The 72,089-nt window shown below is 39.7% G+C and overlaps 1 long non-coding RNA gene across 1 annotated transcript; it reads right to left on the bottom strand.

Moving 5' to 3' along the window:
- Positions 1-47,526: 47,526 nt before the first annotated feature.
- Positions 47,527-56,787, bottom strand: LOC141988171 (uncharacterized). Its single transcript, XR_012639682.1, has 3 exons — positions 56,662-56,787; positions 50,877-50,961; positions 47,527-47,614 (listed from the first exon to the last, which is right to left on the bottom strand). It is a non-coding gene; the product is annotated as an uncharacterized LOC141988171 (long non-coding RNA).
- Between the last annotated feature and the right edge of the window lie 15,302 nt (positions 56,788-72,089).

Below are 72,089 nucleotides of genomic sequence, written 5' to 3'. Positions count from 1 at the left end.
AGGAGTTGGGGCAGGTCACAAGGTTACTGTAGGGGGGTGGCAGTATTGCCACCCTTCCTTCTGTGCTGCTGCTGGCGGTGGCGCTGCCTTCCGAGCTTGGCGACCAGAGAGCGGTGGCTGCTGGCTGGGAGCCCAGCTCTGAAGACAGCGCTGCTGCCAGCAGCAGGGCAGAGTAAGGATGGCATGGTATGGTATTGTCACCCTTCCTTCGGTGCTGCGGCCTTCAGAGCTGGGCCCTCGGCCAGCAGCCACCGTTCTCTGCTTGCCAAGTTCAGAAGGCAGCAGCAAAGAAGGGTGGCAATACTGCAACCACCCCACAACCTCCTTTTGGAACGGGCCCCCTCGTTTGAGAAATGCTGGTCTCCCCCATGAAATCTGTGTAGTATAGGGTAAAAGCACACAAAAACACAGATTTCATGGGGGAGACCAGATTTCACGTTCCATGACACGTTTTTCATGGCTGTAAATTTGGTAGGGCCTTACACATAAGCCAAAGGCCAGGCTTCAGCTGGTAAATAGTTTATCAATAGTGACCTGAACCAGATTAAAACCAGTGACATAGAGGTGGAAGTTTCTGTAACACAATATAAGCCCTAAGAAACATCCAATTCCCATGAAAGTGATAGCTATTTAAAGTTATAAGGTTACAAAAGTAAGCCTTGCACTGAATATGTTGGAAAGGTTTATTTATTTGCATTAATATTTAGCAAAATAAATGGACATACTATAGATTAAGGGTGACCAGTTAAAAGTGGGCTAACTCTGGTCCCATTGAACAATGGTAAAAGTCCCACTGACTTCCATGGGGACTAGTTCAGCCATTGCTGAATGTGCTTGAAAATCCCAAACTACCTCCTGGATTCTCCTCTCTGTTATGTGGGTTTACACCACATAACTATTGATGTCTGGAGAGTGAGTTTTGATTTACACCTGAGCTAAGCAAGAGGCGAATCAGGCCCCGAGTGCATAGCACTAATGTGTGCACACATTAGCAGATACATATAAATATGAGGAGGCTGAATGTTGTGAACTGTTCATCCATTTTCACAAGACACTTATTATGAATGTTGAATTGTTAGGGCTGCAGATTGGCCAGGATATGTGTTATAAAAAAACACAGGTCAGTCATGGTAAATTTAGTAAGAATCTTGGGTTACTAAATGTACCGTGACTGCTTCCTAATTTTTTTATTTAAAAAAAAATCCCTCCTTCTTGCCCCACTGAGGGGGCACCGACCATCCATAGCAGCACCCTCTGACTCCAATAACACAAACCTAATCCTAGCTCTGTATGGAGGGGAGGCCTCGGTGGGAGTAGGACAGGTGAGCAAGCCCATTCCCTCAGCTGTGGCTCATGAGGCTCCTGTGTCCCATGAGGCTGGGCCCGGCACCCTGCACGCACCCCATAGTAATGGCTCCTGTCCCGCAGAGCTGGGCCTGGCTCCCTGCTCGGGATATTGCAACCTGGTTTGCAGGGGGTCAGAGCACCACTCAGGTTTGGCCTGCCCATCATAACGGAGGGTCAGGCAGGTCAAACCTGAGCAGTGCTGTGACCTGGCGTACCAGGTTGCAATGCCTATAGCGGGGAGCTGGGCCCAGCCCCATAGCCCCACTGTGTGGCAAATTACAGACAATGGGACAATCACGCAATCCATGACTTTTTCCGCCACCATGACAACCCTGCACCCCTATTAATGAGTAATTCTACCCTGATGAAAAGGAGTGTCAAGAGATAGGTATGCAAACACACCCCCAGGCATCCAAACAAACCGATTAGTAAGTATCTATTTTTTTTAAGAAAAATAATTTCTTTTTAATTTTCTTTTTAGTAGGATGTGTTCCAAGTAGAACAACTTTCCCTACATTTCCAGTTTCATTCCCCTTTCAAGGAATGTATTGCTGAAACATAATTCATGCTTCATTTGCTGGAAGACAAAATTGGCTTGATGATTAAAGGTTTGGGTTTTTTTGTTTTTTGAAACATCTTTTGGCAATACCTACTTTGATCCTACGTGGCTGCGTGGGATATATCTCTGATGCAATAACTTATTCCCTATCAGTGAATTTCAATCCCGTGTAGAGGGGCGATGATTTAAATCCTGTCAGCGAATAGCAGCCTTACTCATCTGTGAGGGCTGCTATTGGCCAAACCTAGCACTACTAAGTCATGTCAAGAATGGCTGGCAGGTGACAGTCTACCACCCATAAAAGCCAGCACTGGGTGGAAAACAGACCTCTTCCTGATCTGTCCTCAAAGACTATAAACATTTCAATCTCTTCTTTCTTTTGCAATACTGGTTACCTGGAGTTACCAAGGTGTCATGGGGACTCGGGGTGCGGGGGGAGAGTGGAGGTCACAGTTCACTAGTGCAAGATATCAGTTTTAGCAGGTACATCTGCATTTAGAAATAACTGTGCAGGTTCACGTTGCCAGGCAGAGCCATACTGAAGGCTAGACATTATAGGATTGTGCCAGCTCCTAGAGTCTTGTGATTATAACCGAATCTCAAATTAATTTAATAGTTTTAAAAACAAAAGTTTCTAGTTCTCATGGTTGGGAAGTAAAGCTGAATGTGGCTGAAACTAGATAATTGTGTGAGTCTGCAGGCAGTCCAGAACAATAACTCCAAGAGATGTGGACTGCCCTAGGGTACCCCAATGGCACATTAACTCCAAGACCCACTGAGGGGGGTTCACCAACACCATATCAGCAGAGGACTGTATGTGTGACAGCCTGAGAAGAGTGAAGTGGGACTGACACCCCCAAGTTAATCCAAGTTCCTGGTATATTAATCCAAGTTCCTGGTATATTTAATGGGGGGCCTCCCTGCTGCCACTTCCGCTGCTCTGGAGAAAGGAGAGAGGGGTCCTCTTGTTTTCAAAGGGTGGAGGCCACTGCTATCACGCCTGAGGGGAAGAAGCTTCTGCTTCTTTAGGAATAAAAGGTGACCCCTGGGGGTTGTGTGAGCAGAGCCATGGAAAGCCCTGTTTCATGATGTGCCTAGAGCCCAGATTGCATTGATTTTGTACATAGGAAAAATCCATTTACTGAGTTTGATTGTTTTCTTAAATGTAGGGCATAAATGAGAAGAAAAGAGAGTGACAATTCAAACAGCTGTTGCATTCCTGTCTTTCACTATTGCCAGAACAGCTTACCTTTAGGAAATATCTTGTTTGACAATTAAAAGTTATGGCCAATTAAAAGTTATGTGGGCAAAATTCTAATGCCTCCATTCTCACTAGTCTCCTGTCATTCAATATCAACATTCACTTTAATGTAAGATGGCTGGTTGAACAGGACATTGGACCAAATAATGGATACAAGCATCCACATAGGGAAAAATGCATACCTAAAGCTATTGATTTTACATCTATCCTTCCATCCCCTGTTGCAGAACATTGTATTCAACTTGCAGAAGACTCCATTTAAGAATTTTAAATAAAAGTATGACTGAGATCTTTGCCATTTGCTCAACAATTAAAATGCAATGAAAAAGATGAGAACTTCCAAATGCAATCATTCTAAACATCTGATAAATCGATGTTCAGAACACTTTACAGTGAACCTTGTATGTCGAGAAAGTCTGAACACCTAACTTAGTCCTATAGCGGAAGTTCAAAAAAATTTCCACAACAATCAACCTCATGGTTGTTTGATTGAAAAAGAAGGATTGATGGCTCATCTTCTCAATGACACTTTGTGGAATTCTCAGGAAGACTGTGCCTCTATGTGTACATCCAACTATAATAAAAAGAAAAGGAGGACTTATAGAATCATAGAATATCAGGGTTGGAAGGGACCTCAGGAGGTCATCTAGTCCAACCCCCTGCTCAAAGCAGGACCAATCCCCAATTAAATCATCCCAGCCAGGGCTTTGTCAAGCCTGACCTTAAAAACTTCTCAGGAAGGAGATTCTACCACCTCCCTAGGTAACGCATTCCAGTGTTTCACCACCCTCCTAGTGAAAAAGTTTTTCCTAATATCCAACCTAAACCTCCCCCACTGCAACTTGAGACCATTACTCCTTGTCCTGTCATCTTCTACCACTGAGAATAGTCTAGAACCATCCTCTTTGGAACCACCTCTCAGGTAGTTGAAAGCAGCTATCAAATCCCCCCTCATTCTTCTCTTCTGCAGACTAAACAATCCCAGTTCCCTCAGCCTCTCCTCATAAGTCATGTGTTCCAGACCCCTAATCATTTTTGTTGCCCTTCGCTGGACTCTCTCCAATTTATCCACATCCTTCTTGTAGTGTGGGGCCCAAAACTGGACACAGTACTCCAGATGAGGCCTCACCAATGTCGAATAGAGGGGAATGATCACGTCCCTCGATCTGCTCGCTATGCCCCTACTTATACATCCCAAAATGCCATTGGCCTTCTTGGCAACAAGGGCACACTGCTGACTCATATCCAGCTTCTCGTCCATTGTAACCCCTAGGTCCTTTTCCGCAGAACTGCTGCCTAGCCATTCGGTCCCTAGTCTGTAGCTGTGCATTGGGTTCTTCCGTCCTAAGTGCAGGACCCTGCACTTATCCTTATTGAACCTCATCAGGTTTCTTTTGGCCCAATCCTCCAATTTGTCTAGGTCCCTCTGTATCCTATCTCTGCCCTCCAACGTATCTACCACTCCTCCCAGTTTAGTATCATTCGCAAATTTGCTGAGAGTGCAATCCACACCATCCTCCAGATCATTTATGAAGATATTGAACAAAACCGGCCCCAGGACCGATCCCTGGGGCACTCCACTTGACACCGGCTGCCAACTAGACATGGAGCCATTGATCACTACCCGTATTTTTTCATGCTTTGTGTGTATAAAAAGATCTTCTATACTTTCCACAGTATGCATCCGATGAAGTGAGCTGTAGCTCACGAAAGCTTATGCCCAAATAAATTGGTTAGTCTCTGAAGTGCCACAAGTACTCCTTTTCTTTTTGCGAATACAGACTAACATGGCTGTTACTCTGAAACCAACTATAATAAGTATGTTGAAAAGTCCACTGAGCATAGGTTGACTTTGTGCAAAGCACAGCATGCAAAATTGCAAGTTCTTTGGGGCAGGTGCCATCTTTTTGTTATGTGTGTGTAAAATGCTTAGCAAAATGGAGCCTCGATTCCTGACTTTAGGCACCGCTATAATACAAATAATAATTTTACACAATCGAGAACTCTACACAAAGATATTAAACTCGCCAAAGCAATTGAAGGGGGCCTCAGAGGGAATAAACATATTACAGACTTGAACTCTTCGTAGAAACTTAACTTGATCGAATTAACAAAAAACTTAAAATACAAAAGGACATAATTTAACACAATTCAGAAAAATCTGTGAAACCTTTCCATTCCTAAACCAACATGACTCATCCCAAATGCAAAGGTTAGATTGAACACAGAATGAGGAAGAGAGGCTGAAATGTGGCTGATGAAACATAAATCTGAATTATTTCCTTTTTCTTTCGAATTTAAATATTCAAGATACCAATTTGTATCCCAAATCTATGTTCCTAAAGGAGGACCAGTCTGTTGCATCAAAATGGTGGAAAATTTTATAAGCAAACAGGACAGCTAAATTTAGAATTTTGTCCATTTTTTAAAGGCCTGTATTCCTGTCCCTTCAGTTCAGCATCAGTCAAGCATGTTTTTAGCACATTCAGATTGGTTTGGTCACAACTTCTTAATAGGTGTGAAAAAAGCAAATAAATTAGTAAAAGTTCATTCATATCAAAGGGCAGATACAAAAAAGAGGTAGCCCCAACTAATTAATACATGAGGGACTGAATTATTGTATCTTGTGCTATATTTACAGAATTGCAAGCTTTCCATTTTGAACAATGTATGTACCTTTTTATGTTTGGGGAATAAATATTCTACCAAGTGAATCCTCGGTTACTTAAAACCCCCATGTATAGATATGTATTTGCAAGGCTGTTATATTGTAATCTATGAGATTTGTCACTTTAGAAAAAAATCTGGAACCTGGTGGCTACTATTTTGTCTCAGGCATCCATCCTTCAATTTGAAATACTTTTAAAACTGAAATATAATAGAGCTAGCATTGCAGGAGATACTAAAATCAAAATATAGGCCAATCCTATATCAGTTAGGATTTTGTGCAATATTTAATCTTAGATCTCCATATTAAAAAACTGTGGGCCATAGATGTAACCAACATGCCAGAGTATGATATATAAGAATTAAATCTGCACACGTTCAATAGGGTGCAAGACTGATATATTACACAAAATCCTATATTTTCATTTTATTCTTTTCCTGCAATGCTAGCCTTAATATATTCTACTTTTAAAAGCATTAAAATTCGAAGGACGGTGCTTGAGAGCAAATAGTGGTCAACCAGACCCCATATTTTTTCTAAAGTGAGAAATCACATAGGCCACAATATAATACAGTCTTGCAAAAAGTGAAAGCTGCTTAATATTCTAACATTAAATTCTCAGGGAAGATCCTTCCAGCTTCTCTTTTACACACAATCGATGGATTACTTAACACAAAAAGGTCAGTCACCAATTCCTTCACTCCTTCTCAAGCCTTTTAAATGAGTTTAGTGACTTAACGAAAAAAAATTTAACCAATGATTCCTTGAGTATTGATGTTGTAAATGTTCTATAATTTAGCTGTCACATTTAGCCCAGATCACTGCCTTCACTTTGAGCAGAACTGATTAAATAATGAAGAAACAAGTTTTTGAATATAACATGAATAAACTGACTGACTTCACTCCACTGTTATTTGAGAGGACACATCATTTGTGAGTAATCAAAAAACTCAGCATTCGTGAAAATGTTCATAAATCCCAAAAGCTACATTAATTTTATCACAGATAATCAGTCATCTGAAGACTCATACTGTACATGCAGTCAGTTATCAGCTATTCATCATTTGTTATTCTTCTGTTCAACAAGGTTCTAACAAGGAAGCAAAAATACTATCATGTGGTCACCAATCACAGTACAGGAATTATGAACGGTGATCAGTCAAAGTGAATAGCTTGCAAACAACCCCCAGGTGAAAAAGTGCACATCCAACCTATTTGGCAAATGCTTTCAAGTAACAAATATGTTTGCAGGTGTGTTGGGCTTGCTTTGCAGACATTTCACAACTGAATGAAATGATATTTTTCACAATCAGCCTTTTGAAATATAAATGGAATAGTACCATCATAGAAGTTGAAGATGGAAAATAACTAGGGCCAAATTCACCTTTCCATGCAAACCTGCCCCCCTAGTCCAGAACACGGTTCTGCTGGGATGGAGACAACTTTAAGTTTATCTGAGGGCTTCACAGAAGTCCCACTGAGGCTGCTCAGAAGTTACTGAATTAGTGCACCATTGGCTGTCTCAATCTTATCACCTCTGCTCACTTTTTCAGCTGTGTTAGTCACCTTTAGGCCTCCACGTGAAAGAAAGGTTGCAGTTGGAGCTTCAACCTCCAAAATGTCAGACTTTCTGCAGCTGGGGCCTATAGTTTAGAATCAGTCAAATGTAGACTATGGAGTGAATCTGGCCTCTATTGTGTTGGACCAGGGGTCGGCAACCTGCAGCTCCGGAGCCGCATGCGGCACTTTGGCTGCCCCCGAGTCCCAGTCGGCAGCGCAGCAGGGCTCAAACAGGCTGCCTGCATGCAGTGACCCCACGCCGCTTCCGGAAGCAGCCAGTTGCTGGCACTTCTCTGTGTGATCCTGGCGGGGGCAGCACTACATGCTGCCCCCAAGCACTGTCCTCACAGTTCCCATTGGCCGTGCTGCAGAGGCAGTGCTTGCGGGCATGAACAGCACACAGAGACTCGCTCCCCCCCCCCCAAGGGGCACGCAAAGACATGCCAGCAGCAGCCGGCCACAGCCGCTTCCAGGAACGGCATGGGGTCATAGCATGCAGGCAGCCTGCCTGAGCCCTGCTGCACCGCTGACCAGGAACCACCTGTGCCTCCCAGCCAGAGCCTGCACCTTGCACCCCCTCCCACACCCCAAGCCCTGCCCCAGGTCAGAACCCCTCCTGCACCCAAACTACCTCCCAGACTCTGAACCCCCTCCCACACCCCAATCCCCTTCCCCAGCCTAGAGCCCCCTCCTGCACCAAACTCCTTCCCAGACCCTCCACCCGCTCCTGCACCCCAATCCCCTGCCCCAGCCCAAAGCCCCCTCCTGCACCCCAACACTTTGTGTGTGATGTGGCTCTCAGAATATTTTGGTCAAAAACAAAAACAAACAAAAAATGGCTCTTCTTTGAAAGGTTGCCAACCCCTGTGTTAGACCAATCCCTTCTAAGGGCAGGATATAATCCTCCATTGGGATGTACCAGCTATTCAGCTGATAATACATTTGATTGTAGCTTGTTACTTTCTAAGTTATATTATTGTTTTGTAAAAATATTTTGCTAAACATAATTTATAATTCATCCTTTGTAAAACACATACTACAGGTATTTTAGATTTTCAAAGTTTCACCATAAATTAGATGGCAAAAATCAATACGATTTTACTTAATTTGGTTAAATGCTGATCATTCTACTGGCCAAGATATCCCCCAGAAAGTGTAAAAGTACATTATACACTACAGTTCCAGAATAGGACTAAAACAATCATTTTTTCAAACTTGCAAGATTACTCTAACATATTTGCACTATATGAGCATGTGCTAAATATAATCCTCTCTCTGCTGAATTCCATGTTCAAAACAAAGAATAAAGAAAATTGTGGGGAAAAGTAGCAAATTAGAAATAGAATCAGAAGCTCTGTTTTCAGGCTGCTGCTGATCACTCTTCTATTTTATGTGGCAACTTTAAATTTCCCTGCGGCAGCAATTTAAATCTTTTTTCTAATGCTTTTTTCTGAGGCTGTTTAAAAAAATTAATTTAGCTGAGGCAGTGTGCCTATGTTTTATAATAGGAACATAGAAACTCTACTAATTTGGGGGCTGACCCTGTTAACAGATTATAGAAATTTAAACATAATTAATCAGCTTTATTCATAGAGTTACATGGGCTTTCCACAATTTACTCTTGTAAATATCTTTGCCTAAGTTACAGTAGACTACATTAGACGCAGACGATTCAAAAGCAGATATTCACATTTGTATGGTGTTTGTACAGTGGAACAGGTGTGTGAATGCATGTACACACACACACACACACACACCATATATATATATATATATATATACACACACATCCAGTAAGTCTGCATGTCTCCTGAAGTCCCATCGATCTACCTCGTCTCAGTTTAACCCCATCACATTCAAGTTCTCCAGATGCTACCACCATTCTTATACCTGAAGATTGAAGGTGGACTCACTTCAGAACTCACTCTGCAACTAGTCAGAATGGTCATTACTGAGCAATGCAACTCTTCATTCTTCCTTTCCCCTGCGAATCAAGAAAGTGAGAGTCTTGTGTAGGAACCGATGTTGAGCCAGATATTATAGTGATAAGTGACCTTAATGCATGATGATATAGAACACTCACGAGTATATTACTGCAGTAGAAGAAGAAAATCCCTTTGCAATATCCTCTATATAGGAACATAGTAGTTCGTCAGTTGATCATTCAGTTTCATGTAAAATTAAAAAAGAATAGCCCATAACAAAATCCTCAGTTATGTGCTCAGTCATCTCCTTAATTCATGATGTGCTGGAGGGGACTCTTGAAGGCTCCTGGTAGCCCCTTATTAAAATCCTATCAAAATTGAAGGGAAGGTTGTGGTGATTTCCTTGCATCTGATGGAGTCTCCCTACTCCAGATTTTGCTACCGCAACTCTGCCAGAGACAACTTATACCTGAGGGTCATAAAATACTTCTGAAGACCAGATATTTTGCATTTGGAATGTACAGACTGTGCCCGAAAGGCTGATATTTTGAAGAGGGAGGAAGGATATCACTGGGTATTTTTTAGTGCACCCTATAAGATCTTCAACTCCAAACATCCAACCCCATGCCTTTCAATTTCCACAAGTTGAATAATGGGCTCTACTAATTATAAATTCAGTATAGTTTTCAAAGGCACGAGTGCTGTATAAACATGTCCACTAACAAGAAGCTTTTATTGCATCCCTCCTTTGGTTATGTTTTGAGAAAGCTTTTCTGTTTAAAAGGCAAAAATAAAGAGACTCAGATTTTAAGGCCTGAAGGGACCAGTCTGAACAGCAAAACACAGGCCATACAATTGCACCAACAGATTTCTGCACCAAACCCATAACTTTTTGTTGAGCTAGAATAGTTCTTTCATAAAGATGTTCAATCTTGATTTAAAGACTTAAAATTACAGAGAATCCACCAAATTCCTAGGTATGTTGATCCAGTGGTGAATTAGCCTCATAGTTAAAAAACTGTGTCTCACTTCTAGTTTGAATGTTTAGCTTCAAGATACATTGAATCTTATTATGCCTTTGTCTGATAGGTTAAATGGACCTTCTTCTTTCAGATATTTGAAAATATGTGATTACACTAGAATATGGTCAAAGTATCCCTAAATTGTGAAACTGTCAAACCTTGTCAAAATATGCAGAAATCATTACTAGACACCCTCAAGATCCTTCCCCCAACTAGTCGCATATTGAATGGGAACAAGGAAACCTGCAGACTAGATGACTCCAAAGTTGCTTCACCAACCTCCAGAAGGTAAAATTAGTTTTTGGTAGAGTTTTGGAAGACTTTTGGTAGAGATGGACCAAAGACTGACATTTGACCTCACACCCAGACTTCTGAGCTTGTAGATTCCATTGTTGTCCTGTGGTTAGAGCAATGCTGTGGGTGTCAGGACCTCCACATTCTATTCCTGACTCTAGATCTCTGTACTGCTTTGGCACCTTAGACAAGTTACTTTTAACTACTCTGTACCTCAGCCTACGCAACTGTAAAAAGGATAGAATGTTTCCCTACCTCACAGTGGTTTTCTCTGGCTTAATTAATTAATGTTTGCAAAGGCCTTTGAGATCCTAGCAAAAAAGGGCAATGGAAGAGAAAAGCAATATTATTTCCAATCTAAGCAAGCCTGGTCAGTGCTGTATCCAATTGTGTTTGGTGAGGTCACTGAAGAGGAATCAGCTGAAATTATCATGAGGGGAAAATATCTTGGAAATATCATTGTAAGGCTATGGGTGAATGAAAGATCACAGTAAAATTAGAAATTACCGTGGAAAGAAGTCAAGGGGATAATTAACAAGAAACGATTTCAGAGGAAAAGGACACTGCTCAATTAGTTAAAGGAGACTGCTATCTTTCATTAAAGAGTGTGGCTGGGTCTATGCAATAGTATTTGGTTGTCTTCTTTAAAAGTTAATGGAGACTTAGAATGATAGAATATCAGGGTTGGAAGGGACCTCAGGAGGTCATCTAGTCCAACCCTCTGCTCAAAGCAGGGTCAATCCCCAACTAAATCATCCCAGCCAGAGCTTTGTCAAGCCTGACCTTAAAAACTTCTAAGGAAGGAGATTCCACCACCTCCCTAGATAACCCATTCCAGTGCTTCACCACCCTCCTACTGAAATAGTTTTTCTTAATATCCAGCCTAAATCTCCTCCACTGCAACTTGAGACCATTACTCCTTATTCTGTCATCTGCTACCACTGAGAACAGTCTAGAGCCATCCTCTTTAGAACCCCCTTTCAGGTAGTTGAAAGCAGCTGTCAAATCCCCCTCATTCTTCTCTTTTGCAGACTAAATTTCAGTTACCTCAGACTCAACTCATAAGTCTCCCCCTAATCATTTTTGTTGCCCTCCGCTGGACTCTTTCCAATTTTTCCACATCCTTCTTGTAGTGTGGGGCCCAAAACTGGACACAGTACTCCAGATGAGGCCTCACCAATGCCGAAAAAGGGGAATGATCACGTCCCTTGATCTGCTGGCAATGCTCCTACTTATACAGCCCAAAATGCTGTTAGCCTTCTTGGCAAAAAGGGCACACTGTTGACTCATACCCAGCTTCTCGTCCACTCTAACCCCTAGGTCCTTTTCTGCAGAACTTCTGCCTAGTCTGTAGCGGTGCATGGGAGTCTTCCGTCCTAAGTGCAGGACTCTGCACTTGTTCTTGTTGAACCTCATCAGATTTCTTTTGGCCCAATCCTCTAATTTGTCTAGGTCCCTCTGTATCCTATCCCTACCCTCCAGCATATCTACCATTCCTCCCAGTTTATAGTCATCTGCAAACTTGCTGAGGGTTCAATCCACACCATGCTCAAGATCATTAATGAAGATATTGAACAAAACCAGCCACAGGACCGACCCTTGGGGCACTCCTGCTTGATACCAGCTGCCCACTAGACATGGAGCCATTGATCACTACCCATTGAGCCCAATGATCTAGCCAGCTTTCTATCCATCTTATAGTCCATTCATCCAGCCCATACTTCTTTTACTTGCTGGCAGGAATACTGTGGGAGACCATATCAAAAGCTTTGCTAAAGTCTAGGAATAACATGTCCACTGCTTTCCCCTCATCCACAGAGCCAGTTATCTCATCATAGAAGGCAATTAGGTTAGTCAGGCATGACTTGCTTTTGGTGAATCCATGCTGACTGTTCCTGATCACTTTCCTCTCCTCTAAGTGCTTCAAAATTGATTCCTTGAGGACCTGCTCCATGATTTTTCCAGGGACTGAGGTGAGGCTGACTGGCCTGTAGTTCCCCGGATTCTCCTTCTTCCCTTTTTTAAAGATGGGCACTACATTGGCCTTTTTCCAGTCATCCGGGACCTCCCCCGATTGCCATGAGTTTTCAAAGATAATGGCCAATGGCTCTGCAATCACATCAGCCAACTCCTTTAGCACTCTCGGATGCAGCGCTTCCGACCCCATGGACTTGTGCATGTACAGCTTTTCTAAATAGTACCGAACCACTTCTTTCTCCACAGGGGGCTGGTCACCTCCTCCCCATACTGTGCTGCCCAGTGCAGTAGTCTGGGAGCTGACCTTGTTCGTGAAGACAGAGGCAAAAAAAGCATTGAGTACATTAGCTTTTTCTGCATCCTCTGTCACTAGGTTGCCTTCCCCATTCGGTAAGGGGCCCACACTTTCCTTGACCCTCTTCTTGTTGCTAACATATCTGTAGAATCCCTTTTTGTTACTCTTAACATCCCTTGCTAGTTTCAACTCCAGTTGTGATTTGGCCTTCCTGATTTCACTCCTGCATGCCTGCGCAATATTTTTATATCCTCCCTAGTCATTTGTCCAAGCTTCCACTTCCTGTAAGCTTCGTGTTTGTGTTGAAGATCAGAAAGGATTTCACTGTTAGGCCAAGCTGCTTGCTTGTCATATTTACTATTCTTTCTACACATCGGGATGGTTTGTTCCTGTGCCCTCAATAAGGATTCTTTAAAATACAGCCAGCTCTCTGGGACTCCTTTCCCCCTCATGTTATTCTCCCAGGGGGCCCTGCCCATCAGTTCCTTGATGACAAGCAGTAGAAGTGGAAGCTTGGACAAATGATGTGCTCCCTAAAGAGCCAGAGCCCACTAAGTTTCTCTCTGCATGAAGACCTTTTGCTCTCAGGTTGGTGAAGTCAGAGGAGATGAGGCAATGAAGACTGATACTATCTGCAGCATCATCCCTTTTCATCCATGAAATCCATGGAGAATACAATTATAAATTAATTCTAGTCCAATCTACACTAACTTGCATGAGTTACCCCCTTCTGCTATATGGCAGCTCTCTAGGGTTATGGGCACAGGAACTGCATCAGGCAATCTATGGAGAGAGCCAGGGACCAGCTCCATACAGATGGTCCTTGCCTCTGTTGGGTATCTTGAGATCTGCATGGAACTCAGGGATATCCATAGGTTTAACAGCCAGAACCCCTCCAGATTTCAGCAGGACAAACACCCTTTTCTAGTGGAATTATCTGAAGGACACTCAATGAGTGACAGTTTTCTGTCCTTTAAGTGGGCCTTTTGGGGTCTTTGGGCCCTACATTCTTAATGAAAAATCTTTATACAAAATATACTGTAAGTTTCAAAAAGGCACAATCTAGACATCTATTCATTTAGATGGAATATAGGGGTCCAAAAATATTAACATAACCCAGTCACTGTCCAACATTCAACAATGTCCAGGGTATGGTATACAGAGACCCCAGCACATGAATCATGAAACATTCTTTTACCCTTTTATTCTAGATAAAGGAAAGAAGGAAAAACAGTTAAAACATTTGAAATGTAAAGTGTTAAGTAAGGCTTTCACTTTAACCACATCCTTTGTTCCCTTGTCCTTTAGCTGGACAGAGTTTTGTCTTATTTGACAGCCTCTTAGATGCTACCAAAGATGGTAATAACTGTTGTTTTGGGTGAAAGAGAAGAAGTTAGTAGAGAGAGGCTGGAACTGTTGCTTTTATAGTCTGATCTCATTTCATCCCAGGTGGTGTTTGGGATTCAGGCAGAGCCAGTAGAGATGGTGATGCTATCTGGGTCACTCTTTTTGATCCAGTCTGATCAAGACATCTCTCAAGATTAAGATGATGAAGGTCTAGGGTCCCAGGAGATGATGAGGGTAGCAGACATGATAGTGAAGCTTGCTTCAGGGGCCTCCATCTGTTCTTATTTTCCTCCAAAAAAAGTTTCTCTCTTTAAGGACCCAAAAAGGGAGTGGTGAGTGGAATAGCTCATCCCCTTGTTATTTTGTCCACCAATTAGGCCTAATATCCAGACACCAATTTTGATTCATTAATTTCTGGTTCCATATCTTCTGCTTTTACCAAACATAGTCCTTGAATCATATCAAGATAGCCGTTTTATGGTTTGGACTCGTTTAGTCTCTATCTGGTTCTGCTACACCTGTTTATAACATTCATTATTGAAAGCAACTTGACCTACTTTCCATCAGTATTTGTTTTTATAGGTTCTTGTAACATCTTATGAACTTTCATATACTTTTAACAATTGAACTTACAATTAGGGTAAAGTTGTAAGCCCAATTATCACAACAAACCTCATAATCTCCCTGGGGCTGGGGCTGGCTCTTACTCTATGTTTGTACAGTTCTTAGCACAATCAGCCTCAGTTGGCTGTGCACTGCTATAAAACACACAAATAAATAAATTAAAATAACTTTGCTTTCATATTTCAGATGGCTTCACTAGGGCTACTTTTATCATCAAATGTGGGTAACACTTATTAGTGCTTAGTGTAACGTTAACTTATTTTGCTTCCTGTACTAAGATTTTTAGGAAGGTAAAAGTCTATTTCTGCCCTGTAAAACAAGAAAGAAATTTTATAAAAACATAATTCAAAATACATTTCCTGATATATTAAGAATGACAATGGGACTGCTAAGAAGAACAGCTCAATGAGATACAAGTGTCATAATTTTCAAAACAGCAAATGCATTGACATTTAGTTAGTCAATTATTTAACATGTAAAATAAAATTTCATGTTCTTGTTCTTTAGCACTGTTGAACGGAGGGTCCCTACAGCCTGAAACCAACACAAGGAAATTATGCGTTTTGAAGGACATGGATTTGATCAAGCCGGAAGTCACACCAAACGTGTGATTTCGGTTGTCAGTTACAAAAGCCTGGCTTTTTTGTGGTTATTTCACTCTGAATAGGATTACGTACATCAGATCATATATGTTTGTATCCTTAGAGACGGAGAATTTTACACTGGTTGGAAACTCTGTCAGTTGACACACACCAAGTAGTTTATGAGCTTTGAAAAAGTTGCTGTCCCAGTCTATACCGCAATACGCGCGTTTTCGCTACAGTAAGTTAGAAGTGATTTGCTGTAAGCAGAACCCACACCATTTTACGTAAACTTCAGAGTGTCATTAAAATCTGCACATTTATCGTCTATAGTATTTGCATTTGCCATGTTGCGTTTTCTAAATATCAAGAATACTATAGAAATACAGTGATGTGGTAAATGCCCATACTTAATCACGCCTTATCTTAGCAAAAGCTGTGATGCATTTGTTGTTGGCCAGGCAAAACTCTAAAATAGTATTTATATTGTTTAATATTTTTCAATAGCAACTTAACATGTTGTAATACAAACCCAGGAAGGCCTTAAAATATCATTGTTTTTTTCTTCTGTTCTCTAATCTGCAATATTAAACCAATATGTTAAGGAAGTACAATGTCTGTAAGCTGACCTTTGTTTTAATTATTTATTGCAGCAGTAACAACAACAAATTTCTGATGTTTTAGTACTAATTTTAATTATAAGTTTGTGGTCAATCCACTTCTTTTGGAACTATCAGATACTAAATAATTACATGAAAAAAAATCTTTGAATTCTAAATAGAATTTCAGTTTTGACAGTATGTTGCACAATTTTTATAAAACAAATTATTTGAAATGTTACTTGCAAGCAATATTATCTATTACATCTCCGATCTATGTAGTTTCTTATATGGCTCCCAACACTGCAGTATTGATCATCTCATATATATTAATGAATTTATTCTTAACAACCATGTGCAGTCGACAAGAGAGAACACTGCACATTTATGAACACAGCACATCTCAAAACCCTAATAGTTTTCTTTACAATGCCAGAGTTGGGCCAAGATTTTCAGAGCTGTGTTCCTGAAGTTAGTGTCCTGAAACCTTACTTAGGAGTCTGAAAAAGTGGCCTGATTTTCAATTGGAGCTTCTGGATATTCAGCACTTTTGAAAATCAGGTCACTTATTTAGGAGCCTAAGGCTCTGGTCCTGCAATGACTTATGAATGTGCTTTAACTTTATGCATTGTTACACGAAGTTCAGTGCATGTGAGAGTCTTTGTAGGATAAAGGCCAAAATAAGGATGTAGGAGCCCAGGTTTAGGCACCCAGCTTTGAATAGCTAGGCCACACATAAAGCATGTAAAGTAGAGATTGGGGCCTGATTGTAATTTACACCAAGGCCAATTTATGTTGCTCTGGCTGCGTGAACAGGCCTTAACACTGCATATAAATCATATTTAGATGCCTAAGATGGCCTGTGCTACCTTTAAACAGCTAGAGCAGTACAGACTGGCCTTGGTATATGTGAGAATCAGGCCTAAGCTCTCTAAAAATAGTTTTATGCTTTGAGTCCGATCCAACAACCACTGAAGTGAAAAGGGACCTTTCCATTGACTGCACTGGGCATTGCATTAGACTAAAGCACACTAGTTACAAATCGTTGATTAAAAATTAATCCATTCCATGAAAACCAACTGAGCTACTTGAAATATTTCACATGGACAAGTTTCTCTGTACTTTCAGGGAACAAACAATCACACTTTCCCATAGAGCACATCCTTGGTGCAGCTAAATAACTATTCTGATGATACATTACATAGCTAAAATCTGCAAGATGTGACAATCTAATAGCACTGTAATTCAGCCATGTCACTATGTCTATTGTATGTGGGGTAGTGGGCTCTGGGAAATACACAGCCTTCTCAGTCTCTGAATCACACATAGCTATAAGGGTTGAAGAGTCCCTTAATATCTTTCCAGAAGCTTTACATGTTTCAGGTATCCAAGTGAGCTTTTTTTCAAGGTCTGAATCATAGTTTCTGTCTTTATTTTGCCTTCCCAAGTAGTGAGATTTTCCTCTGGTATTGTTAAGCCAGACTGTGTGTTGTGGCAGCTTTGAAATTGGCTTGGTGTAATTAAGGGCTAAATGGGAATAGCTTGGAGAGAAATTTCAACACTCAAGTACACAGTTGTCCTCTTCTGACTCAGCATTTTAAAAAAAATCCTGTCAGATACTGTCAGAAGTCACAATTTTCTTTCTAGACTGGATGATAGAGATGGACCAAAACCAGAGCCACAGATCAAAATTCCTAAAAATAGTATAAGTGGAGAAGGTCAGATCTGAATCCCTGAATCCAGACCCATTGCAATAGCCATCACCTACCCACAAGCAATATGGATCTCAACTGCCTCATGAGGCTCCTTGGACCTTCCCTGGCCTTTTGCTAACTGTGTATTTCTCTAGATATCTCTCAAAGTTCTGTGGAAAGACTGAAACTCTGTATACACAGTGTTTCCTCTTAGCCACTTTAGTGTCCTTTTAAAAGCTTCTGGATGCTTTATTTCGGTGTGCTTTATCACAGCTGTTGATGGGTTCCCAGACATAGCAATCATTTGAGAAATCCTGGCTTTACTAGAACATCGTTTCAGCTTTAACTAGGTTACTGAGGTTACTCACGGAGGAAAATACTCCCTGTGGAAGACTGGGAAATACTTGTATTATATTTTTATAACAATCAGTTTATCTGGGTGATATTATCCTGAATGCATATAGTTATCACAGAAAGCTATAAGGGAGAAAATGGAAATGAAACAATGGCAAAGATAAGGCACCTGAGATAAACTGCTTCAATGAAGTTAAGATAACAATGGATGGGCCATCAAGTGAAGACAAACGACCTATCTGGTTCCACCCTGGCCAACATTGGCACTTCTTCAGGCTAAAACATAGGACTCAACCTTTGAGATGCTAGCCTAGGCAGAAAAAAGTGGGGAGTTGGGTATCAGCATGCTAACAGAGTGACACAAAAAGGGAGATGCACTGCGAGCAGGACAGTCTGCTTCTTCCTGCCAGAGATGGAGATAACTCATTTGAGGGGTATTTACCAAAGCTGGCAAGGAAAGTTTAAGGTGTAAGACAGAACCAGTCATAGGGGGTATTTATTGTTTTACCCTTTGCTCTACCTTCTGTGTACCTTGAGGAATGAATAAATAATGCTTTTTTTGAACACATTGTTTTATACCGATGTGATATATTCCATCATGTGCCAGCAATGCCCCTCTGCCATGTACACTGGCCAAACCAGACAGTCTCTACGCAAAAGAATAAATGGACACAGATCAGACATCAGGAATTATAACATTCAAAAACCAGTAGGAGAACACTTCAATCTCCCTGGACACTCAATAACAGACTTAAAAGTGGCCATTCTTCAACAAAAAAAACTTCAAAACCAGACTCCAACGAGAAACTGCAGAACTGGAATTAATTTGCAAACTGGACACCATCAAATTAGGGCTGAATAAAGACTAGGAGTGGATGGGTCACTACAAAAACTAATTTCCCCCTACTGATACTCACACCTTCTTGTCAACTGTTTGAAATGGGCCACCTTGTTTACACTGGCCTCATTAGCACTACAAAAGTGACTTCCACCCCTTCTTGTCAACTGTTGAGAATAGCCCACTTCCACCTTAATTGAATTGGCTCATTAGCACTGACCCCCCGCTTGATAAGGCAATTCCCATCTTTTCATATGCTGTGTATTTATACCTCCCTACTGTATGATCCACTCCGTGCATCTGATGAAGTGGGTTTTAGCCCATGAAAGCTTATGCCCAAATAAATTTGTTAGTCTCTATGGTGCTTTTTAAGGTGTTTTTGCTGATACAGACTAATACGGCTACCCCTCTGAAACATTGTTTTTAAGTCATTTTAATCAGCTCGCTAGTCACAGGTGCCAAGCCAAGTTGGCCTGGACTCAGTAACACAGTTGGAATAAGGGGGCTGCACTCACAGATCCAGCCTGGGTGGTGGGATCTCATGTTACAGTAGTTTATAGACTACTGGAACTATACATGTAGCTACATCCTGCAAGGACAAAGAGACTGCATCCACACTTGTCACTGTGGTGTGTAGCTACATGCCACAGTGGAAGACTCCAGCAGCAGAAGGGAGGGAAAGCCCCCAGTAGTTCTTTGTTGTCAGAGCCTTTCATTGTGGCACAAAAGGCTCTGACTAGGGGAGCTGCCAGAGCCTTTCCCCATTGCTGGAGCCTCCTTCTCCCTTCCTCCTGCCAGAGCCTTTCGCTACAGCAGGAAAAAGCTCCAGCAGCAGAGAGGCAGCTAGACACCACACTGCTAAAAACAGAAGTGTAAATGTAGGAGGCACTGCTTATGTGTGTAGAGACCATGTAGGGTATTACCCATGGGATTCAGGCACATATGGCATTCTACTCTACCTGCTGAAATTGTGCCTCACTGTCTACACTGCTATTTATACCCATGTTAGTACCTGCCGCTGTAAGTGTAAAAGTACCTTCAGAATGAGGTGCAGGAAGCCAGGCCTATCATCCAAGGAGTGCATTCAAGAGGAACTAAAAGGGGTCAAAAGCACTACTCACTTTGTAGCTGTGACACTCCCATATGTTATTTTTTTTTCACCCACTTGCCTTAATGATCCTGAATTGATGCCTCTCACAAAACACAGGGAGACTGGCTTATTTCGAATGTCAGCATACCTTTCAATATAAAGAGGAAGCCCTGCAGATGCATGTATTTAGATGGCAGCAAGTAAAATAATTCATATATTTCTCAGGAGCACTGTCCAAGCAATCTAACAAGAGGGTCGAAGAGAACAACTTAATTCTGGATTGAGTGTTCTTCACAGATTTGTACAAAGACAACTTTTAAAATCAAGTGATAGCTGTTCTACATCACATCTTTTTAGTGCATAGGCCATTTACTATGAGGTCCTAACTATGGGGTTCTCTTTCAATTCACTTTTTAAAAAATTCTGTTTTCTTATTGTGACATGACATTCCTAAATGTTACATGGCACTCATACTAATTATGCAACAAAGCTGAACACGAGAGAGAGACAGAGGGAGAGAGAGAGAAGGTAACACTTTTCAAGAGCCCAGTGAAGTTTAAAATCTTTGTACAATATCAAAAGAATCGTGCTTTGTAAACATCTGAATGACCTTCATGTGGCTACCTAGCAAATCTCAAGCAGCAAACTGAAATTAAATTGACAACTGACAGTGTCATACTTCTGGTTGTACATGTTCTAAATGACCCTCAAGTAATGACTCCACTAAAGAAGCAACAATGAAACATGCATGAGAACAAATTCTAACCTTTTATGTGGGAGTAAAGAATAGAGAGCTGAATAGACATTTTAATGAACTTTGAGCGTCCAAGAATAGGTGCATTTTCAAATTCATTTCTATAAATTCCAGTTGAAAAGTTGACAATGGCATCTAACTAAAGGCAAGTCTGTGGGTATGTCTACACAGCAAAGAAAAACCCGCAGCTGGTCTGTGCCAGCTGACTTGGTCTTGCGGGGCTTGCACTGTGGGGTTGTTTCATTGTTGGGTAGACTTCCAGGCTCAAGTCACTGCCCCAGAGGCCCTGGAAGTGGGATTTTTAAAATAGGCCTATGTTACTAGCAAGGCTGGATCCCATAGGTATTCTCTGAGCATGTCTAAGACTTGTCAGACCCTGCAGTAGGAGGGCCAGAGGCAGACCACTGATAGGTGGTGAGGCAACACAGCACCCTCACAAATGACAGTTGGGGTCACAGAGAAGTGTAGGTCAAGAGTGACAGGAGTATCAAATGTAAGTAAAAGACAGAGAGAGCAAGTTTTCACTGTTAGGGCATAGACTACCTAAGCAGCTGACCTGGCTTAGATGCCCAACTCCAGGAGAGGGTTTGTGACTGAGGATACTGAGTGAAGAAAGGTGCCTATCTCTGGCCCGTCAGCCAGGCACCCGAGGCCAGCTGCTTAGGTACCTAGGCCCCACTCCTCTCCCTGGTCATCTCCTCAAAAATTCACTCCTGGCTAATCCAGGTGGCTGTCTGCTCAGCTGGCTGGCTTCTGACAATCCTTTTTTTAGGTGCTTAACTATCCCCGTGTACCATATAGGGAGCACAGAGCCACCAACCTGAGAACTGGAAACTCTCTAGAGGCAGGCCACCTAGGGGTGAGGCATTGGTTTGCTCAGCCAAGGGACACCTAAATCCCTTAGTACCTTGCCTCAAAATAAGCTCTATTAACTTATTTTGTCCTATGAAGTCAAAATCAGCTTTGACTTCATAGGACTCTGCAAGGATGTAAGAGGGTTCCCTGTGTAGGACTGGGTCCTTAGTATTTGCAAAACATGCTCTCATGATGGAACATAAAGTTTTAAAAAGTCATTTGGGATAAAAATTAGAGTCCCAATCATGCAGTTCCCTCATGAGCAGACCTCTCCTTGAAAGCCTTTGGAGAGGGGGTTGGGGAGGGCTGTATGAAAACTTTCAGGATCACGCCCAAATCAATTACATGACATTTCTTTTGCTTAAATTGCTTATTGCCCTTGTTGCAGTAGGACTCTATTAGTTAGACTTTGATGACAGATACAGAAGTAAAGCAAATACTGTACTTGAATACAACACAACAAAATATCAGAACTACATTTCCAGAAAATTACAAACTGACAAATGCTAGGAATCAGTTTATAGCGTTGATACCCTCCCTACCCCCACCAAACCTGTAAAAACTCTGATCCCAAGTACCATTAACCTGAACCTGCTCCCATCAAAACCACTGGCAAATCTCCCACTAATTTCACTATATCTAGTCCTGTGTGAATCAATACCAGGGCACAATGAAGAACACAAAGGGGAGAGTTTTCGTATTGAAATTGAGCTTCCTGAAATTGAACTTCCTGAAATATATTATTTGAAAGAACCCTGTCTCTTTAAAACAAAAAAGGGAAAAACAAGATGCTCATATATATTACAAACAAAACCTGAAATTATTAAAAAATGGGGGTTTTTTTAGATATAATTGACTTTCCCTGTTTATGCCATTTACTTGTTGCATTTCTCTCAGCTTGGACAATCAAAATAAAGTTTTGTTTATAATCTACTTAATTTTCAGTGCCTCAAGTCCTAGCAAAATGATGAAATTATCATTAGTAATTAATTTATAGCTGTATTTGTGATAGCACTGAAAGACCCCAATGAGGACTGCATCAATTGTTTTAGGTGCTGTACAAATATATACATTGTCTGGGAGAAGGACCATAACATTGTCTAATTTAACACAGGACACAACAAGCAACTTTAACAGCAAGAGGGATGTGAGGAGAGAGGATGAGGGTAAGAGTAATAAGACCATATCCCTAACTCTACATCAAACACCATGCAGGTAGAATACTGCACCCAGATGGCTACATAGACGAGCTGTTCTGACATACATTTGCATAAACATTCTTTTCTATTCTGTTCAGGAAACATCAGCAATACCCACTGAACCACTTATATTTAGGCCTGCAAACAGTGCAGAGAGATATCTATTTGTTCAAAAGAAAAAGGCTTCTTTCCTACCCCTCTCTGCCTCTCCTTTCTCCCTGGTCACTCTGACATTTTGCAAAACACAGATTTGGGACCAAAGCTGACCCAACAAAGTCTGTGTAAACATGAATGTTTTGTAGTTAATACTTCCTATTGCTCTGCAATGGCTGCAGCTAAACATTTCTTCGTTCCATGCTAGAAGCCATCTGGAGCATTCACAGAATAACTATTAGTTTTCATTTTTAATTATCTGATAGCTAGCTAGATTTAAATGAATCTGATCTTGTAAAAGCTGCTACATAAAACCCCAGGAAATAAAACCGTCTGTTTAAGCACAGTTCAAACACAGTTTGTTAAGGTCAAACACAAGACTCAGTGAGCCGTCATCGCTCCACAACAAGGAGGATCCTTCCTTCTCTGGTAATGGTTATTTTAGCTCTCCTGCCCATACAGTCATTGTACTCCCTGCTAAGACTGCCAACAAAGGTGCCAATTACTGCTTTTATGGGGGGTTGTGGACAGTTCTCCAGCAAGAACTGGACAGGTGCCCACCAACTCCTTTCATATAGGCAATTTCTAAGCTATTCAATGAGAAGGAGTTGTCTCTTGGCCATTATTGATTAGGGCTTCAGAGAGAGGAGAATCAATCTCGAAGTCTTCAACCGATGTCAGTTTTATAACTCTATTGAGTTGAATGGAGTTACTCCTATTTTCCTTTCCATCAAGTACGTGTAAGGAGACTCCACAAATCCCAAAAGGCCATTTTCCTTCACAGCCCTCATTAACTTGCAGTAAAGTAATATTACCTATAAACTCATAATTTCTTTCAGAATCATATTATTATAGGAAATGGTCATCATTCAGCAAGACAGGCTTTGTGACTAATTAGTGGGTGGTGCAATCCATTGTTTAATTATCCAGTAGGTTTCATTAAGCCTTGAACTGTATATTGTAGGTCATATATCTTTGGTTTGTAACTGCTGTAATTCATATTAATTCATGCCAGGCAAGTTAATTCTCAGTGTATTATTGTGCTACCACTACAGCTGAGTGAATCATTCACAATGAGTATTTTTCCACATAAATTTAGCCTTTTTTTTTTTTTGCTTAAAGAAAGATCACAGGGAATGCCTACAGTTTATTCAGAATATGACCATTTTTTTTATTCTGTAGAACGACGGTGAACTGAGAATACTGGCATTTGTACTGTGGTGTTGTTCACGACTGGTCAGATAGTTCCTTGCCATTGTTTCTTTTGCTTTATTGGAAGAGCACTTTTGTCACAAATATTGAAGCATGGGAATTTAACACTCAGTTTCTGCTGATTCTCAGGGATGTGTCTTTGAATTTTGCTTTCCATAAGCAGTCTGAGTGCATAAATAATCCCAGAAAGTGAACCCAAAAGGGGGACGTGGGATGACTGAAGCAAATTCTTTTAAAAAATTGAACCAATATTAATGGAACTCTTTCTCTCACATCCCTCTCCCCGAGTGTTTCCTGAGCTCATATACCACTCTGCTGAGCTTGGCTAGTTATACACCCTGGAAACAAAATAGCAAAAAGTGAAAGGATTAAAAAAGAGACAGAAAATTGAGTCAAAGATAATGGAAGCATAATATAACCTCAATTTATTGTAAATAAAAAGCCAACTAGAACTGATACTGAGCTACAGTATTTTAGGACTTGCTTACTTTTTTCATGCCATGGAAATCAAACATCAAAATCTGAATACAGTGCAAGAAAAATAAAGGAGTAAGGAATATATGACATGCTGATAATGAATCAGAGAACAGAAGATGTTGGAGATGGAAAAGTTCTGTTAAGTTATCGTGCGCATCCCATTGCCAATGAAGGATTTGTTTCCCAATAATAAAACCACTGGTGATTTCTCCAGTCCAGTTTTCGAAGACTCAGGTGACAGTGCTTCCACCACATCCCTTGGAAGATTACTCCACCATCTCTACTAGATACCATTTCCTGGTACTAAGCCTACATTTTCCTTTGATAAATTTTATCCTTCCAAATGCATCCCTTGGTTGCAATATGAAACATTTGCTGGTTCCAAGTTAACTATATATATATATTTCCCCCATTGTAGCATACCTTACTGTACTCTGATTTTGCTCCCAGTGTTTATAAGGATTTTCTGTGATCTAAATTGGCAGTTCTCATATACATAAAACTAATTTTTCCCTTCTTATTTCTGTATAAATGGCATTCTTTCCCCACTCCTCAATTCCCTTATCTCCAAACTTACAAGCACACAGCCCCAACATGTTAGCATATGTTTTACGTTATACAGTAGATTTATGTATGGCATACTCCTGCCTTAGTTTTCACTGGTAACTGCCAATTCATTGTACAGGTTAGTAAACTTCCATATGAGTGAGTAGTTTAATTTCTTTAAATATATAATTTATTGCCTACTTTCATCTGCCAAGTAGACTCATACAGGTGCATCCAGGAGGATTTTCTTTATTTAAATGTTTAAATACCACCTTTGCCCTGTGTAACTCTTCAGCTTCAATAACAACAAGTATGCTGCCCAAAGAAGGGAAAATGTCAATCTAAACAGGTATATTCCCTTTAATAACACACCATTTATATTAAATAAACTTGATTTATTTGAAAAGCTTCTATTTTCATATAGCTGTTACAATTACAGACATGCTATGGAAGTGATTCTATTGGGAGACTATGGTCTAATGGTAAGGTACCTGGCTTATAATCAGGAGACCTGGTTCTACTCTTGGTTCTGCCTCTGACCTACTGTGTGACCATGGGCAAGTCACTTATTGTCTTTGTGACTCTATTCCCTCATCTGTAAAATGGGGATAATGATATTTACCTTTATTTTTAGTATGACACTTGAGTTTTATTGATTTAAAGAACTATCGAAGAGCTAGAAAATGGGGGCGGGTTCCATAGAAAAATCTCAGATTTTTGGTGCAAAACTTAAAACAAATATTTCAGTTTAGAGATGCCAGCACATCATCTCATGGGAAATGTAGTTTGGGTGTCCGTTCACCTCTATAGGCATGGCTCCCTGCTTGGACTACATATCCCATGATGCACCTTGTTGCCCTTTTTGGTAGAACTCAGCCTGTAGAAGAGAAAGGCAGCCTGAGGCAACTGAACTACTCACCATGAAGCAACAATGTGACACATTTCAGTTTGGGGGAATCTGATTTTTTTAATGGAAAAAAAGTCAAAATTTTCTGCAGAAAATTTCTATTTTTTCTATTAAAAATTTCCTTTAGTCAAAAACCCAATCTTCTATCAAAATAGAGTTAACAAAAATTTTCAGTCAACTCTAGTAGCATTACAGCCCATGCATCTCTTACTCACATATTTCTCCAAACACTGAAGTAAATGCTTGTATGTTTGCCTAATGCTTTCAACTCACATTATACAAATTGCTTGCAGGGTTATAGCCATGTTGATCCCAAGATACGAGCAACAAGATAGGTGAGGTAATAGATTTTATTGAACCAACTTCTGCTCGTGGACGGGACAAGGTTTCAAGCTTCACTGGCTTCTTCTTGAGGTCCAAGGAAGATAACCAAAGTGTCTGAGTTAAATACAAGTTGGGACAGATTGTTAAGCATAAGAGGTTCACACATGCACTTAAGTGTGCAATTAAGGGTTAGCAGACTGGAGTGTTACAAATAAGCAGCCAAGAAACCAGTGTCTCTATTAACTGCATTGTTTAGGATCTAACAGAGTTATGAATTTCAATTCCCTGTCTTATCTCTTCAAGTTGTTGTGCAGGTTTCCTTTAAGGACAAGGACTGAGAGGTCAGATATGGAATGATTACTTTGTGAAAAGTGATATGTTTTTGTCTTTTATCACTTTTCTATGTGAGTGCATTTGAGAGCATAGTGATTCTTTGCTTTCACCAACAAAGCTCTTGTTTGGGGCATTATATACGTTTTAAGTTAAGGACCAAGTAGGTACGTTCTCAATTAAAATAGTCAATACGCTATTGGGAAGGAAGGTCTCTGGGGATAGTAAAAACCTTAAGATAATTGGAGGCTTGTACAGTAAGAACAGCTGGATGTTGAATCTGCCCATTATAAAATCCAAACTGGCTCTTTCTAGAGAGGCAGCCTGGTTCAGTGGAAGGTGTCACTGACTGCTGTCTGGATTTGTGAGACCCAGAGTGCAATGAGAATAAACACATCAACAGGGAAGGCAGAGTACATCTTGGGAGACATGCCCCAAGTTCTGTTAGGATGGCATTTAGGTTAGCCAGAGTTCAGTTCAACAAAGCTCTATTTTTGTATTTAGCATTCAGAGTGAATAACTGTATTTGTTAGGCTCTAATAAATTCTGTTTAGAATCAGGGCTAGATGAACTCATCTGGATAATACAAGAATTGACCTGACCCTTCATCAAAGCTGAACTAGTTAGTTAGTTAATATTTGAGAACAGCATGAAAAATGTAAATGGTTAAATATTAAAAGTTCTATTCTGACTCCTTTACTCACACTGAGTAGTACATTATTTTGAATATCTCAATTCAAATATGAGGCTACTTGAGGGATAAGAGACCTGCACCATGTAAAGGAGGCAGAATCGGGCTCTATATATTATTAATACTACCTTCCAATTCTTATTATGGTAGGTTAAAAAAAAAGTAACCTACCAGGCATGGCAGTAACGCACAACAAAATACCTAGAGATAAGCAGCTGCATTTGCTCTTGGACGGGACAAGGTTTCAAGCTTCACTGACTTCTTTACTTGACCCTTCTCTAATCTCTACGGCAAGTACAGTACATGGTAACCATCTGAATTTTTTTATTTTTTTGCTGAAATCTTCTTTTGATACTGCACGTCAAGCAGCCAACATGTTTGACCCAGATGTACTGAGTAAGCCCCACAGATTATTTGTCAAACAAATTTTGGAGCCCAATATTTGTTTTTTTATTTAATTGGTATGCAAATGAGGAAACAAGACAACATTTGTGCTCGATACAGTTGTCACTTCAAATTCTGGTAACATTCATTATCATGCTTGCAGATGTTTTTTTCACACCTAACATCTGCCAGTACTACCTAAACCCCAGGAAGTCGACAAACCTGTGCAAACTTCCTCTCTGTCTTTCTCTCACTTTGTGTTATCTGTTCCATGCACACTAATTTTGTGCATCTGAGGCCTCTGTTCGCCAGAATTATGCCTGCTTCCTAACACCTCTGCCTCCAGAGCTTTGGATTTGAAATTGAACAGACAGAGCCAATTTATCATAGGATGACATGTGTCATGTTCATGGTATAACCAGAGGGACCTACTGTATGCATTGTATTTATCCTTTTGTTGTCAGCATGGACAAAGACAATATAGGCAATAGGCAGCTACTAAATTTATAAAACATGATACATATACTTAGCTGATGTGATAATAGTTTATTTCAAAATGTAGTACTAGACTATTTTGCTTAAGACCAGATTTCCTTTGTCAAATAATCATCTGTCATTCAGGCATGCAGCATATTAAAATATGTGAACACCAAATACCAATGCATTAGCTAGCAAGTCTTCAAAGAAAAAAAAACCCACACCATTCACATATGCTGCTTTTGCAAATAAGAAATCATAATCACATTTAATGATACATACACTATTGTATATAAAATATAATATAAAATAAATACATTATGGCTAGCTAGATATAAATACAGACACAAGTACTATTAATAGTATTAATTAATAGTAACAAGTGAATCAGATAAGCCTCCAAAAGATTTGAAGGGGGAAAGGAGAATTCTGTGATGCACCTCCTGCACAGTCCTGAGGGATGGAGAGCAGAAGTGGATGTAAGGCATTCAGATCAGCTCCGGAGGCTAAAATGACTCCCCAGCATAGCTAGGGGTATGTCTACAGCGCTAAAAAGGTGTTAAATTCTGATGAGCTAACCTGAGTTAAGAACCTAACCTTTTTTGGGGTGAGTGTTAAACATGCCCTTTGGTGGCTATGGGAAGATTTCATGCCCTCCTACTACACTGTTCAGGAGAAAAGCCTGACCCAGGCTCCCTATCCTTCCACAACAGCACCAACTGCACAATACAACTTTACTCTGCATAGTGTTGTTTACACAAATTGAAGTCTGAAATGTTTGTATAGTTTCTATAATTACACAGATTACCCAAGTAGAGCGATTAGGCAGGGTAAATCAAGGGTGAAGAGAAGACTTCGTTTAAAAGCACAAATGAAATTTCATAAATATTTTTGCTGAAAGGTTGGTCAGCTTTTCATTGAAAAAAAATGTTTTTAATAGAAATTTCACAGCCTGTCCTACATAGGAGAAATGTTTGCATCTGATATTTGAAATGAGGTGGGAAGAGGAGAGACTCAAAGTGCAGACACAGCAAGACTCTTCCAAATGGCAGAAGAAGATGGTCGCTGCAGAGAAGAGGGCCCTTGTACCAACAGTGATGAGATTGTAGGATGGGGTAAAGTGGAGTCTGGGACTAACGAAACTGAAAGGAAAGAGCTGCTCCCAATTACTAAACATGCATTTGTCATTCAGGAAGATTAACCAACTATTTATGAAAACATTTCAGTTTGAGGAGTGCTCATGAACAGTTCACTTTGACTATTCACAAATAGTGGTTTATGATTGGGCACTAAAGTCACATATTATTGTTTCAGTTCCCTGATAGGTTCAGTAAACCAATCTAAACAGGAGATTAATGCATGAGAGATAGAAAATAATAATATAACATATCATTGTTTTCTTACACTCCCCCATCCACTGTTGTCTTATCTTATACTTAGATTGTAGGCTCTCTGGGCAGAGATCATATTCTTGCTCTGTATTTGGACAGCACAATGGGGTCTTGGTCCATCACTGGGGCTCCTACATGCTTATGGTAATAATAAATATTATTATTAATGATAATGTAATTATTTTAGCAGAATAATCATTCATGCTAGGATTTGTGGGGAGTTGAACATTTTCATAACTAAATACCAAATATTTGCAAACAACAAGTAGCACGATACAATAGAATCATAAGGTAAGAACAGACCACAAGGATCATCTAGCCTAACCCTCTTCAAGATGCAACATTTGTTGTGTCTAAGGGCATGTCTACACTATGAAATTAGTTTGATTTTATAGAAGTCAGTCTTTAGCAACCAATTTTATACAGTCGATCGTGCATGTCCCCACTAAGTGCATTAGGTCGGTGGAGTGTGTCCTCAATACTGTGGCTAGCATCAACTCACAGAGTGGTGCACTGTGGATAGCTATCCCATAGTTCCCACTGCCCACTGTGTTAAGCTCCCTATTCCTTATGGGGCAAAAACATTGTCGTGGGTGGTTTGGGTACATGCTGTCAGTCTCCCCTTCCTCCTCCCTCCTTGAAAACAATCGCAAACAATCATTTTGCGCCTTTTTTCCTGGGTTATCTATGCAGATGCCATAGCACGGCAAGCATGGAGCCCGCTCAGCTCAGCGCTGCTGTTGTGAGCATTGTAAACACCTCGCGCATTATCCTGCAGCATGTGCAGAACCTGGCGAAGAATCACGAGGAAGTTTGTGAGGAGGACATGGACACAGATGTTCCTGGAAGCATGGGATGTGGTAACTGGCATACCATGATGGCGTTGGGGCATGCTGATACAGTGGAACACTGATTCTGGGCCTGGCAAACAAGCACAGACTGGTGGGACCGCATAGCATTGCGGGTACGGGATAATTCCCAGTGGCTGCAAAACTTTTGCATGCATAAGGCCATTTTCATAGAACTTTGTGAGTTGCTTTTCCCCACCCTGAAGCAAAGGAATACCAAGATGAGACCTGCCCTGTCAGTTGAGAAGTGAGTGGCGATAGCCCTGTGAAAGCATGCAACGCCTGACTGCTACCCGTCAGTCAGGAATCAATTCAGAGTGGGCAAATCTACCGTGGGGCTACTGTGATCCAAGTTGCCAGGGCAATCAATACCCTTCTGCTAAGAAGGGTAGTGACTCTGGGAAATGTGCAGGGCATAGTGGATGGATTTGCTGCAATGAGGATCCCTAACTATGGTGGGGCAATAGACAGAATGCATATCTCTATCTTGGCACCAGACCACCTTGTCAAACAGTACATAAACCGCAAGGGGTACTTCTCAATGGTGTTGCAAGCACTGGTGGATCAAAAGGGCCATTTCATCAACATCAATGTGGGATGATCGGGAAAGGTGCATGATGCTCGCATCTTTCGGAACTCCGGGCTGTTTGGAAAGCTGCAAGAAGGGACTTTCTTCCCAGACCACAAAATTACCGTTGGGGATGTTGAAATGCCTATAGTTATCCCTGGAGACCCAGCCTACCCTTGCTTCCATGGCTCATGAACCCGTACACAGGCAGCTTGGCAGCAATAAGGAGCAGTTCAACTATAGGCTGAGCAAGTGCAGAATGGTGGTCGAATGGTGGTCATCATTTGGGCATTTAAAAGGGCGGTGGCGCAGTTTGCTGAGTAGGTTAGACCTCAGCAAAAGCAATATTCCCATTGTTATTGCTGCTTGCTGTGTGCTCCATAATATCTGTGAGTAAGGGTGGGGTGGGAGCTTTATGGCGGGGTGGGAGGTTGAGGCAGATCACCTGGAGGCTAATTTTGAACAGCCAGACACCATAGCAATTAGAAGAGCACACTGACATGTGCTGCGCATCAGAGAGGCTTTGAAAAACAGTTTAATGACTGACCAGGCTACCGTGTGACAGTTGTATGTATTTGTCCTTGATGCAAAGCCACCCCCCTTTGGTGAATGTGCTTCCCTGTAAGCCAATCCCCCTCCCACCTTCGACCACAGCCGGCACAGGAAATAAAGTCCCTATTGTTCTGAATCCATTCATTCTTTATTTATTAAAAAAACCTCAAGATCACTGGCAACGCTGACAAGTAAAAAGAAGCCCGGGTGTACAAGGGTTTAATAACGGGGTGGGGTGGAAGAGGAGGGAAGGACAAGGCCACATTGCTTATTGTAGCCCCACTACAAATCAAAGCTGTTTGAATGAACTGCCTTCTGTTGCTTGGGCCATCCTCTGGAGTTGAGTGGCAGGGTTCGCGGAGCTGCCTCCTCCCCCACCCCACCCCACCCCCTGTCCGTGGGCATCTGGGTGAGGAGGATATGGAACTTGGCAAGGAGGGCAGGCGGTTACACAATGGCTGCAGTGGGGGTCTGTAGTCTAGTTGCCTTTCCTGCAGCTCCACCAGATGCCTCATCATGTCCTTTTGCTCCCCATTAGCCTCAGCATCTCCTCCTGCGTGTTACGATCATGCTCACTGTATGCTTTCCTGGCCTCTGCCACTGAATGCCTCCATGCATTCAGCTGTGCCCTATCAGTGTGGGAGGACTGCCTGAGTTCTGAAAACATGTCATTGTGAGTGAGTTTTTTTTCACCTTCTAATCTGCAATAACCTCAGGGCCGGAATCGATGCGGGGAGTATAGAAACATTTGCAGATGCAGTGGGGGGAGAGGGGGAGCAGGGAGAGTAAACTTTACACAAGATTCCCTTTTGTTCTCAGAAATATGACTCTTTCACAGTGAATCAAGCAATTCACAGCAGACATCACATGTGTTTTAGGGACAAGGTCGCATTTTGCCTTTTATATTGAGCGCCTGCGATATGGCGACACAACACACTGTTGGGTAACAGAATTCGGTTTGCAGGCAGCCATGGTAAGCAAAAGGGTACATGGGGTCGGCTTCTTCTGCGTTCATAATATGTGGGAATGGTTTCAAACTGCAGCGCCCTCCTTTCCCATAGCAACCAGTGCCGGTTGTGTTTGCTGTTTAAAAGGAGGGACTGCGGTTTTGGGGTGGATGTGCAGCATGTGCATTCCACACACACACACACCCCTCCCCCCAGAGTGGCTATTCTCTGGGATGATCCCTTTTAGCCAAACGCAAACGGCCAGCATGTCTGGTATCTAATGTGTCGGGGATCAGCAAACAGAGGGGTTACTGTTCCCTTACAAAACTTCCCTTATTTCAACCAGGTGACCATGAATGATAGCACTCTCCGGAGGCTGATGCAGAAAGATAAAGACCGAATGTTGCATGAATGCAACCAAAACCCAGGATCATTCGCTCCCATGCTTTGTGCTGCAATGATCACAGACTACTTGCTACTAGCTTGGTGTGGTAAAGTGTCCTACCGTGGAGGACAAAATAAGGCAGCCCTCCCCAGAAACTCCAGGAGAGCTTCATGGAGATGTTCCTGGAGGATTCCTGCTCCATCCCCAGACACGTTAACAGACTTTTCCATTAGCTGTACTGGCCGCGAATGCATCCCAATTGTTCAAGGCAAATCAAACATTAAACACAATTGCTTTTAACCCCTGTACTGTTGTTACAAATGTGCACTCACCAGAGGTGCCTTCTCCGCCTTCAGGGCCAGGGATCCTGCCTTGGGAGGGTATTGGCTCCAGGGTGAGGAAAAGGTCCTGGCTGCCAGGGAGAATGGATTCTCTGTTTGCCTGCTGAACATTCTCCTTCTCTTCTTCCTCATCCACAAAATCCTCATCTGTATTGCCTGAGGCTGCCACCTTGCAGGTGTCCATGGAGAGTGTTGGGGTACTGGTAGTGTCCCCCCTAGAATGCCATGCAGCTGATCATAGAAGCGGCATATCTGGGGCTCCGACCCGGAGCGACAGTTTGCCTCCTTTGTCTTTTGGTAGGCTTGCCTGAGCTCCTTAATTTTCACACGGCACTGCTTTGCATCCCTGGTGTAGCCTCTCTCCAAAATCACGCAGTGCATGGTGGCATATGTATCAGCATTTCTTCTGCTGGTTCGGAGTTCTGCCTGCACAGATTCTTCTCCCACACAGCAATCAGATCCAGTGTCTCCTGTTCGCTCCATGCTGGAGCTCATTTACAATTCTGGGACTGCATGGTCACCTGTTCTGCTGAGCTCACCACGCTGACCAAACAGGAAATGAAATTCAAAAGATCCCAGGGATTTTCCTGTGTACCTTGCTGCAGCAGAGTTGAAAGTGCTGTCCAGAGTAGTCACACTGGAGCACTCTGGGATAGCTCCTGGAGGCCAATACCATCGAATTGCACAGCGCTGTGACTACACTACCCCAAATTCGACCCAGGATGGTGGATTTTAGTGCTACTCCCCTCACCAGGGAGGAGTACAGCAGTCAATTTGAAGAACCCTTTAGGTCCACGGAACGGGGTTGGTTGTGTAGATGCATTAATTATAAAATTGACCTAACATGGCTAACTTTGACCTAGCCTTGTAGTGTAGATAAGGCCTAAGACAGATGGCTATCCAGCTTTCTTCTGAAAACCTCCAGTGAAGAAGCTTCCACATCCTTCCGAGGCAGTCTGTTCCATTGTCCTACTGTTTGTACAGTTAAGAAGTTTTTCCTGAGATTTAATCTAAATCTCCTATCCTGTAGTTTGAACCAACTGCCTCTTGTCCTACCCCCTGTGGCAAAACAACAACTTTTCTCCATCTATTTTGTGGCAGCCTTTCAAATATCAGAAGACCGCTATCATATCCCCCTCCCTCAATCTCATCTTTTCGAAACTAAACATATACAGCTCCTTCAGCCTTTGCTCGTGTGGCTTGCCTTCCATCCCTTTGACCATGTTTGTCGCTCACCTCTGGATCCTTTCCAGTTTCTCAACATCCATTCTATATTTTGGTGACCAAAATTGGACACAGTACTCCATCTGAGACCTAACCAGTGCTGAGTAGAGCAGTTCTGTCACCTCCCATGACTTGCATGCTATGCCTCTGTTAATGCAACCTAAAATTGAATTTGCTTTTCTGCAACAGCATCATACTGCTGACTCATGGTGACGCTGTGATCCACCACAACTCCCAGATCCTTCTCAGCAGTGCTGCTGCCAAGCCAGTTTTCCCCCATTCTGTATTTGGGGATTTGTTTTTTCTTCCCTCAGTGTAGCACCTTACATTTGTCTTTGTTGAATTTCATTTTGCTGTCTATGGTCTAGTTCTCTCAATTTATCAAGGTCCCTCTGAATTTTAGCTCAATCTTCTGAAGTATTGGGAACTCCACCAGCTTTGTATCATCTGCAAACTTGATCAGTATGCTCTCTACACCTACATCCAGGCCATTAATAAAGATGTTAAACAACACTGGACCCAGAACAGATCCCTGTGGAACCCCACAACCTCCCTCCAATTTGACATCATTCCATTAATAGTTATTCTGTGTTTGAGGTTGTTGTTTAATCAATTATGTATCCACTTAATGGTAGTTATGTCAAGCCCGCATAAGCTCCAGCTTATCAGAATGCCATGTGGGACTGTGTCAAAAGCCTTGCTGAAGTCCAGGTATACTATATCCACTGCACTCCCCCATCCATCAAATCAGTTGTTCTAGTGGCTTCCCAGTTATCAAAGTCAGACTGACTGATCTATAGTTTCCTGGCTCCTCCTTTTCCCCCTTTTTAAAGTTGGGTACTACATTAGTCCTGCTCCAGTCTTCTGGGACCTCTCCTGTTATCTATGAGTTTGTAAATATTATAGCCAGTGGCTCTGAGATTTCTTCAGCTAATTCCTTCAGCACCCTCAGGTGACTAGCATCTAGCCCCACTGATCTGAATTCAGCAAATTGGTCAGAAGTTCTCTGACGTGTTCTTTACTGATCCTGAGCTGCATCTCTTCCCCTTTATTGTCTGTGGTAACTTCGCAAGTCATCCAGTCACATTATTTGTTTGTGAGAAGAATGAAGCAAAGTAGGCATTGAGCAGCTCTGCCTTCCTATCATCTTGCCAGCTCACCGTCTCCATTGAGGACCGGACCCACATCGTCCTTGGTCTTTCTTTTTTGTCTGACACATTTAAAGAATCCCTTCCTGTTGTCTCTAAAATTTCTTTCCAGCTGTAACTCTTTCTTTACCTTGTATTCCCATGTATACTTACTTTGTGACATGCCCCTCCTTCCATTTCCTGTATGTATCCCTTTTGGTGTTTAGATAGCTAAAAATCTCCTTGTGCAGCCAAATTGGCATCCTGTGGCTCTTCTTATCTTTTCCAACAGTAATAGTGGAACAAACAACATTTTTATTTCATGTGACTCACATTGCAGTGACTGTGATAGTTATAGTACAGAGACGTGAAAGGAGAAAGAAAATGAAAGTTTGAGGTCAAGGCACCTACTGCTGCTCTTCTCATATGTTACATACTGGGGGGTTCCCATTCTTGACTCCCCAAAGTGCATAGCAGCAGATTCTGCTGTCAAAAAAGTGAAGGAGCAGAGTAAGAGTTAGTTAAAGTTTCCCCAAACTCAAGACATGTTCAGACTGTGTTTAGTTGAAGTGAAGAATGAAGGCTCTGATCTTATTTAAAGTGAATCAGTTCCTCTATGCCTATTAACACAACCATTTGAGAAACACTAACAGGAAAAACAATTCTAGTCCCTGAGAAGCTCACTATTAGATACTGGAATGTGTTAGCATGAAATCATCAAGTAATTCACCATACTTCAAAATGGACTTGAGTGAGTAAAATGCAAAAGAAATAGAAAGTTAAACAATAATATCTTTCCTATATGCTAACATAAAAGATAATGATAAATAGGCATATTCTGGGTGGCTTTTTTTAAATCATGGAGAGAGAAAAAGCTGGGATTTAGCAGAGTATTTGCAACTGTAAAGTTTCTGACAACACTGCCTATGACCATCCATGCAAAGATTTGCAGTAATGCAAACACAGCAGTGACAGAGAAAATAATATGGAAGACTATGAATGTGGATTTATTGAAAGCCACCAACCAAATGCAAAGACTCCAGATCATACAAGGACTGAAAATTTTTCAACAGAAAATTTCAATGAAATAAGGTTCATCTTTACAAGAGCCACAGAGAGCTCAATCCTACAGCCCTTATTCACAGTTTCAAGGGGAGTTTTACCTGAGTAGTACAGCAGGACCAACACATACTGTGCAGTTTTTCTATTCATTGCATTTAATCTTTTGCTTAACAACTTTCCCCACCTTCATTGATACTCTTCTTTGAATCTCAGGATTGACTTGGGAGAGCTTGATCTTGTTTGTATTTTATGCACATGAAACTATTGATTTCTATGAGATTAACTTCTAGATCAATGAGGATGAGATAGAAAGGCAAACATCATCAGGCAGAACCAAGCCAAAATGTCTAACGCAAGGTAAGATATCTTCGTCTAACTTGAAAGGTGATTTACTTTGTTTTTAATGTACTATGAAAACAAATCATAAAGTTAAGGCATGATCGTACATTGGTGAATTTTTAACAAACAGTTTGATAGCTCCTAATGCTTTAGAACTCTACCTGCCTATTATTTTAGTCTCTTATGAAATATGTAAATGGTCAATAGCTGATTCCTGACCAATGACATCTAAATTACTATAATGTACAAGTTTTAGTTAGATCATTTCCTAGTGCTCTGAACCACACGCTCTTAAGTACTTTAACCCATGCACTGCTGTTGGACCTTGGGAGAATTCCAGAATCAGTCAAATATTTTCATCCATGAGGGATGCTTGATTCACCCTTGTGTATGTGGGTTGCAGTATAAACCTCTATTTTGGGCACATAACTGTGCCAGTTTGGAAGGGATCCACCAAGGGCTCAATACAGTGAGATGCTGATTGTGCCCTTCAAGGTTCTACAAAGTGGAGTTCAATGGAAGTTGAGTGTGCACAACCAACTCTGAGAGTGTGCAGCAGCTCATAGGATCAGGCGCTACATTAGAAAGTAACACAACAAAAATGAAAACTAAGCATAGGGGAAGAAAGGAAACAAAGAAATGCAAGAGAACAAAAGTGCTCGAGGGAGAGTGTTATTTTCAAAGAATTCAGATCAATTCTTGTGCTTCTCTTGGGATCTTTTTCAACTGTTGAGGGAAGCAAGGGGGTTAGTTTAGTGGGGTCAGCTGAGTGAGCTGGAGGGCACGAGGGGCATGCACAGATGTGAAGAGGAGGAGAAAGGCACGTAAGAAAATCCCATTCTAGCATAACAATTCAATTACTAGCTAGTGTACTCTGTACACTGACTATGAGCTGTTCTGTCACTGTGCAGAGTCTAATACTAGAGCTGTATGGAGAAATATAATTCCATTTCATGAAGGATTTTGATATTCTGAAATTTGGTTTCATTTCAGTTCAGAACAAAACCCTAAAATTTTAAAAATTCTCTGTAAAAGGGAAAGCCCTGGGGATCCTGACTCTGAGATAGTCCACTCTATGGGCTGCCCTGTGGTCCCCCGCCTTCAGGTTAGCTGTTGAGGAGCCAAACAGAAACCCTGCCTGGTTTCTGGAGGAACTTCATTGAAATCAACCCATCTCTGCAGAGTGTTACAATTTAGAAGAATCAGCAAATTCTAATAAAAACATGTTTTGTCTGAATTTTTTGACCAGCTCTAACTAGCACACAATTTCAGACACAAAAGCTTATGCAAAGTAATGGGGTGATTTATGAAATGATGTAAAGATCCTCTTTGGGGCAGGCTGAGGAATACATATAGGCCTCCAGCAGCAATAGAATACCTTTATTAATATTGTTGGCCAAGCTTGCAAGGCTTTGCACTCAATTTGATGGCATTTCTCTGGCGGATGGGCCACAATAACTTGAACACAACATCCAAAGTTAAAGGGAATGTTCTAGGCATCAATGGACATAACCTTGGTGAAAATCAGAAAACCGGAAGGGAAAAATGGAGGGAAGAGTGCCTGGAGTCCCTAGCATCTGATTAGTGACACAGCAATTCCCACCATTGTTGAAATTGTCTATTAATAAAAGAACTGGTCTATGGCATCCATTAACACCTTTCAATATAACCATACCTCCCACTTTAGCCCTGACAAACCTCCCAATACTGCTGACACCTTGAAAGACAAACAAAAGATAAAGAAAGGGGGGAAATGAGAATAAGAATGGTGGAGAATACGCATGAGGTGCTGGTGAATTCTTAATAACCTACATCCTGTTTTCTCATAGAGATGGCCCCAGATTATGTCAAAATTTTCCCTGGGGTTCCTATAGGATGCATATGTTGCAAGATTTACTGGTGATGTGCTACCAACATTTTAATGAGGGGTCCCTTGAACATTTTCTACCTCACCTGATGATGCATGCAATGTTGCATGGGTAAAGTAATAGCCCCCCACCACATAAAACCAGCAATCCCTTCCTTAACACCATGCTTTCCCATCCCCAGTTGCTGTTGGCAGCTCCCCCACCTGACAGGTGTTCTTCACAGTGGTAGTGATGGCAGGTAGATTGTTCTGCGGCCTTTGATTGTGAGGCAGTTTGTCAGGTCGAGAATGGGTCTTCTCTGGTTGTTTCTTGTGCAATGGGTCTTCACCAGACTGCTGGAGGTCATTCTAGCTCATGTGAGAAACCGTGATTCCCCCTTTCCCCTTGGAGAAGGCAACCAAGGCTTATTCTTGGTTCTTCAAACTCCAGTCTGCGGCAGAAGAGAGAGACAAGCTGCAGCAATTGCATTACTCCCCCGCAGCACAAAAGCAGCTTGGTCCCACCTCCCCTTCTCCTGGCCTTCATGCACTACCGGAGCAGTCAGTGAAGTGGAAGGGGAATTCAGGGATTATGGGATGTATCTACATTTACCTAACAGCACTGGTGGGGAAGGAAGGGAGCTCCCCTTGCAGCAGCTGCTGTGGCAGTGGCCTGCACCATCTATGCCACAGCATCTGGCTAAATGAGCAACTGCCAACTCAATTCCAGCCTCTGAGAGGATCAAAAACAGGAGAGCTGGCCTAAGTATTTTGGAGAAAGCCCCAAAAACACATTTTTGCCAACCCCACCCCAAGGTAGTCACTGCTATGATCACCCTGCTTTTCACATGCCCAGTTATTGGACAGGAAAGCAAGATGATTCCTTGGGATACACCACAGATTTCACTGAGTCATTTTACATAAAATGTGGGACAGGGTGCCAGTGTAGCCTTCTGCTGAAGAACCGGAATCCCTGCCACCTGGAGCCCCGCTGCTTGTTCCTTTTGTGATGTCTTTACATCAGTTTACATTTTCTAGGCTATCTTCAGAAGGAAAAAAGGCTGAAAAAATATTTAAAAATGAAAGTGAGATTCTCCTTCATGTGAGAATCAACAAGGATCTCACAAGAATCCCTACAAGCCTCCTCCTGCTCATCAGGGAGAGCTGCATTTTTAGTTCTTATAGGACCTGCAAGTGCAAATTTTATCTGATAGGTCTCCAGAAAGCTGCTTCTTTAACCTTACAAGGAACAAAGAGGATGTGATGGAGGTGGCTAATAAGCAGCCTCTTGTTTTCGTTCATTTTTAGATAAGATATTAAAGGTTGAATATGCTAGTACATATCTACTTAATCTCTGTATTGCTGCTTCCTGGTTTGGCTGTTTGGCAATGGGTTTTTTTTTTTAATATTACCATAGCCCCGAGGAGCACTACTCCTGGACCAGAACCCCACTGTGCTTGGAGCTGTACAAACACAGAACAAAAAAATGGTCTCTGCCCCAAAGGGATTACGATCTAAATACAAAACAAGAGTAGCCAGATGGATATAGGCATATGGATGGGGGGAGTACAAGGAAAAACAGTAAATAGATACTGATTGGCATAATAGGCAGTTTTGGTACACCAGTGAAGCGCTATGGAATATTTATATCCATTTGTGTGCCAGATTACTGCTTCTAGGATTTCTCACATTACATTGATAATCAAATCAATGGCAAAGCTGAAGTGTTAAAAGTAAGTTGTGTTTCAGTTATCTAGTCACAAAAAAGACCTAAATTACAATTCAGAAATGGGCTGACAGATTTTTGTTGAAACATTTCAAAACAAAAGTCACCTTTGACTGAGACTAAAAGAAAACTTGGAAAGACCGTAACGGAGAGAATAAAAGACAGAGGTTGAGAATGTGCATTCTTTTCACCTCACCTGTAGCACCACTACACTAAACTCAAGAATAGAAAATATCTTTCATTTCCAAGCCATAGATTAGTTTGATGCTTTGGATTAGATTTAGTGTTTTGAAGGTGCCTCTTTATTCTCTTCAGCTGAAGAACATTCCTTTTTTTCTTTAGACATAAAACAGTGAAAAAGACAAGGTGTTGACCAGCCCCATTGCTTTGAGCAGGCTTGTCTGTGCTCACTAAGATGCCAAGCAACTGTCTGCGAAACTATACAGTGACGGACGCTAACAAAGAATCATACACACTACCCACCAGCCACTGAGCAGAACACTAAATTTTTAATTTTGGTGTTTTGTTTTTGTGACTTGACACTGTTATTTCTCTGCCCACTGACAAAATCAAGGAACTTGTCTTTATAATGACAGTCTCAAATCATTTCTCTTTCTAATCCCATATAGAAAAGAAGACAGCAGTATTAACTTTTCTTTTGGGGGGAGAGGGGAAATACAAAAATTAGTCTTCAAGAGATGATGATGAAGGATGCACAATGGGTTACAGAGATCTCAGAGAGTAAAGATGGCCAAAAAATCATCAACTGGTCAAGTAATGGCTTTATTTGGTAAGCCAAATTCAACTACTACATTTCAACTGAAAGTCTGGTGGCCAAACATCAGGTGGCCTTATTGGCTTCCACAGACAGAAGCTGCCTTGGTCTGGATATTAACATTCTTCTAGCTATGCCTAGTCTTAAACCAGGCACAGCTTGAGAAATTCTGAGATACTCCAGCATGGTTCATGAGCCAGCACATCTTTCCTTTAGACAAGATACATGGGGGTTGGGTAGGCAACGGAAATTTCCCTCCTCCCAGCAGCCCCCTTTACTCCAGACTAAATACATCATGCAGAGTCACGTTTTTATACCTACTTTGTATCGCATCCACCACAGGAGAAGGTGGGTGAAATACCCATATTATATTTGTACCTGGTCATTCCCTCTTTTCCATAGTCTATTCTGCTCTTGCCAGCAAGCTTCAGAATCCAGGGAAGTCCAGCCAAAGTGGTCTTTACACCTCTTGAAGTACGGTCATCTGCCTCCCTCTCCCTTCAGGGAACTGCTTGGTTTATATCAGTGACAGTTATGTTTCAACACTACAATTGGATTCTTCCCGCAGTAGTCAGAAGTATTAACAGACTGGACTTACCTTACACTCTGTTTGCAGCTCATGTATGTCTTTTCGCTCTTTGACCATCCTCCACACTCCTAAACTTTGATGATATTTAAGCATCTTCAAGTAAAAGTGCATAGTGACTGTTTCAACACAGTCTTTTTTCTATGCTGTACTGGACATTACCAGGTAGGTGGATGGAAAGGCATAGGTAGGTCTCAGGTCTTCCTTCTGTTCAGTAGCACTGACAAGTTAAAGGATAAATTTCATTATTTTACATTTCAGGAGACCGTTTTATAATCCTAGCTGCCAACAATTTCGAATCCTATCAGGTGTGATTTTTTTTTAGCATTAAAAATGCCAGTTTGGTTTCAGTCACAAAGTACAATTGTTTCTCTCCAAGGATAATCCTATTCAATCATACTTTCAATTCTATGGAGCCAAAGCTTTATTTATATTAAAGAAAAGAAATCAAGCTATGCATTGGTTAGATGTAGTTTATTTCTCTTAAGCCACATGTAGGAAATTCCAGATACATAGCTCTTTATATGGGGGGTAATTTGTCACACGTGTGTAATGACCTTTAAAAAAAGGAGATGACACCAACGCCACAGCTAATTGGTTGGGTAGAAGTACTAAAGGCCCAACCTTACAATACTATCAGACAATGGACAGGTCACAAGTTCCCACAAACCAAAGAATTTTTTTATGAATAAATTATTCATGGTGAATTATTGACAAAGTTCCATAGGGATCATAAAAGAGATCTTTCCAGATGTGTCCTCTCATAGTTTTTCAGCGATAGGGGGGAGTCTTATATAAATTATGTTTCTGTCAGAACATCCTCTGTTAAAAGAGTGTTCAACCCTTTTTATAGTAACACAAGCTACTCATTAAAAGTGTACACAGTGAAAAGCCAACAGTGCTAATCACACCTTCTTGAAGCAAATTCATCATACAAATCACTGAAATCTTATTTGTTCTGCTGAAGCAGGGAACCATATGTCAAATCAGCAGTACCCTTCTCTTCCATTGCCCCTTAAAACTTGAGGGCCCTTCCTGACTACTCCACTCCACTTCTTGAGGGCCCTTCCTGACTACTCCACTGTCTCCCCTAAACACCAAAAGCCTGTCTTCCTTCTCCTCCACTAACATACCCAAATGCCCCAAATACCCTCCTTCCTGCTCCCTTTCCTCTGCCTCTAGGTATAGATTTTAAATAAACAAACAGAAAACAATTAAAAAGGCAATTTAAGGTTAGTACACTCTGTTTATTTTACTTATATTTTCTTTGATTTCTTGGCAGGAAGCCAGGGGCCTAATGGGAGTGGGAGGCTACTTTAAGCCCTGTGAGGAGGGGTAAATGATCTGGCCAATTTCAGCCAGAGAAAAAATTGGGAGGTTGAAATTTTGGGGACGATTATGGCCTAAGGTGGTCATACCAGCATTTTGTTTGAAATTAAAAAACACCATCCAAAAGCTACCAAGGCCTGATATTGCAAGGTGCAGAGCATCCTCGACTGCCATGGTCTTCAATGAGCGTAAAAGATTTTCAGCACTTCAAAGGACCAGGCTCTAACTATAGAAACACTGTGCCTGCCTTGCATGCACTGGTTGAAATATTAAGCATGCTTCTGAAGTTGCTTGGAGAAAGAGACTCTGATGAGTATTTACTGGAATTCGGTAAGATTTAGTAATATGGGCAGAGACCAACAATGGGTCAAAGCCCTAAAGGGGATGTTTTTATAAAAATGTTATATGAATGTGAAAAAAAGGATTTACTGTTCAGCTGCAAGCTTAAATACAGATGTAATCACCAGCAATGTTAAAAGGTCTAGTTCCAATATATTCTTCACAAATTTCACTGATTAGTAGCTGATTGAAAAATGGGAATTTGTTCCAACAAAAAAATTCACTTTTTTGAAAGAATTTTAATCCTGACTTGGATGAAATATCAAAAGCCATGAAATATTTCCCTGGAAAGAATTTAAATACAAATTTTGCTTCAAGACAGAATTTTCAGACTTCCTGGATGCTTGCCTTAGACTTAGAGAGCCTAGCCCCGCACCCCCCGCCAAGCTCCAAAGGAAAGCTCCAAAGCTCTAGAGGAAGAGAGCCAGGGTACTCTGCCTCCACTCTTCCCCTCAAGCTCAGGAGCCCAAGATGCAGAATACCCAGGGCTTGCTGGGTCCAAGAGCGGGGGAGGAATGTAGAGGTGGAACACCTAAGACTTTCTGGCTCTCTGTCTCCCAGGCCTGGTGAGAGCCTGGGGATCTCGGCCTGGCAGCCCTCCAGGATAGCTTTTGTCAATTTCACTGGCAGAAAGTGAAACTGACAAGAGCCTTTGAGGCAGACAGTTGGGAGCCACCATTTCAATTTTCCTGATGGAAAAATCAAAATTGTTTAGCAAAAGTGAAATTCTCGCACAGAAAGATTTGATTTTGAAAAAAGGATGGGGGGGGGGTGTCAGAAAAATCATTCCAACAATAATTTTTGACCACCTCTACAGCTTGATTCTCAGAACCTAGGTAGATTTTGCAGGTCTGACAATCAGACAAACCATCTTTTTACTTCTCAAGTGATCACACTTGATGTAGAAGTCACTGAGGCTGCGAAGTAACATGCATTTTTACAGTCAGTTTTCAGATCAAAGCCACACTTTAAATGATTGGGACTCTATCTGTTATAGCATAATGAAACACAAAAGGAGAGGAACAAAGGAAAAAGAAAGTCCATAACATAATATCAAAGTCTTACTTTTGTCTCCTTTCTTCTGCTGTGTCTCATGTTCAAAACCAGCCAGTTCAAAAGCTCTAGCCCATTCCTCAAACTTTGTTTGTTCTCCAGTTCCTATCCAGCCATTAGCCACCAGCCTTCCAAAAAGAAAAACTACAAACCTATCAGGGACCATATAAATGGGCATGCTAGCACAATCACACCACAAACGCTCCCAACAACATTCCCTCAAAAAATCCATGTCAGCAGCCAGTGAAACAACTCTCTGTTCCATGATGAATTCTTTCCTGGTTTGTCACCACAGACACCATCCTCTTTCAGAAATAGTTGAAAAACTATATGACCTAATTCATACTTGGGCCTAAATACATATCAGCTGGTTGAAAAATTATGTAAATCCTAGCCTAAAAGGGTTTGTTTGGGACACATTTCTGTAGCAAATCACCACCAGGCCCTTCTTCCCACCTTTCCCTTTCTGCTCCTACCTGGCCTCCAGAAGCCCCCTTATTTCTTGAATAACCATGCATTGTTCCCGTGCCCATTGGATTTTTGGGATGAGGGAAATTACTACAATTCAGACATCAGGAAACATCAGAATTCAGGAAATGTAAGCTAGAATGTGGAGGTATATGACATGTCACAGACATTTTGGGGAGGTCTTCTGTGGATGGACAGGATAGTCTAATGGTTAGAGTAAGGGATTGGGAGTCATAAAAGACCAATAACCTGTTTCTGACTGGCACTGATTCACTTTGTGACTTTGGAAAAAAATTACTCTCTCTCTCTGTGCTTCTGTTTTCCAATCTGTAAAATGCGGCTAATACTTACCTACCTTTGTAAAGTACTTTAAGTTCCTTGAATGAAAGATACTATAGAAAAGTACAAGGTAGTATTTTGCAAGTCTGAAAAAGTCCTGTTACATCAGGGCCTCGTGTAAGTTTAGCACAGGATTCAATGTTGGTTTTGAGAAACGAAATTTTCCTTTTATTCCTTCGTGAAGGTGAAGTCAATATTAATATTTGGCTTTCTCATAGCAACTTCTACTATGTATTACACACTATATTACTATATTAGCATTTATACAGACCTTTAAGATCCAGCTCAATGCTGTTGAAACTCTACTTGAACAGTTGCCCTCTGCCAATTCATGTGCTATTTTTATATATTAATATATTATATTAGGTTGCTTGCTTAAATGATGGTAAGTTTAATTATGTTAATCCTAGGCTGTGCATTAACTGAATTGCTTCTTGACCCAGCAGAAACATGCTATACGTCAAGTAAATAATGTGGAAACAAAGCTTTTTCTTACAGGCTTAATGCTAAAACCTTCCTCCGAATCACGATTTCTTTAGATCATATTCCAGCTCTACCCTCCTCGTATAAGGCATAAGCGATAAGTACAGCTATGAAAAAAATTGTTCAGCAAGCTAAAAATCTGTTATATCCATGGGTTCAAAAGAACACGTAGAGTTTTTATTTTTTTCAGCATTGCAGAAGTTAACATAATTAGATCTCTCTAGAAGTTACATATTACACCTCTACACTACATTCTGTTCTTACTTACACCGATGTAAACTTGGGGTAACTCCAGTGACATCCATGGAATTATTTCAAATTTACACAGGTATGAACTAGACCAGAATCTGGCTTTTACATTTACCAAAATAATGTGTACTTGTGAAAATCTGAACTCAAATTCTCTGGCAACCTGTTCTGTTTTCTGTAGTTATCTGGTTCTGAATTTTGCAGCCAATGCTATAGCAACTTTGAGTAAATAAAAAGAAAAACAGAGGTTATTCAGAGAATGAAATACAAAAATAAATGATAGTCAGTAGAATACTAGCTGGGCCAAATTCTGCTCTGAGTTATCACAATGTAAGAACAGGATTCTGCTGTTCGTATTTATTTTACAATTAAATCAAATTTATTTTAGGCTGCCTTGAAATTTCCCAATTTTCAGAGTACCCACTTTTGTAATGAAAACGTACAACTGCATCGTAGGGGATATCAGCATGGACACTAAAGGTTTAACTGCTTAGTAAGTGTCATTTGGGGCTTTTCGCCATTCCTCTTAGTTTGGATTTCAGTACTGTGAAGGGACTTTTTCATTCCCTCTAGTGTAGGCAGGGTTGCATGTAACTCAATTTTTGGTGGGAGACTGGGTCAGAGAGAATATTTGAAATCAGGAGTTTGATTGGAACCAGAAGTTGAACTGCACAGGTGAAAAAGTAAATTCTGACCCCAAAACCAAGCTCAGCCCATTTAATATAGAAAAAAAAATTCTATTCACAAGTTTTCATTGTATCACCATACCTTCTTTATTCCTTCATCAGCAGTGAAACAATTAACACCACTCACATATCATTAGACTTCAGACAGCCTGACGCAATATGTTGGGGAAAGATGTGAACTACTCTATTTATCAAAACTGAGTGTTGACTCTGAAGTGTAATGGTGACTATTCATATGTTAATACTGTTACCTGTTTCCACTGCTGTTCAAATCTAGCAAAAATAAGGAGCAATATATGTATAATGAATACTTGTACAACCTACTCAGTGGTATCTCACTTTGGCATCACGAGTAATGGAGTTTAGACGATCACCAAAACACATTTTTTCCTTTGAATGCAAAGCTCCTCTCATTAGCAAGCCAACACCAATATTGCTCCGATACCTACCACTATATCTAGCAACAATTATTTCAGCTAAAATGATCAGATGTTAGAGAGTCAACAATACTCACATATAAAATGACATCAGCTGGCCTTGGAATTAGCACACTATTGAGATAAATGGAGACCTCTCCGAGCTATTGTTTCAGACTGTTTGCAAAACCCTGTAAAACAACAGTCAGTTTGGAAGATTTCCTTTGCAATCAAATAAATAATTCTATTTTTTTTTAATGAAAACTTTGATTCAGCCACACAACTCTGTAGTAGCTGGTGAATTCTAAGGCAAATTCCGTGGGTAGAAAATACGGTGCCCTGACAGGAACCTTGAAAAATGATTTTCTGAAGACCAATGGTGGTTTCATGCAAATGATAAGTTGATGAAGATTGTAACATATTTATCATTATTTTTAAAATCAATTGCATGTCTAGGACACCAGTTATATTTGCACGCTGAAGATGGATATTTTAGAGATAATGTAGTTTTTTATTTGCACAAGTACCTGTTTTTGTGCAAAATGTATGGTATGAATATACAACTACAGTACTTGCTTATACTCATGCATTTATATCTTGAAGATGCAACTCAGACACTTTTTAAATTTACAGCTTAATTCTATTTTCAGTTACACTGACGTAAATCCAGGACTGCCCTGCTGCTTTCAGAAGAGTGATGCTAGATTTACTTCTAAGTAAGAGTAGAAACTGGCTCCAAGCTTACAAATAATGTATCATGAAACCCATGTTAGCAACTTAGACTAAAAGGGAGAGTTTTGATTTTGAACAATTTGCATGTGCACCTTTTCAGTAAAACAAGATACTTATTCATGTGGCATGCTCGTCCTTTGGAACTTCACCCAAAATTCAATAGTTAAATATTATGGTCAGATAAGCCACTGGCCCTCACTTTTATATGTTAAGAAATAGGCAATATTTCAAATATATAATTTAATTTATTGTGGCTAGATCACTATTTCACAAACACTGCAATCACACATCTCTAATAAGGAATTATTTGGTTATGCATGGTAACATTTATCAACCACAGATTCAAACAGTCAGCTGGAGTTTCTGCTGTTATCAAGACTCTTAAGTCTTCCATAATTTTGTGCACTTGGCCAGATTTCATCCTATACAGTCAGAATATAAGGGAAAGAAACCATAAAATTGTTCATCTTCCTCAGATGGCTCAACCAAATTTGCTTATTTGAAATAACCCAGCCATCTCAGCTTGACCTCAGTTTAGAGGCCAAAGAAACACTAACACCATGCGAAAATGCACAGGACCAAATAACGCTGACCTCAGGACAAAAAAAGTTAGCATTGTAAAGCACACACTTTCACTCAGCCATTTAGCTGAACGAGAATTCATGTAATAATTTTTACATTGATTTCAAATACACTTTATTTGATACAAGTACAAAAAATAAAGTTATAGCATATGCAAAAAGAATTTTTTAAAAAGAAAAAATGGACCTTGATTTCATATACTTCCCTTAAATTAGAAAAATGCTGTATATATGAAACTAAGCTATTTTATACCAGGAGTCACCAGACTAGGAATTTCACAATAAGCATTATCTCACAGTTACAGCCTGTCAGTGAACTGTAATTTTAGTATTATTATAATAATAATGTAAAAAGACAAGAGATTATATTTATGTATCAACTATTAATTATTTAACTTTTAAAACTAGCATTCGATATTTATAATCTTAATATACTCACAAAATGTCCTTAATATTAAATGGGAAAATTATATGATTATTAAATATGGTATAACAGAAGCAGTGTTTCACTGGCTGTTTACAGTGGATCACTAGTGCCCCCTTCTGATATGAAGTGTGAAGAAATATTATCAGAGTTTTATACAGCTTACTTTACAGTATGTCCTTAAGCACAGCTATCTGTGGTCAGATTTGCATTATTTTCCTCTCACTTTTAATATTAAAAATACCTTTTTTAAAGGATAAATAAAATAACCAAATCCTCCGTCACCTGAGTCTGACCTCTGAATGGCCATGAACTATCAACACCAATGGGAATAATTTTGTCACAGTCAAAAAAGCAGACAGGGCGACAAAAAATGGGACAGAACAAATACATTGACTTCTCTGTCTGAATAGTGTTTTGTACTCTGAACCTTATGCAGTGTTTAAAAGCATGACATAGTTACTTATATTTAATTTCAAAGTAATGGTAAAATCATGGTAAAAACAAAAATAATTTTAAAAAGGAAATTGTTTAAAAAATATTTAGGAAGTCTGCTTTTGACAAAATCTGGCTAAAAAGTTTTTGTTGGAGGAAAATATTAACTGTGTATTATTTGATAGTATACAATGTTGTAGTTGTCAGATGTTTAGTATTTCTTCAACAGAGGAAATAATGTGTATAGACATCATAAAATTTAAAAAAATATTGAAACCTTATTCCTTTGTTGCTACAGTTATTGCTCCAGAATATTTAAATCACATGGCTACATTTAAAAGAAAGAAAAAATATTTAAATTGTGACAATTTACCAAGAATAGATTCAATGACAGTTGCATTGGAGAAAACTCAGAAGTAGTGGATTATTATAGTGGATACATCAGCAATAGAAATCATGTAATATTTAAAGGTTTTCTTATTGTTTAAAATAAAAAGAGGGATCTGCTAAATTTATTGAACATGACCACTTGCACTCCAGCCACATTACTCCTAGCTCTATACATCCTGATTAATTCCAAATTATCCCTGTTTTTGGAGAATTTTTGTTTCTGATAGACTGGCTCTCAGTAAGAATGAATTTTAAGAATGAATGTCTACCACTCTGTTTTGAAATTATTGTCCAGTACAGTATAATTGTTTTGCAATAATAATCACTGTTTCACTGAATGTTTCAACAATCTTATATATATATTCAAGTAAACATATTTCCTTGATTAACACTTAATGCACAACCCACCCAAACTCAAAGATGCTCCAAGATGCAGCAAATAATTGGACATTTAGGAATCACATCACAGCCAATAGGCAGAATTGTACAGTGGGGCCGTGGAGCACTAGCAGGTGGCGAGATGCCTCACTGAACTCCTGACACTGAAGAGTGTGTTAGGAGTGTATTCTACCTACCATAGATGTGCTGTAGGGTGGTGGGAGGATGAGGCTCTGTGTACACTCATAACACAGAACATGATTTTGCCCTGAACAATTTAGTTCCATAACTTGGTGACACTCTGCTGGCCAACATACAACAAACCAGATTCCGAGAAGAGTACCAGACAGGAGACTCATGTTTCAGTATGTGCTGGGCCTGCTTCTGATCTTATTATGCGGATTATGTGCCAGCGTAACTCCACTGACTTCAGAGTTATTCCTGACTTCCACTAGTGAGAGTGACAGACTTAGGCTTGTACTTTGCTTACAGTTTGACTCACAGCTTACTTACTTTCAGCGAAAATGTAGTCACTATGTCTTCCAACATGTTTAATTGTCATCTTTTGCTTGACCCATTTTCTGTCAAATCAGTGTGGCTGTAAAAAGTAATAGAAATGTGCATGTGAGAGGAAGAAAGGAAGATAGCTGAATTTTTTTTAATGTAGAATTTTATGCCACAATAAGGGCAGGGGCTTTCTATTATCACCTCATCTGCTTCAGGCACTCAAATCCTTCCTCATCTGCACAGCTGCAGTTTTTAGCAACACTATACCTGAGGTGGCATCTTTTACTTGCCACTATTTATCCAAACATTCAGGAGAAAGTTGGGCCTGCTGCGGAAAGCCAAATCCAAAAATCTCCCCTGAATCTGCATGACTGGAGAGCTCTTGCAAATAAGCACTACAATGGCTTCCCCTGTTCCTTTATTCCCTGAATTTGGTTCAGATTCCCCAACACCTTCCCCCCATACAGACCCCAAAGACTTAGACCTAGCAATTACCCAAGCCCTGGAGTAAATCCCTCCCAGTGGCCAACCTGACATACTGATAGGAAAATTTGTCATAGACAATTCCAAAGAGTAAGAACTTTGCTCCTGTCTCAGAACCAATGTCCAGCAGTGCTGCTGCGTGGCTCTTTCCCTTCTCCCCCCCACCATCTCTATTTTTGCACAGCTTGAAGGTCCCTTTTCTCTCCACATACTGAAACTTTCCGCAACTTCATGTGGGAGGGGAGGAGTGCTTCCCTACCCCCCCCCGCCCCTCCCATTACAGGGCTGGAACAATTTAGCAGCAGCCAGCTAGGGAGAAGTGTATTTGTAAGACAGAATTTTGACCAAAAGAACAGCTGGCTTGGTGAACAAGGAAAGGGGTGGTGTATGGGAAGGGGGCAGGAATGTGGGGGAAACAATTTGGGGGGCGGGGTTGGGAACCTAATGTGTTTTATGAGAAAAACCACCTTAGCAAGGTTCAAACTCACTTTCACCGAGTAATCCTAGCTGCCAGCTCTCTTCATCCCTGAACGTTGGCTGTGAACACTGGTCCTCTACAAGAGCTTAAAAGGATGTTCTGGGAATGCTGAAAGTACCTGAACATGCATCAGTTATAATGCTAATGTTTCAAGCTCAAATGCCACTCAGTGGCCTCTTTTAGTGACTGGCACTGTAATTCCAGGAGTTGGAGGTTATGAACAGAAATGCAGCCTGGTTGTCGGCTGACAACAGTTAATTTTCAGGCAGAGTGTTTTAGAGGAAATGGGTGCCCAAATCCCCTTGGCAGCTTTGAAAAAACCTCAACCTCAGTTCCTGCAGTCTGTCTCTGGTGTCGTCCTTCCAACTCCATTTCCTTTATGGCTAACCTCCAATGTTACAGTTCTTTCTTTGGCTGGGGTAGAGCAGCAGCAGCAATTTCATCTGAAGTTCACTGCGCCAAATGGCTACATCAGGAGCAGCAGAATTTATTGCAGTGATGCCTCCTTCATATCTATAAACTGAATCAGCAACTCAACAATGTTACAGTAGAATAGGAAGAACAGTCTAGTCAGCTCCGTGCTCATACCTGCAGTGCTGTGGTAGTGACTGACTGACAAACTACTATAATACTACAGCAAAGATAATGACTCTTACTGTTTTGAATGGAGAGAACTTTTTGGAGTACACTTTAACATGATTTAAAAAACAAAGCAGAATGCTAGATAAAATAGCTATACGGTGCATAAAGCAGTCTTTTGCTTGAAGAGTCTGTATAGATTATACATTATTTTGCAGTTAGAAATGTGCAGCTGACTGTTACTATCATGTACACATGTGTGTGTATATGCTTGTGTATGTCTGCTGTGTGTGAAGTCTAGAGAGATTGTTCCATGTTAATGAGAGCCAAGGAATTCCTCTAGCAACATCGTGCATAAGTGATAATCACATAATTTACAGCTGACCAGGGGCAGGTTTAACTTGCATGTCATTCTCAAAATTGCATGTTTTTTCCTTTTCTTTGCGAGAGAGAGAGAGAGAGAGAAGAATAGCTATAATTGTGCTCTTTTTTACAGGTTTCATTCCATTTTGTACGTTCACTACCCTTTTTAAAGAATGGATTTGCACCCTTCTGAAAAAATATAAGTGGAATGCATGTTATTTCCTTAATGGAAGAATACTTGATTTTGCAGAACTAAAATGATAATGCTTCTGAATGTCTCCCTCAAATGCATTACATGAAATTCTAGGATATGTAGCCTGAAAATTACAGCAGATCATGACACTAGAGTCCACATACTCCATTCAAGTAAAACTGCAGAGAAGGGAAAGTGTTAAGAACAGCTGCTCCCAGGCTGCTTTTATAATTATTTGTTGTGCAAGACAATACTCGCCCCACCATTGTAAATAAGGGGATGTTACAAGATAGCTGCCTCCGTCCTTTTCTGTGCCCCCTCCAACCAAGGTTTCACAGGTTTCCTATAATTTTTTTCCTACCACACAAAGTAGTAAATGGGTAAACATTTTAATACCAGCTATCTACTCAAAAAATCTCAGCCATTTAATATAGCAAGTAATTTAACACAGCAGTAATTAATGCTTTTTCTAAACCCAAAGCTTGTCATTGTGCAAGGTCTAGTTTGATTTGAATTCTGGATGAAGTTCTCATTTTGCTTTAATCTGTTCCTATCAAGCTGTATGGGAACTGCTTCAGAAATAGTTACCCTCCAGTAGGTCTAAGTCTAGGTGTAATCATAAGATGCAATATCACATATTTTATATTGTAAAGACTGTAGGAAACTATCAACATCTGGATAAAATGCCATGATCTGAGATTTTGGTTTAAATCAAAATCAATAACTCAAAGTATCATGATATCAGCACAGACAAGTATAGTGAACCAGTATTCAGTATTGGCTTCAAGGAAAGGACCAGTGTTCTACTAACCCAAAAACTGAATGACCACAATCTTCCCTTTTCTATTCCTCTCCCCATCCCAACCAAAAGGATCCCATATAAATTCACTAAACAAAGAAAATGAGGGAAACTGCTTTGTTGTGGTATACGTATATGGCCACCACATAATTAACAGAGGGTTGAATCCTTCGTGCATCTCCAGAACAGCAACAGTATGATTAAAAAAAAAACTGAAATCCCCCAACATCTGGATTCTTCTTCCCTGTATTCTGTCCCAGACCATTACTTTTATGAATTACCAGAAGCAGAAAAGAAGCCCTTTGCAAGGGTTATAAGTGTAAGAACCATTTTAAAATAATATGATTACATCTCAATTTTAGTTAAAACTGATAAAGATGCAAAAACTTGCCTGGTGACATTATATTTGAAATAATAAATCACTCTTCAGGAATGATATTTCTCTAACTCAAATAACAAACTACATCTTTAAATTTGTACATTCTATTAGTTACTCCTGTTATTTCTTTTATTACTAAATTAATCTTGGGAGGTGCCCTGTAAGCATTTCTATCCTGATGTGGGGTGGAAAAAGAAGCTTGCATGCTCTGATAGTGACTGCTCCTTGAAAACAATAATTAGCTGGTGAAAAGCACACCAGACAGTGTCAAAAGCCACAAAATCCCAGTCTCCAGTTTGATCAGCTCGTTGATAGGATATGCAAATACCTGTTCAGAAACAGAGAAGCAGCAGCGATATGGATCTACATGTTTGTACGGTCAGTTTAAATGCAAGAAAAATAAGATGATCATCAAATTAAAAAACGTGACTCCTCGCTCCACAAATCTCTCAGTCATTAGCACTTTGGGGAAGTGAGCTATTGTTCTAAACAATGGCTTAACAAGGCTGTATCATGTGATTTTGAGTAGAAAAAAGAAAAAAATACAGGCTAAAATTAAAACACCAATTTAAAAAAAAAATCTCCCCAACATCTCTTGACCTTGTGATGTATAAAAATTAGGGTTAGAAACTATGCCATCAATTTTTTTTTTTAATTCCTGCTGCCGACATGGCTTTAAGAAAATCCAAATACCACGATAATAATTATTTCTTATTAGTTACAGACAGTATATTCTGAACTTTAAAAGAAATATACAGTCCCTGCTGCTATGATCTTATATCTAAATTAGAAATAGCCAGTGCAGATCAGACATATAAAAAACAGGATGTAGGTCAAACTTCAGGTGTTGTTTGACTTTTTTTTTAAAAAAAAGTCTGTTTTCTATACTTAGTGAGTTATCACTGAAAGGTTCCCTAGAAGGTATGTGTTTTGTGGAGAGACCTGATCAAGACTGTAAGGTCTTTGTGGCAGGGACCACCTTTTTGTCCTGGGTTTGTATAGCACCAGCACAATGGAGTCTTTGTCCATGTGAGGGCTACTAGGTGCTACCACAATACAAATAATAACTGAATGAGAGGGTTATTTGGTGACTAAGAATAGGGTGGGAGCTGCACACATTGGAAGAATCATAGAAAATAGTTCTCCAATAATTTAGTTGTGTCTCTACAAACAGAAGCATAAAAAGGCTAATGGGTAAGTTGGCTTTTCTGATTATCCAGCCGCCTTCAACTTCATGGCAGCCACCATCTTGAATACTGTACTTCTGTGGTTTCAATGAGAAACAAAAAAAGTTATGCTAGTCTAAGGTCACTTCCTTGTAGAAATAAAGCAGCATCTAGATTCAATTTTTTATATAAATCATCCTGAAATTTCTACATAGGCATGAATGCACCAGTGAAAATACAAAAACTAACCCAAATATTCTCCCAAATCTTGGAACAAATGTGTTGTGTCTTCTTGCTTTTGACACAACAAACATAATATCCAGGAACCACACACACGGTGGGGAGGCCAAACAACAGCATTTACTGAATATACACAACATGCAAGGACTAGATATGTACACAGACTCCTGCTTTGCTTGAGTTCTGGAAGTTTCTAAAACATAGAGCACAGTGAGCAGCAGTAGAGGACTCTCAAAGTATTTAAAGGGATCTACCCTATTTATAAACTACTGAATACAAATCAAACACTATGAGGTTCAAAAGCCTCTGCGTTTTCTGTTTCTAGTTAGAAACGTGCCAAAATATGACAAGAAAAGTTGTTCTTGTGGTATTTCCAGCCCAACTGGAAGCAGAAATTCATACAGAAAAGCTTGAGAGTCTGTAGAATGAAGAAGTTCGGAGAAAGTTTGATTAATCAGTCAACTTCTAGAGCCTTTTTTGACGTAAGCCAAGCTTTAAAATGTTTCAAGGTGCACCCATTGCTACTTTCTACCATAAGGGTGGTTTCCAAAAATTCTTTAGTCTACATAACTATTCCGGAGTATGATTCATCTGCATATTTTCTCATCACAATTTTAAAATATAATCCAATTATTGTATTTGTAAATACAGTGTTATAGATGGCAGCAGAATCCACCTAAAAATAGGTGGTGACCAACAGAAAGCTATATCCATTTCACATTTCTTCTCAAAAATAGGATAATAAGCCCAATCCTTCATCCAAAGTCAATGGGAGTTTTGCCAATGAATACACTGATTAAATTAAAAGAGTTTTTGAAAAATACTTCTGCAATAATTGGCTTAAAGGTGAGATCTAGTTTCTGCAGCCAGTATCTAAGAACAAGGCCTATGAACAATTACATGTGAACATCAATTTTTCATTCTTTTAAAAAATACTATTAATTCTGAAGTAGAATATTTCAGTTACAGCACTTTATGTCCTCCAACTCAAGAACATTAAGCAAAACAGAAAAGTTACCTGGTTAAGTTACAGAAACTCTGGGAATGCATCAAATCTAACTCCAGATTGTAATTACTTCTAGCTAATTGGAGAAGAAAATTTTAAACTTACATTGAGAACATACAGTTATAATATTCCAAAAATGTCTCTTGGTTTTTAAATGTGGCATATTATTCAGCCTGGGTCCTTTGATGTGTATTTTTCCCCTCAATCCATGCTCCAACAATTCTGTCATACAGAGAACTGAAAATTAAGTTATTCTCACCAGCAATACTCCCCCACAAAGAATCTATCAACCCATAGATATAAACCTCAGAACAATTCCTACCAGGCTTCTCATGCAAATACTGCAGAAAAACTTACAAGAGCACTTTAAGATATTGAGAACCCTTCAATACAACCCAGTATAATAACTTTTACTTGCTAATTTCTATGGGTCAGTTGCAAAGGAATAGACCTGTCAATCTTTTTCAGATGTAGCAGAATTTGTCTGTCTACAAACAGGGATACTTTGTTGTTGCCATAGAGACTAATCCTCCACTTTCCTTCTGTTGACACAGCTAGTCACAGTCTAAACTACCTGATCACACTTTTAATAGGCAGCTGACTGGAGTACCATAAAATGCCCAAATCAAGTTTGCAACATTTGACGCATCTACTGTTGCTAAAAAAAAAAAAAAAAAAAAAAAAGCTTGTGTTCAAATAGTTCTACTGTACTTGTTCTCTTATAAAAGTAGAATGTACAGAAATACCAACTATTTAATAGTTACTTTGCTCGAGTTCCAAGATAATTATATTATTCTAACGAATGACTATAACGAGAGAAAATGTTATTTTAAACTTTTTTTGTACTATGGGTATGAATTTCTCCTAAGCACTAATGGATTAAACATATAAAATATTACCACAACCACCTGGAAAATTTTCTCTGCTTTTCACAGAATACAGTAATGTAAATTATGTCATTTTCTAATTTTCTACTTTTAAAGCCTAGCGAGAAACTGAATCTGGAGGCAAATCATCCTCTGTAATGTACTGATGTTCTGAGCAATGTAATTATTGACTGGGTGACTCAGAACTTTCTGATGTTTGCTTCGAATAAACATCCTAAAGCTCCAAGCTTATCCAAAGCCTATTCAAACTGCTTTGGTTTAGAAATCATCTTGGATACTCCACAGCAGCCTTTAAAAAAAAGAAAGGTTTCAAATACTTTGTTGGTTTGGTCAGGTTACATTCATCCTGAGAATAGCTTTACTAACAATTCTACTTTTACTTGCAATTCTATTCCTTTGATAAAAAAAGAAAAAGGGAAAAAGATATGGAATACCACCACCAAAGTTAAACCAACATTTTGTTTTTCAGACCTCAAAGAGAGTCTGACTAGGAGTTTTAATGATAAATCCAGTTTCTTATTTTATCCAAATTGCTCTTCATATCACACATAGTAATTCTGCTCTTGCCCTTCTTGTATTCCATCTCTGACTTTTGCTTCACTCTAAAGTACTAATGCTCTTGCCATTTCCTGCTTATAGAAAACGAAAACTCTATTGGTAATTTCCACTAGCTATTGTGCTCTCCTTTTACATATAATATGAAAAGTTTGTTGTGACTCCTTCAATTAAGAAGAAAATTTGATGACTATCATTAATTACGTCAGTGGAAATCATAAATCATCACTGAGCGCTGCAATTAATTATTTTTAAGTCATGTGAAGAAAACTGACAGGCACAAGATAAATCTACAGACCTTTCAGATCACAGTGAAATGGGAGAGAAAAATGGAGAAAAAGAAAAGATGCAACACAATCAGAAGCAGTTTATGAACAAAATTCACTTTTTTTTCTGTTTTAGCAGTGTTAATAGGAGTACTATAGCTGCACAGTATTTATTAAAGGTCTGAGGTTTTTCCACTATAAAGCCTGGTTTTGAGGGGATTACAGCTCCGGCATTTTTATTTGCATCATGCTGAAACTAATTGGAACATAGCTTCTCAGCCTACATGATTTTTTTTCCAGACCAGCCCCTAAAACAAGTTAAGCATGTGTTTAGTTCAAAAGGACAAAAATGTCACTTTTTAGGGGTTAGTTGTCAGTGCAATATATGGTTGCTAACAAAACAGTGTTTTAAACAATAATGGAATTATTTCACTTGGAAAAGTGGCTACTGTGAAAGCACCATAGCAACTTTCGAGAATTATTTTTCACTGTGTGTCATTCAAATATTGCAAATTGAGTTCATTCTGGTATGTCGTTGCTCTAATATTGGGGCCTTAGATCTTGTATGAATGCATGGAGCAGTCAAGTCAATAGCACATACTGTATTCTTCCACTGAAAATTCTGATAAATAGTATAGGAATATAGGACACCATGTCCATGTTTTGAATGTCATGTGTTATTTTTATTTTCACAAATAAAAATATATGGCTACTTCTTTTACACAAAACATACACATGTACATAGATATATCATCAGTCATAGAAGTCAAATCCTATTGGGGAAAATAGAAAAGAGACTTGCCAGAGTTTATGCAAAAGTATAATTAGGCTGGCCAAAAAAGAATGTGAAGAGCAACATATAAAAGGCACAAAAACTTACAGCATGTTTTTTAAGTACATCAGAAGTAGAAAGCATGCCCAACAGTCAGTGGGGCCACTCGACGATGGAGTTGCTAAAGGAACACTCAAGGAAGACAAGGCCACTGCGAAGAAGCTAAATTAATTCTTTGTATCAGTCTTCACTGCAGAGGATGTGACTGTTCATCTTAGAAAAAAAATCATAGCGTGGAGAAAGTAAATAAGGAAGCATTATTTATTCCTTCACATAACACAAGAACCAGGGTCACCCAATCAAATTAATAGGCAGCAGATTTAAAAGAAACATAAGGAAGTACTTCTTCACACAATGGACAGTCTATCTATGGATCTCATTGCCACAGGATGTTGCGATGGCCAAAAGTGTAACTGGGTTCAAAAAAGAATTAGATTGTTCATGGGGGGTAGGTCCCTCAACTGCTATTAGCAAAGATGATCAGGGGTGTAACCACCTGTTCTGGGTGTCCCTGAACCTCTGACAGAAGTTGGGACTGGGCAACAGGGGATGGATCACACGATAACTGTCTTGTTGTTTCAGAGTAAGAGCCGTATTAGTCTGTATTCGCAAAAAGAAAAGGAGGACTTGTGGCACCTTAGAGACTAACCAATTTATTTGAGCATGAGCTTTCGTGAGCTACAGCTCACTTCAGCTGTAGCTCACGAAAGCTAATGCTCAAATAAATTGGTTAGTCTCTAAGGTGCCACAAGTCCTCCTTTTCTTTTTGTCTTGTTGTTTTCATTCACTCTGAAGCATCGGACATCGGGCACTGTTGGAACACAGGATACCGGGCTAGATGGACCATTGGTCCAACCCAGTATGGCCATTCTTATGATTCAGGGGAGAATCTGCATCTATTTATTTTATACACATTATCATATATATATATATATATTACACATACACACACACACACACAGAATTGCGAAAGTGTATGACAGACATTGTGTGTGCATGCATGCGTGTTCACATGTGCACATGCAAACGCGGACACAACTTTGCACATTAAAAGTTTTATACAAATGCATGAAAGTAAGGACTTTCAAAGCAAAGAAAATTTTTCCTGACACTAACCGCTTTACTACTGTCATCCATAACTTGGATATCCAATCATAAAATCTGCTCAGGACAAGAAAAAATAATGGTTCCATGTCCATACATGAACCCGCTAAATTTAATGCAGGCTTGGTGGATCCATAGTCTCCTGAATGAGCCAGTTCTTTTTGAATTTTATTGATGCTGCACTTTTTCAGCCAATAAATGCCACCATTGAGTAAATCAAAGCTCACCTTAGGCCTACTAGAAGAGAGTTCAGAGCATCTTAGCGTCTCCTAGATTGGAAAGGGATATTTGAAGTCAAGGAGTCAAGCTCAGGTTTTCCACTTAGTAAAACATAATAGTGTGTAAGTGTAACCCTTCTGCCAGGTGGAGCTGGCAGCAACCAGGGCAGGGTTCAATATCTAGGGGTTCTTTTTCAACAGTACAGCACAGAACTGGTTTGAGCCCCCACCCAGTAACCTTGGAAAATTACAAACCACCCTTGGGTGCCCCTGGGAGGCAATACTTCCCCACTTGCGAGCACAGAGTCTGAGCATAGAAAAGAAACTTTTAATGAAAGGAGGGAAAATGCCACAAGCAGGATTCATAATTATAAAACTGAGCAGGACACCCACCCCAGAGTGTGTGGGACAGTGCCTTCTGCCTCATGTTCTTGAGTTCTACAACCAAAAGTTCCTTTTCTGTGCCCCTCTCTACTCCTTCACCATACCCCACTCATAGTGGTTGTCCTTGGTCAGTGAGGACCCAGGGTTCAGAGGTGCATCTGTGAGGACCCAGCGTTCAGAGGTGCATCTGTGTGAGTTCACCTCCCATCTGGGGAAGAAGGCACCTTGCTTGCTTTGCCATCTGAGCACTTGCTCTGGCTCGCCAGCTGTGGTTCCTCTCGACTAGCCAACCAGCCAGCCGCTCATTCTGCTCGCCACCCTGCCAGCTGCTTGTTCACCAGCCGACTGTCAGTCACCTTCTGCTGCCACCTGCCTCTCTCTTCTGTGACCTCTGCACATCAGTCTCAGTGATTTTCAGCTCTTTGCAGGCTGGACAGGAATACTGCGCCATCGCAAGTGATTTCAGCTCTCATATGAGCACTAACATAACAAGAAGGCTCCTAATGAAGCCTGTTTAGCTCTGTCTTTGAACAGAGAGAGGAACAGATTAAACCAGACTGGATCCCTTGGGAGATTCCCTCCCTCCTGGTTGGGGTCACCTATCCCCACCCCTCTTACTTTCACAGAGGTCTGGCATTCGAGCCCCCAGCTTATCAAGTCCCTTTCAGATGAGGGTGACCCCTCAATTGGGACAAGTTCAGCACAGTTCTGCTCCCCTTTTGTCATACAATGAAGGTAACGAGACTGATAACATTCACTACCCTGGCATTCAATACTAAAGTGATTTGTAACCCAACACCAACCAAAGCTGATCACTTGGAGCTGCACAACTCCTGTCTACTAGATACCTATGGAAAGTAGGTGTGTTCATGTAAATAAAGTTTGCTCCTGAAATCTCTCCCCCTCCCAAACTAGAGCTGTCAGGGGAGAGTTCATTCAGACCCTGTTTACATAAGTTACAAGATCAAACAATGAAACAGATAAATTAACATATTACTTGTATCATTTTCAAACTACTGAGTCATTCATATTTTACAGTCTGCAGTGGATACTTAACATCCACTAGCATGAGGCTGAATAGCATGGCTCTCAGTGTCTTTTTTCCCCAGACAAAGCTTTCAAATTTCTGTAATATTCAAAACTTTTGTCCATGATGTCTTTTATGTATGGCAGTCATCACGGTATCTAGGCATTGCACATGCAGTGCAATTCACAATCCTCATTGTGCCACTCACTAATAAAATCTATTAAGCTAGTGCAAAAACTAGCTGTGACAGATGCACTTGTGTATGTGAGATAAATGCATGAAGGATATGAAATTCATCACACCTCTCACAATGACATTTTTACCTTCAGTGTGGTTATATAGCACGGTCTGTTTAAATAGCACTTTCCAAAATGAAGTGAGGAACAATCCCTGCCCTAAGCACCTTATAGTACAATACAACTAACTTTGTCATGAGAGATTGGAGAGAGATGGAATCATATTGTGGGGGCATAACATCATCCACAAGTCACAGGCAAGGCTCAAAGAACTTCACAGCCTCTATTTAGTAGCTAGTCCATTTTCTGAACTAGAATAATAGCTGCAACATCTGTTCATCCATTATATATGGATTTCTAGACATAACATCTGAATAATCATAGACCCAGTGGCCACGCTCCTAATTTTTCCTCTATAGCATGATGCTTAAAACATAGCAGCTGCCAGTACCTAATTCGCTTTAGTGTTCCTACCACTGCTACCAACAATGGAGCTGAATCAGTGGGAACTAGAATAGGAAATTTTTGGAAAAAAGTCCTAGTGCAGACAAGATCGTAATACACACAAAGCAACCATTTCCATGCCAGAGTGTAGAACCAGATAGAAACTGGGGAAACTTAGTAGCCACAAGGATCAGCTAACCCATGGGGATGTAAAATAGTGAATTCCTTTTTGACCTGTAGGTTAAAGGAATGATCAAATCTGCCTATCAAATAATTCCAAAATATTCCAATATGGTGACTGTGTTTCAGTAATGGATGGAAGATGGGGAAAAGGTAGAAGCCCAAAATGAAAGACGTAAAACAGAAAGTTGAAGCTAAAAGTAAGTGAAATGACATGAAAATCTGAATGTATTAACAAATGTATTGTACATTGTTGGACTAAAAAGGTATTCAAAAATAGTTCCAACCAGTGTTTTTCCTTTTTTTTTCCTTGAATGTTCATCCCTCAACAGGAACAGTACTTTGAAAGTTATAGCCAGTGGAAGACTACAGATCCTATGCTATACTCAGAAAGAAACATGCAACTCCACCCTGATGGAAAGCTGCCTGAATAATTCTTTCCTGCTAAAAAGACTCTAGAAATGTGGTGGTGCAGACTAAGTTACTGACATTACTTTTTCACCTCAAAACAAGAAAAATCTTTTGTAGGTTTGCCAATATTTTAACTAATGTTGGCTGATATCAGTACTATGATAAACTATATCATCCACAGACAACATAGTATCTCATTTAGGATTTTCAGAACAAGAAGATAGAACTGGTCATGAAGTTGATACTGTAATGAACACGCTATTGTGAATGTATATCAATGCCATCTACTCGATAAAATCAGAAATGGTCATCTATGTGACAGGCTCTATATTGCTAACAGACATAATGCTTTGGGTCAAGTAGGAGAAGCCTGTACTTTCTGACCATCAAAGTTCTATCCCTTAGGTAACCATGAAATTTCAAATTTTTACATATTCATGACAGACACAGATACAAGTGGTCCAAAACAGTGGATTTAGAAATTTAATTAAACAGTATTAAAGAAGCTGGCTGACTTCATAAATGTTCATCATGACTTTATGCCAAAACTTATGTTGATCCTTTATATATCTCTAGAGAAAAAGAAAGATTTGACAGTTATCAAATGCAGTTTGGAAAGGCAAAATCAGCCTGGAAAAACACAAATTAATAATGGTCATCCCTATAAATAGCCTTGAGAAAGTGAACTTGATATCCAGATTTGAACTTTCTACCATTTCATAATTTCAAACAATGGTTATTTCATCCTATGAAATTATTCATAATACAGTGGTAAAACATGGTCACAGTTTTTATGGTGTAACGAAATTATGAGCACTGGCTTCTCAGCTAAAAATCATCATCAATGTGGTAGTTATTCAGCATAATTCACAGGATCTGGTAGGAGCCAGGATGTGAACACTCCTCCTATGACCAATACTCTTCAACATTTTACAAGAATGATCAACCAATCCATCTCAGCACAAAAAGTTTTAACTATGCCAACGACCAAGCCAAGGTTCTCACCCAGACAGAGGCTATGCTAACATCGGTGCTATCTGGGCTCTCGGTCTATTACAAGATCCAATTGTGCACCAATCCAGCCAAAACACAAGTGAGTCTCTTGCATCTTTAGAATCATGAAGCCAATAAATAACTTGACATAATCTGGAATGGGATTGCCTATTGTCCACATGGAACCTGCAGACCAACAGATGTTCATAGAGGAACTGTATGCGAGGGCTAAAGACCGGGCCATATCATGTGCCCAACACTGGAAAAACCTGTGATTGTGGTGGAAGAACACAAGAAGCAGCAGCTAAAACATCTGAAATGAAATACTAATTTCCAGCTAGGAGAGCCACTAACTGCTGCACTACTGACTTACAGCCAAAGCCCAGCATCAAGTCAGCCTATGGATGTAACAACTATTGGACCCAAGTCTGCCAATCTTACTCACTATGTCTTACTATCTGAACAGTGGGTATTCCAACAGTCCCATTGAAAGTACTGAGCTCTCAAAGAAGAGATTGATAAGGTAACTCTAAAATACTATTTTAACTTTTACACAGCACATAGCTGAAAAGTTCATCACTGAGCAATAATTTTTTTTAAAGAGATGCAAAGAAATTGCAAGGCTCTCAATGACTTTTACATGAATCTTGCATCTAAAAATCCATGCATTTCTTTGATAACAGAGAATTACATTTGCCACTGTACCTACATAGGATTTTTTATGTGATAAGGACACACTGCCCAAAATCATAATGTATATGCACTATTTACTCACCAATTTCAATGGGATGACTAAGTGTATATTTGATACCCAGTTCATCGCAAACAGTACTTTACTCCTTGAATATTCCCATTGAAATCAATGGAATTTCTCAATGAGTAGGATACTAAAACTGAATATTAGAATATGGGCTATAATACGGTACTACTCAATACAGACAATGGTGGTAGAATTGACCCATTATTTTGCATAGATGCTGCGGCAAAAGTAGTCCAGTACCAAAGCAGTGCAGGGACACTTAGATGGAAGATTCTCATTAAAGTCATAGGGAGTCCTGTTACCAAAAGTTCCTTGCAATTCTAAAAAAGTGTATTGTGTCCTTCAGAAGCCAAACTTTTCAAATCTGTATTGTATAAGAGATAGTTTAAGTAGCATTTCACATACACCTTGATAATCTCTCCATTTACTCAATCCTTTCTTTTTGGTAAGACAGGAATGTCAACTCATGTTCCAGGAGATTTAAAAGTAAATCTAAAAGTAAACAATGGGGTGATTCTATTTTTTGCAAGGAAAAACCCTAGGGATTAATTATTATAATTCACTTCAGTCATGTAAGACAGTCTAGTCAAGAAAGATCAAAATACATTAAATGATAGGGATCTATTTACAGTGCATTCTAGAAAGATAGCCTCCTCACATTTAACAGTTTAACTGGAACATTTCTGATTTTCTCTCTCAGATTTTTATCTACATTGCAAAATTGACTTATTACAGATCAGTGTTTTGCTGTTTCCAATCCTTTGTATTCCTTGTGCAAACAGAATGCTTTCTTTAGGCAACTTTCCTCTTGCAACAAGACAAAGGATTCAGCGATCAAATAATATTGATCTTCATTCCAAAGTCAGTGCTACATCTCTTAATGTGTGCATCAAGGAACGCTAGTTAATTTGCAGTCACACACAAGAGACTGTGTAGGACAAACCTATGATCTCTGTCAGAACTGCTGTTCAGAAATAAAAATCTCTAATAGAACTATACTAGATTAATCAGCCTCCTAGATAAACCACTGCTGGAAAATGGAAAAGCTGAGCCATCATCATAAAGAAGGTAACTGCAACAGTTTCACTGTAAATATTTGTGTGTTTCTATCAAGTACTATTTTTTACTTCGAGGCATTGCAATGACACATGTTGACCTCTTTTTACCAATTCAACATACTTTATGTAACACTGTCTGAAAGACTGTGATAATTGTTCCTGAGGCTCTAAAGTCTTTATTAATTATACCTAATGCCAAGAGGGATAGTGAAGCAAACGATCTGCTAAGACTGAATAATTTCACAAAAATAATTCACATCTTCAACTACATTTGGGGCATCACAGTGACTGTGTCATGTTACAGACTTTCATCTAGATTTTGCAGATTCATCTTCATTTATTACTACTATGCTCTGTGGAATTATCACCCAAAAACTGTAACAATTTAAATGTGTCAATTCTGCAACAATGCAGCAGTGTGCAGTAAATTTTTTTTACAAAGGCAAAAATACTGTGAAAGTTGAGCCAAACCCTTCCCCAAAAAGAAGAACAGTGCTAAGGAGGCAAGCACTGTTAATGTAGGAAACAATACCTGAACATTGTTGTTTATTGCTGTTTGGTACTTTAAACTGCAGCATGATTTAGCCTCCCTCCCAAAGGGCCTGATTTTGCCACCCAAACTCCTATTGAGTAGTACCTTACTCCAATATTAGAGCAGTATTTTTATGAACATTAATTAGTGGCAGAGATAGGAACAGAACTTGGTCCTTCTTGGTAAGCAGCTTTTAAAAATTCTGACAGAGGATCAGATTCCCAAGATTAGTGGCAGGTGAAGGAGGAGGTTTTATATATATAAATATAAAAAACAGAAATGGTGGCCCTGGAACATCTATGGAAAATTTTAAGGCAGAAAAAGTGTTTCACAAGCCATTCCATGAAAAATGGGGAGACCTCAAAGTGTTCTTGAGTGCAACATCAAGAAACCAGTTATACAGTTGTGCCAATTATCGCTCAGAGAAAACTGTGGTGAACCAGCTCTGGCATGATCTGTAATCGTGAATTTACCTTAATGCTTTCCGGAATGATTCCGGCTTATGATATAGAGACTGGTTTCTTGTTAGACAAAAATCTCCCTTGTGACTAAATACCATGGGTGAAATCCTGTCTCCATTTAAATCAAGGGCAAAACTTCCCTTGATTTCAATGGAGCCCCAGATGTCCATGCTGACTCTTTTTTGCTCTCTCTGTTGAGTTTGATATCATTGACCAAGAGGTTGCTTCTGCACCTGTCAGCTTTGGCAGGGATAGGAGAAGTTGTGCTTAAGTTTATCTTCTCTTTCCTCCTGGAAAGGACCCAGAGTAGAGCATCATACTGGGCAAAGTACTATGGAACTGCTCACCTAGCCCCAGGACACTCTCCTGTAGGAAACTGCAGTACTCTATCCATAACCCATCCTGTTCAATGTATATGTGCTCTTTACAACCTGGAGACACACTAAACACACCTAAGGGTATGTATAACCTAAGGGTCCCTATTGGAGCCTCAGCTGAGTCTAGACATCCACAGAGCAGCAGAAGCCTTTTCCCCTCTTCACTGGAGCCACAGGTTTTGCCTAAGGGATTGTAACTTCACCATAGTTATTGATGCCTTTATCACCTGCAGACCAATTACTGCAAAGTGCTTTACATGGGGCCACTGAATGCCATTTTGAAACTTCAGCTAGCGCAGAATACAACTGCCCATTAAGTATATTTAATGTATTTCATCTATACTCCAGAGATTGCACTGGTTTTTAGTTTACCACACGGTGTTCACTTTGAATTTTGGTTTGGATCATGGGTTTCTTGTGTGCTTTACCCCGAACAGTTGAGGTCAGCTGATAGCCCCTATATTTGTAGGGCTACAGAAAAGTCTTGGTTAGGAGCCTAATGTCTAGAATCAGCCCACACACTCCAGCAGACAAAAATAATATTCAGGAAAGTTAATAGACTGTATTTTAAACAGGGTTTTTCCAAGTAAAAGGATTGAGCCAAACATTTCAGGATTTATTTTTGCACTTAATGGATTGGGGAATTGTTTTTACTGGCATTTGTATTGACATTTATACAAACATTTTTTTAAAAAATTTATATTTTTGTTCATGAAGCTAGTGAGCATAGGCAAACCATATAAATCAATAAAACCATTAGTGCTTGAAGACCATGGTGAAACTATTAACATGTTCTGATATAAAGAGGAGAGGTGAGCATTTCTGACTAACACAAGCACAACTTTTCTGCCAAATTAATTTCTGAATGCAATTAAATCCATTGTATTTAAATGGTAATTTAATCCATTGTAATTTATCCATTGTATTAAATCAATTGGTTTTTTTTTAATTTGTGCTTTTTAAAAAAAAATAGCTTACTAATTTTACTTACACCAACACACACACAGGCCAAGGCTCAAGTGATTTCACACTCTCTGAAGGATCTACAATATTTCAGTAGTTCAGATGCCTTGGACAATGGTGACTCAACTGGACCGATTTATTGCCACTCTACGGCCCTGCTTAAAATACACACACACCCCGAGTTAATACAGTAGGTGAAGAAAAGATAATGTCTGCTGGATATAACAACTGACCCTAACATATGACTGTGTGATTATGTAAAAGAGAAATCGTGCACGGCCTAGCAGAGGTTTACACAAGGAGCAGTCTTTAGATACCATCCTAAGAAAGGCATGAGAGTAGTGCCCACTCTATTAAACTCCCTTTGGTGTATAAAAAAATATCGTGTGTTCTGGAAGGAAGCCACTTCTAGGTAGAAATGTGAGCGGTTTAGGTTAGATGTATTAAGTAGTCTTAGGTGTATCACCTAGAATTTTGTCTTTTAAACCCAGATTTTTGCTATCTAGCAAGTATTTAATATCAAGTGAATGTTTTTGCTAACTACCAAAAAAGATCGATAAAATGCTTACCCTATGTTTATCGGTTTAAATTTTCACTCTTGCAAGAAATTATGGGGTCAGACAATTTAATGACAATAGATTCTGAGATTCAAAAAGTTAACAAATTGTCAACATCACATGTCAAAACATACGAAATAAATACCCTTAAATCAAACAGTATTTTTCTTGCTTTGCTTATCCATATATTTTTATTATTATAGATGGCATAATATTTCCATCAGTTTCTGTGTCTATGGTGAAATCAACGTCTACCAATAAAAATCTAATCCTTCCAACCCTATCCATACAGCAGCAGCTTGCAAAGAAGGACTCAGAGAAAGATGTCACTTCCACTAGAGAAAGCATCAAATATATCAAAAAATACATTTGATCAGTTTTCTTCAGCCTTCCAATACTGTTTCATCAGATGTATAAACCACAGAAGACCAAGTGCACATTAAAGTGCAACCCTACATTCTGTGAGGTGATTTCTGCTAATCTATAGGGAACTATATATATGCTCACATTCACAAAATCGTCAACAACTAGCTAATCTAGAAATCTGATCATTGAGCATACAAACCAAACATACATGGAGATCAAAACAACTTTGGAGAATAATATAATGTCAGGGGCCTACATTATTACCAAAGCTTTGGGGGAGAGAAGACAGATGTAGTTGATTAAGTGGCTCACTTCCTGTGGTAAGCCTGTCTCAGGAATTGGTACACGTTGTGAGGCTGCTTTATAAATACACACACACACGCTTTGTTTTTAAAGCATAATCTTTATACTAAATTGATCCTAGTAAGTCTTCAATATGCAGTTTCAGTCCGTGGTGGCTGTTTGCAGACAGTGATGCTGCTACTGTAGCTGCCTCCATTTGTCATCTTACATGAAACATTTTCCTGTCAATTCCTTATGCATTGAGTCAACATAGCTGGATCTTAGAAGGTGCTACTGAGGATATAGGAGCTGTCTTGAGCTACCCTGGATTTACATGTGTGTAACTGAGAGAGGAATCTGCCCCAATGTGACTTACAAAAGTTTAATGGAGGATAGCTTCTGTTTATTCTTCTCTTAAGATTAGTCTTCTGTTTCCCCATCCATCTTTTTAACCAAAGCAAACATTTTATTCCAAAAAACATCATGTAAGAATTCCCAACTAAATAATTCCAAGTTCTAGGGAACCTGCAGTCCTGCCAACAGCAAAAACATTTAGTAAATCTCTGAGCTTTAGTAAATCTAATGCAATACAGCAGATTAAGCAGATGTTCAAAGCAAGTAGCTAAGAGGTTTCATAAACAAGCAATATAATAAAGCACAGTGTTAAAAAAGAAAACAATTTAAAAAAAAAAACTTGCATTAAGGGCAGGAAACAATTCATGCCTAGAACTACTGCATTATTAGTCACAGAGCTGTGACCTCTCACTTCGAGTGATAAAGTACACAGGTCAGAATTGACAATACATACTCATGGCTGATCATAGCTGCCAGTTATTGATCTGAGGAGGAGGAGGGAGGGGAAAAGGAAAGGAAAGGAAAGGAAAGGGGGGAAAAAAAAACTTTGCAGGGAAAACATTGCTCTGAATTACAAGCATGCATTCTCCTGAGACTCAGCAACTCTCTGGGTTTCTCCCACTGGAACTGGAAAGCAAGAAGTGAGTTCAGCAAGTATTTAATATCAAGTGAATGTGGTGTTTAATCAATACTATTCTGCTTTTGTTCCATGATGTGGAAAGCACTGTCTATTCATTCAGCAAAGGTTAATGCCAAGGGTCAAGTGATTTCACACTCTCTGTAGGATCCACAACATTTCAGTAGTTCAGATGCCTTGGACAATGATGACTCAGTTGGACTGATTTATTACCACTCTAAGGCCCTGCTTAATACTAAAGTGCTATCTTATGAGAATACCTCAGAAAATAGCACTGATAAAAGAGGAGGCGATAATTACTTACATTTTGAAGTAATGTCTTCATTTCTAACATCCTATAAAGATGTAGGGTCCATTTAAAATGATCTGCTTCTTGTATTACCAAGTCAGTTAAATCAGATATTATCAGTGTTCTATGCTTTATGAAATGCTATGCAAAAGAAATCTGGTGGTCATATTAAGAAAAAGACAAATTGCAAGCAAACACAATACAACACACGATTTAACATACATTTCTAAAGAATAACTTATTTGATGTCTACTCATCCAAATACAGAGATACTATTATAAGAAGAAAAAAAGGAAAATGCTGTCAGCAAATGTAGAATAAAAATAAAAAAAAATACTTTATGTACTAAGAAGCTTTGAAAAGAAGACAGCATAGATAACCATGTTTATAATTTGCTACTGAATTTTTTCTGCTTTAAACATTTCTAACTTAAGGGCAGATATGTAGGAGAGAGAAAGATATATTCTCCTTCAATAAGATGCATTGAAACTGACATTAGGTGAGGTCATTGTCTAAATCAGAATGTATTTGACTTTGTCAGGGGTCTAATTTTTTTTAACATGTTAGCATCCCTGATTATTATTCAGCAATGTCTTATTCAAGATGTGTTTTATATAATGAAAGAAGTTCAGATGTCACCAGGAAAACAGCGTGAGAAGAATTAATTGGAAAGGAAAGTCATTTAGAATCCAGCTCTACCTAATATATTACTGAATGATGAATATACCAATCAATTAGTGAAATAAAATAAATTCTGCAAATTTGACTGAAGATATTCTATTATTATAAGTGGGAGGATATTTGGAACAGTTAATTACTCCTTAAGTATGCAAAAATCCTTTATGAGATTTTTTCAGTGTCCCTTTCTCTCCCAGTTAGGAATATTTAGAAATCTCTTCTGAACTGTTTTAAATTAATATGAATTACATTTATATAACAGTACAGCTGAGAACACAATTTAGCCATTTTAATGTATGCAAAATGGAAACTTATCTTCCGTAAGTTATGTTTCCTTAAAAAAACAGCAAACCATCCAAAAATGGATGTGGTGATCAGCATAATTTTATTAGAATAGGTAGAACAGTTAATATAAAGTCTATGAACTGACCTGGAATCAATAATTTGTTGCAGTTCTGAAATGTCCGGATGATAGGTAATTTTTTCACTTCTGCTTTCCAGCTGCTATTGGACATGGAGGTGTCAAAATCCCATAAGAAAAGTGGTTATGGTGATAGTGTACTTCCGGTCAATAGTGTAAATGCCACAAGTCTTGTGAGAAACAGATGATCAGCTTAATTTTACAGACTCATGTAGATTTAAATAGTTCAGACTTCTGGATATTATCTAAAAATGAACTCAA

This window comes from Natator depressus, chromosome 5 (genome assembly GCF_965152275.1).
Source record: "Natator depressus isolate rNatDep1 chromosome 5, rNatDep2.hap1, whole genome shotgun sequence".
NCBI lineage: Eukaryota > Metazoa > Chordata > Testudines > Cheloniidae > Natator > Natator depressus.
The sequence above is the reverse complement of the archived record's forward strand: the minus strand, read 5'-3'. Positions and strand labels throughout refer to the sequence as shown.